General features: G+C 37.2%; 1 protein-coding gene and 1 pseudogene across 2 annotated transcripts; one reads left to right on the top strand and one right to left on the bottom strand.

The window, feature by feature from the left end:
• Positions 1 to 3,832: 3,832 nt before the first annotated feature.
• LOC147510290 (adenine nucleotide transporter BT1, chloroplastic/mitochondrial-like) lies at positions 3,833 to 35,415 on the top strand (annotated as a pseudogene).
• A 1,352-nt stretch (positions 35,416 to 36,767) lies between these two features.
• On the bottom strand, positions 36,768 to 40,208 carry LOC147510291 (uncharacterized protein At2g34160-like). Of its 2 annotated transcripts, none has more exons than XM_086602306.1 (5): positions 39,908 to 40,208; positions 39,774 to 39,822; positions 37,846 to 37,908; positions 37,690 to 37,754; positions 36,768 to 37,145 (listed from the first exon to the last, which is right to left on the bottom strand). In XM_086602306.1, the coding sequence occupies exons 1-5, from the start codon at positions 40,046 to 40,048 to the stop codon at positions 37,050 to 37,052; spliced, it is 414 nt and encodes a 137-aa protein (XP_086458432.1). In that variant the 5' UTR covers positions 40,049 to 40,208; the 3' UTR covers positions 36,768 to 37,049. The 2 variants fall into 2 exon arrangements, with proteins under 2 accessions (XP_086458432.1, XP_086458431.1); XM_086602305.1 differs by having other exon boundaries at positions 39,684 to 39,822; positions 39,908 to 40,119.
• Between the last annotated feature and the right edge of the window lie 31,881 nt (positions 40,209 to 72,089).

Raw genomic sequence — 72,089 nt, forward strand, 5'->3', positions numbered from 1 at the left:
CTTGAGAGAACGAAACTTGAGTGAATATATCAGAGAGTTGTGATTGCAACACAGCCCTGTGAGAACCAACCTTAAGGACGCTCTCCAAAAGTTTAAAAAAAAACTCTGCTTTTGCATTTCACCGCTCATGTTTTGCATGTTTATCTTTAGATGATTAAATTACTATGTATATGTTATTTTGATTTCAAAGTAGCTTTTCCTTATTCCCCCGCTAATGAGATGTATAGACTTCTGAGAATAAACAAGGAAACAAGACTCTTTGTACTAGATAGAGGAAGTTTGTGAGTACCTTATATGGAAAACTCTCATGAGGCGTAAACTCGTCCACTAGGGAATTCCTAGTGGTTTAAAGTCTTGTTGTATATGGTCAATGCAATCACACTCAACGAAACGAGACTAGTATAATAAATCACACATTTGTGATCTTAGTTTTTCTCTCATATTTGCTTGAGGACAAGCAAAATGTTGTTTGAGGGTAGTTGATTAGTCCCCAAATGTGTGTTTAACTACCTTCATAATGCTTCTAATATGCCCTCCTTAGGCTTAGTGAACAGACAACTCGTAGCTTTTGCTACATTTTGCAGGATACATGCCATTTAAGACTTATACTCCTAACACATGCATTTTAGCGCAAAAATTAGTGCTATTGACGCTGCTTGCGAAGATTCCAGCTCAGGAGAAAAAGTGATAAAAAGTCAAGGTCAAAGTTAACGGTCAATAGTTAGGGACTCAAAACCAAAAGACGGAAGACCATGTCCTTAACCCAAAAGACCAAAGATTATGTCCTCAACTCAAAAGTGGGCATCCTTATCAAGCTTGTTTAAGAAGATACCTAAAGCATAAAGCAACCATAATGAGGTGTCTTATTTCTAAAGGATGAGGGAAAAGTTGTAAAATGTAAAAGGTGTAGTATATAAGCCAAAGTGAGAAGAGAGAGAACTTACCATAGAATTAATCTTTGGTCATTAGGAGTAGTTTAATATGTTTTAATTAATAGTTTAATTGTTATTTACCTTGTTTTCTATTTTCATGTTCTTCTAGCTTTAGTTAATGAATCAAGTTCTTATATGTTTTCAATACAAAGTTTTCAATCTTGTTTCCACTACTCTTATTTCATTACATCTTTCTAATCTTGCATTCACAACCCCAACACAAGTTCACTCATTTGAGAAGTTCAAATGAGTGTTAGTTGGTGACTAAGCATTACAAACTTCCTTCCATACTTGTTTTCATATTAACAATCTTAAGTTTTCAAGTTTCACATTACACAACTAAGTTTTTACTTTGATAACACAAAAAGTAACTCATAGTTTGATTAGAAAAGCTTATAGAGTGAGAGTTTCTACCATCAAAACCATCCTTCTTTGTATAGATTTAAGATGAACAACAACACCCAAACCACCACTATTACAAACAACCATTGTCCCTCACATAGGCTTTGAATACCAATGAAAGTATGAAGTTAGACTCTTTGTAAAATGATAATTGGAGAGAATAAAGGAACATTACAAGTTCAAACTTTACCCAAAGACAAGAATCGAAAAAAAAAATGTCTCTTTTTTAGCTCCCTTGACATTTCTTTTCAAATACTGGCCATGCCAATTAATGATTTGCACTGAAAAAAATAAGAGCACTAAATACTTTAAAGAATCGTTAACAAAAAATTATTGTATTAATCTCATTTATTTGATGTCATTGTAACAGTGCAACATACATGTTGCATTGGGATATCCAGTGCAAAACAAAAGCCATCTACATGTTTGTTACTGAGCCTAATCAAATTCAAGCTAGTAGCTAGTGAGGTTATAATTGTTATCCTTACCTGACTATCTACGAATCTCCCCAACAAGAGGTCCATAACCACAGCTGCATTGAGTGTTAACTCTTTCCGCTCATCCTCCCACGCTATAGCACTGCAAAATAAACAAAAATGAAAGAAAAACAGTTTATGTAGTGTCACACGCACCATGATAACACATCAACAAAAGCAACAATTTTTAGCTTTGTTACTTACTCTGGTTTTGCATTCTTGAAAAATTGCTCAACTATTTTATTCTCATTTTTCTTCAAATAAGGCCATGCCATGCTTGTTGTGACATCAGGCATTTTTAATGACATTGGGTCCACTATTAGAGTAGGCGATCCACAGTTATAGGATTGGCATCAACTTCTTTCTTCTTGACCCTTCTCTCTTTGGGGCTCTTGTTATCACCGTCCTCGGGGTTTTTTTCTCCTTTCTTGTTTCCATCTTCGTTCTCTTCTTTACCCTTTTGATCATTGAAGGTATTTCTTTATTCTTTTTTGTTTCCGGCCATCTTTTTTCAATCTCATTTTCTTCTTCAGTTTGCACGACACTATCATCATACAGCACAATCTCTGATTGCCTCTCACTATCTATAAAGTATCATTGAACTTAAACTCACTCTTTTCATCCTTCATCCACTTATTCTCCTCATCCAAAAGTTGAACCTCTTTCTTATGTTTTTCGATCTCTTCCTTGTCCTTCTTCTCATTATCTCTCAATTCCTCAATTAACCTTTTCATATTTTCATTTTCAATTCTCATAGCTTCTTCATTTGGAAAAACTTCTCTTTCAACTTCAGAGGTGAGATCTAACAATTTTTCCTCCTTGCTTGATTTAGTGCCCAATTCGATTGATACCTGAAAATGGTGCAAAAAAAACACAATTAAGATTCAAAACTAACATGCAATCTCATTTATTTGATATCAATGTAATAGTGCAACATTCATGCTACATGAGATTTGACACTGCAACATATATGTTGCAAGGTATGCAACACGAGCCCATTCAAGTTCAATTTGACTCGTGACACGAAGAAAAGGGCGAATGTTTGAAATCAAAGTAGGGTGTACTTTCTCACTGTCAAATGGTTTTGGAACATACCAACAGTCCTCAATCTTAGCTTGAAACTAATTTTTTTCAAACTTGAACTTGAAGAACTTGGTTGTTCTTGTTGTTTAGATGAACAGAAGAAGAATCTATAATATCTAGTACAACTATCTCTTCCTTTCTTTAGTGAAGCAATGGAAATTGAATGTGAAAAATAGGGTGTTGGAGGTATATGTAGTAGTATTACTAGTACCAAACTCCATTTTCAAAGGTTTTTCCTAGTGGCTTTATTTTTCAGTGAAGTGGTAGACTTTTTGTTTTTGTTTTTCTGCTTTTGATGATTTTATCTAAAGTAAACACTAACCATGTTGCAGTAGGAGTTTTACAATGCAACATCCATGTTGCAGTGAGAGTTTACAGTATAACATCTATGTTGCAGTAGGATATTAGACAAGAACCATGCATGAGACTTATCTTTTCAGGACCCATCTCCTTTAGAGGACATTTCTCCATTGCTTCTCGGAGTACGTCCAAGCTCCACCTACAAACTCTAGGCTCGGCAAATTCAAATCCTTCTATTGGTGTGATTATCTTTGAATTGTATGCTCACACAACCCAACACAAAATGCATCGTCTATTCCCGAGTATGTGCTCAGAACTGACCAAACATCAATGTTTGATTTTGTTGTAGATTTAACATTCAACCTATCCTATTTTCAAAGAAGACACTAAACAGAGTTGCAAACGGTTATCCATTATTTTTTCATTATGCACATCCGTTATGTCTTCTCTAATCGAATTCATGAGATCAACCATTGATTTCGTATTTAACCTATAACTCAAATCCCCACTTTTCACCAAATTTTGTTTGCCTTCCTCCTCCACCTTCCCTTGCAGTGTAACCTGAAATTAAAGAAAATGAATTATTTAGTACTAGCTAGTTCTTTCATATAGCTTGTTTCACCCAATTCTCACTGCAACATGAATGTTGCATTGCTTTTTTTACTGCAACATAGTGGAAAACCACCCTCAGACCTTAAACAAACATCACCAATTAAACCCCTCATGGTCATTTACAATGTTACTTTTCAGTGCAACACTCATGTTGCATTCAACCCAAACACTCATGTTGCAGTGGTAATTGGCAGTGATGTTGCAGAAGTAATTAGTGACAATGCAAATCAACCCAACACTATTTTTCGACGATACATTCGAAGCAAAAATCATGTTGCAGTGGAAAACAACATGTAAAATCAAATTTTTCATAAAATAAAAACCCTAGTATATTCGATGCGTTAATACATTCAACATGTTTTAACCAATTTATTTTCCAAATTTTCATAAAATGAAAACTCTAGTATATCAATATTGTGAAACTATCAATGAAATTTGGTTTCTAACATTTTTGTCGTTTGGTTGTTCTTTTTTTGAAGTAGATTTTGTGTTTGCTTGCATAAGATCGCTTGAATCGTTATTTTTTTCTTTCATTACGGGTCTTCATTTTGAAATTCAGGTTTAATTTCAGGAACTAGGGTTTTTTTGTTTTCGATCTAATTGTTTTTGACAAATCTGTTTTCCATCTTTTTATCTAATTTAGATTTCTGTTTGAAGGACAAATTTGTAATATTATCAACAAATGGACCGGGTGGGCTTTTGACATAATTACAAAAGTCTATATCTTTTATCCGTAATTAAATTGGAGCATTGGGCTTCAGGGGCAATCTCTGTGAAAAAAAAATAAAACCTTGTAATTAAATCCTCAAGAATAAGATGAAGATTCTGTAGGAATATTTATGGTTTCACCGAATGATTTACTACGAACCGCGAAACACCCACGCGCAATGGAATAAAGGGTGTCACGGTTTGGTTAGAAATTTACCTTTTAGATCAGCTTCTTGATATCTCTGAGAATCCAATAACTATGAAATCCGAAATCAACCTCTTGATCTTCTGTTGTATTCCTATGCACAGAGTAGACGTTGTGTGGGCAACGATCTTCCAACCGCTTCTTTCTCTCTTGGCCTCTCTCACTCCCAAAATTGGATCCGATTTCTGGATCTATTTTTCTTGAGCAAAACCTTGATTTTTCTTGTATAGAAAAACAGCCAAAGAAAAGAGGTTTCCTTTATATATGCTACAACAGGGACCATAAGGAGAAATTAGGGTTGGGCCTCCTGACGGGCATAGGCTTCCCATGTTCACCCAGAACACACGGCCCAAGTCCGTCAACAAATGGCTTATTCTACTAAAGGCCATTGTTGCACTACCGCCCTAATCCCAAATTAAGTGTCAGCATTTATGGGCTCCATATTATATGCTCGTTGATCTCCCCGTGTTTAAGATATTGAATATCCATTCATTAAGTCAAGTTACTGACAACTACATTAATTAGCTTCTTATGTCCTTGAGTAGTACCACTCAACCTCATTGTCATGTCAAAATAAATCCACCGGCAAGGTTTACATGACAATCTTTTTGAGTTTCTCAAGGGGACATCATCAACCCAACTTCCTGCGGGTCACGGATTCCTTCTATAATCAATAGCACACCTTACATACAATGTCATTACCCAATCCATCAAGTTTGTTGATTCACAAATGAATCTCACTCATTGATGATTTAAAGCAATGCACAATGAACGTAAGTGCCCGTTATTATATCCAGATTAAGAGGACAAGCATCCATAATGACAGAGGTGTTTGTTCTCTTATATAGTCAGTATAAAGAGAAATAACCTCACTTAGTCCTGTTCAATACACACAAAGTGTACTAGTGTAATCTTATAGTCAAGATAGACTAATACCATATTATACTACAACCATACCAATGGTTTGTCCAAATCCATTTAAGTTGTGAACGTTTACTTATACTTTATAAGGTACTGATGATATGATCTTCTGTGTGTCACCACACACCATATCATCTACAACATAAAGTATTAGACACATGCATATAACTAATAACATATATAATATGCATAACATTTGCCTATATGATTCTCATTCAAAATATAAAGAATTAGAGTTAATACAAAAGTAATGCTTTTAGTATATAACCCTATCAGATTCCTACTTGCAAATAATGTTTGAATTAGTTGAGTTCGGTATAACAAAGGCCGACCTCAGTAATTAATTTTCTTACTTCTCTGTGTTTGTGTGTGTGTCTCAGGTTCATATTCTGTCTTTCCTATATGCTTTTGTTTCTAATCTATCACCCTCATTCCCTCTTACTGATAGTGTCCTTCTGCAGTTATTTGCAGATGATACAATTATGAAGAAATTGACACCTAACCCAGGGGAACAAGCCAAGCTCTCTATCCCAGCCTCATTAATTGTAGGGGCTTGTGCATGAGTAAGCCCAACCTTGTTTACATATCCTCTAGAGCTTTGGCAAAACCCTACTAACCGTACAGGTACACTTAAACCAAAAGTGTCCTAAAACTTTCGACTCTTTCTAGTCTTAAGAAAATGTGTTGTCTTCAATAATGAAATTGATTACATTTCAAAGAGATGTTTATGAAACTCTATTGCATGCTTTCATCAAAATCACGAAATAGGAAGGACCCACATGTTGGTGTTATCCCTCACATGAGGAGAGAAAGAAGTTCAGTTTGCGTGAAAAAGGCTGAGCACTCGCACGTGCTCAGTTTGGTCTTGCCCAAGGCGCGACCAGCCATGCCATGAACAACTTACAGTACTTTGAGGGTGCACGCGCTCAATATTTTCCTTGTTGAGAGCGCGCCCGCACCCATGCCTATTTTCGGCAGAATTCTATTTTTGTGAAATCGCGAGTTTGCAATATATGTTGGGGTTTTTGGCAAAACCTAACAGACGAACCAAGGTAACACAAGAGAAGGAAAACCCAATCTTGAAAGTAGTCAAGATTGAGAGATAACTTTTACAGAAAGACAATCCTGTAAAGAGATAGGAGTGATCTAGTAAGGTGAGAAACTGAAAGGAGTGATTGTAATCTTTCTTCCCACTTTATAAAAGGATTAGCTCTTGTGGAAGTAGGCACCTTTGGCCGAACCACGGTATATCTTTGTATTGTGGTATGCTTGTTCTTCTCCTTACATTATTATATGTTGTTAATAGTTGTTTAGAGAGTTGGGCATGTTAGCTAGGTTGTAGTTGATATTTAGATTATTGTGTGGTGATTGTTGTTGGTCCTAATACAAGTTATCTGTGTAGTGGGGATCGATTGGTATCGGTATTAACAGTGGTATCAGAGCCAAGTTAGATTAACCTAGGGTGTTATCCAAACCTAGCCCAGAAGGTGTTTGAACAAATTCCTGAGAGGAGGTTTGAGTTAAAAAAATAACTTGTAGAGATGGACCATTCTGTGAACACTCGCATGACTAGTCTGAATTGGAAGAACTACACCATTTGGAAAGCCAAGATGGAAGACTTGCTCTATTGCAAGGACTTGGCACAACCAATTGAAAATGGAGAAAAACTGGAATCGGTTGTTGTGGCTGAGTGGAGCAAGCTTGACAGAAAAGCAATTTGGTACATTCAATAGTGGATTGATGATAGTGTCTTTCACCATGTATCCCAAGAGACTACAGCTTTTGGCTTGTGGAAGAAACTCGAAGACCTCTATGAGAGGAAGTCGGGCAGAAACAAAGTGTTGCTCATTAAAAAGTTTGCGAACACGAAGTACCAAGAAGGTTCTTCAATGTCTGAGCATCTTAATAAAGTAAAGAATACCATCAATTAGTTGCATTTGACGAAAATTAATGTGGGAGACAAAGTTGAGGCTTTGTTTCTATTAAACTCTCTACCCGAAAGTTGGGAGACGTTAGCAGTTTCTCTACACAGATTAGCTAAGGATGGAATCATTTCCATGGAGATGGCTACCGCGTCTTTGTTGAATGAGGAGACTAGAAGGAGTTCAAGAAGCAGCTCCTCTCACTCAGAGATCCTTGTCACAAATAAACGGCGGAGAGGTAGAAGCATAAAATCATCTCATTCTAGAGGTGATGACAGAAGCAAATCTAGGGGTGAATCTAGAACTCCTAAGGCAGAGAAGCAATATTACTACTATGCCACCAAGGGTCACTTCAGGTATGAGTGCAGAACACTGAAGAGGGATGAGAAGAATAACTGTGTGCATGAAGACATCATAAAGAGGAATGGAAACTCAAGCAAAGATGCTACCGCACTAGTGGATGATGGTCTAGTGGGAATTGTGTCAAATTGTGGTGAGTGTTGTCTTAGTATCTCATGCCAGGATACAGAGTGGGTGATAGATACATGAGCATTGATAAAACAATAAAAGTGAATAAAATTCTACTCCGAATAAACGATGAAGTCTAAACACAAGTAAAACTAAAACTTTTTCGTATACTATTTATCAAAGATTTCTACTCTCGATACTATTGAAGTAGAGTTGGAATAGAAGATTTGTTCCACTCCTAGTTCTTTAGCATTCAAGTTTCTTACGACTATCAATCCTACCAAAGTCAATGAGAGTTTTATGAATTATACTATGATGCAATTTATACTAACAAGATACTGGGATTATAATGATTCAACTACAAAATGCTACGGAATACTAAAGTTTGAATCTAGAATAAGAATTAGGGGGGAATTGAATCTACCTTGAATCCAACTTAAGAACTAGCATAGATTGTTGTAATCAAATTCTTACGTTCTTACAGTAAGAATTGGTCGTTTTAATCCCTAATTATACATGACATCTCTACCAATTCATAACTAGCATGTGAGGAAGTCCACCCATTCTCATGGCGAATCAATGACCTTCTAGAGTGGAATAGACTCTTACAATGATTCTACACTACACAATCAAGTTTTCATCAAGGTTTCATCAAACCCCTCTAATGGAGGTTTAGCCTTGATTCATCAAACTATCATTTCTATATGAATTAAAACTAGACATCATAAAAAGATTGGAACTTTGCTTATTTAAACTCAAATGGAAACTACTCATGCAATAATTGATTTAAACTAATAATGATAAATAAGTAAATCTAAGAATTGAAACTAATAATTAATGGAAAACAAAATTAGATTATCAAGAACTAAATATTTTATTGATATAACAACTAAATAACAATCATTCAATACTGAAATTAAAACAAGAATAACAACTAATTAATTAATTCAAAAACTAGATCTAGAACTAAGCTTTAATAGCTATTTTCTATCCTAACCTAATTGATACTTAAGAGCTAAGTCTTGTGTGTGGAAATGGAGGAGACCAGAACCACATTTTCGTGCATGGGCTGAGGGTCCATGTTTTGGGCCGGAAAATCGAGCCCAAAGCCCAATTTCTTCAGTCCACAGGGCCCTTTTCAACTGGCTTTGACTTCAATAGACTTTTTGTCTGTTTTTGCTACTCTGATTGGCTCAAGATTTGGACCATTGGAAAGATCTTTCCGAGCCGGTCGTTTTGACATAAGGTACGCCCAATTCCGAGGCATGAGTCCAAAGATACGATCTTCGGAAGTTCTATTGACTTTTGTGTGTTGTTTCTGCCCGCGTTGACTTTGACTTTTCAGCTTCTGACCGGGCTTTACAAAGATTTTTTCTCCTTGAATCTTGGCATTTAATCACAGAACTTCTTAGCAACCAACCCTTGCTCCTTTATATCGCCAAAGTTGCACATTTCTGCACATAATTGACTTCAATGCCTGAAATACATAAAAGCACGTAATTAGCATTAACACTTATTTAATACTCGTATAATTGGTCTAAAAGTATTATTATTAAGGGGTTAGAACTAAAGTTTTAGGCTCTTATCAAACCACCCACAAATAACATTTTGCTTGTCCTCAAGCAAATATGAGAAATTAGCATAAGTGACCAAAAATGGAGTTCTAACTAATCTCATTTTGCCGAGTGCGATTACATTGACCATATGCAAAAATGCCTTAAACCACTAGGAATTCCCTAGTGGACGAGTTATAGCCTCGTGACAGTTTTCCAGTGAAGGTACTCACAAACTTCATCTATACTACAACGACTCAGAAATAAAACTATTGTTTCCTTATCTATGTCTCAATTATATATACATCTCACTAGCAATGAATACAGAATAATCAACTCGAAACCTAAGCTAATATATGCATAATAATCAATCATCTATGAATAAACCTATATGCAATGAGTAATACTATGAGATGAACTAGCAGGTCCGTTTCTGAAAACTTAGAACAGCGTCCTAGCATAAATGTCAAGACAAAAACCACTCTGATTTTTCTGCTCAAGTTTCGCTACTCCAGTGTGCAGTGGGCATACTTTACCTTACAAACTCAATGACACACAAGGAAGCCGGAGTCGATCAAACACATCTATCACTTACTATCACACTAATCTATTCCTAATTGAGCTAAAGGTCTTTATTAGGTGTTGCGGGGATTAGGAGATGGTTTAAGAAGGAAGGAAATGGATATTCAAAAATGACAAGTCTGAGATAATAGAGTCTTCATATTATACAACTAGAGAAACCCTTGTTCTTTACTTTTGCTTCTACACTTTGTTTCCATCCTTAGCCATATTTTTCTTTTTCTTTTGACTCCTTTGATTCTTTTTTTGGAGTTCTAACTCTTTATTTTTTTTTATTATTATTATATATTTTTTTATTTGGATGGAAACTTACTTTTCTCATCTGAAGCGACTAACAAATTCTTGATTTCAAAGGTTCTTCCCTTTTCTATTCTTCATCTCTATTCTCAGACTTATTCAAAGAATTGGGTAGGTTGATTTTTTTTTTTTTTTTTTTTTTTTGTTTTGTAACAGGGTAAAGGATTTGCGGTTTATGAAAGGCTCAAGAAAGGCTCAGAAGGGCGACTAGCAGAAAATAATTCATAGGTTTGAATTTTTGGCTATATCGATCCAAAGAGGGCCTAAATTCCCACTTAGGATATGGTATAGTGATCAAGCAAGTGGACGTGTGATTTTTCTATCCGGATTTTACTCCTCCCTTGTGTCATTTCTCAAATATTTCACTCATATAAGGCTTTAGGCTATATTCTCACAGGATTTGTAGAATAAGTACTCTAGCCTAGATTTGAGAAACTTACTGCCAACAATCATAGATACTCATGTATTTATAGATAGATGCAAGGATTATTACCTACATATTAGCCTAAGTTTCTAAAAACTATTCTAATGCAAAAGCTACGTGAGACTTCTAGATTATTGAGAGCATAGAGAAAGAAAATAATACCAATATTCCTAAGTGTATAACATACTTTTTATTTATATTTTTAAAATTTTTGATTTTTTTTTTTTTAACTAGAAAACAAGTGCATATTATACATATCTATATCCTAACAGATGCCATAATTACACGTGTTTCTATCCCCCCCCCCCCCCCAAACAAGAAGCATGCTTTGTCCTCAAAATATTTAAATAAATAGGTTAGAGAAATACAATTGAAATGCATGAAATTCTGGAACATTTGCAAAACAAGGTTAAACATACTAATATAGAAAAGAAAAACTGACACAACTCTATAAGAGTTCCACCCGTAATGGGGTTAATGATAAATAAATTGCTTGGGACATAAGTAGACACTAACTGAAATAAAAACTAACCTTAACTCCCGTTTAAGCATTTTCCTCATTTCCCTCTCCAAAGAGAGGAGGTTCCTTTCCATCCTGCCATGCCATGATAACTTGCCAAGCCCGCCGCCGTGTGTCGTCAACTTGTGCTAACCTGTCTAGTGTTACTATGTCTGATGGGGTGTAAGGAACAACCAAATGAGGCTGCACCTGCCATCCCGGCCAAGTCATTACTCGAAATAAGCGAACCACCCAATTGGTGGTTCTCATAACTTCAACCCTTTTCGAATCCGTGAACTGGTTACAGAATTCAGGTAGACAACTGAGCATGATACGGCAAACCAAAACAGGCATAAGAAGATACTTATGTCGCATGCTTTGGGATCTCTTAAGACTAGCCACTAATACTCAGGGAATGTCATATCGACGACGTCCCTCATCTAAAGCAAGGAAAACGTCACCAGCAGTATTATTTGCAGAGCTAAACTGCCAATCTCCTAAAATATTCATCAGGATGAATAACATAGTGGTGCCTACTTTTAGGGACAGGCTACCAAGGGCTATGTTGTAACGCCCTTGGTCCATTATATGAAATACCCCTCCCCCATAATACGCATGGAAATATGTATAGTCATAGAGGTATGCATTACCGGTCATATATCCCCACGTGTGAATAGGATCAGGTATTGGTATTCCCGAAACTAATGCTACCACATACGTATTGTATTCTAGTGGTGTGTCATCAACCATGACGGAGAATTCTTGTTCTCCATCCTGGTTACAATAGAACTTAACATTATTGTAAAAAAATTCAGTAAGCTTAAGTGAATACGAGTCGTCTTCACTTACCAGAAGATGCCTCCATCCGCACTACATGATCCGTTCGCGGAACCAATGTCCATAAGTCTCGCTCCCCAACAAGTGTTCGAAAGACTGCTCCGATATTACTATTGGAGAAGTCATCACAAAACTACTCTTTAGAACAGCTGCAACGATCTTGGAACAACCCACAAAATATTGGAATTTTTCTTGCCCACAGGGTTTTGGGCGCGGGGTGCGCTCAACCTATGCCTGGGTAGGGCGCAGGGTGCGCCTTGGTGATTTTCTAGTTCCAGGCACTTGGGCGCAGGGCGCGCTCACTTTTTGCCTGGGATGGGCCCGGGTCGTGCTCAAGATGAAAACTGGAATTCCAGTGTTGTGGCAAGAGTTCGCTCAGCTTTCGAGGGCTTGGTAGAGGCGTGGTCGTACTCGATGAAATTCTGTGGGGGCGATTGCCAAGGGCGGGCGTATGCTTGATCATCACAGGGGGCCTTGGCTTCGCTAAGCTAAGTTGCTAAAATGGAGAAGAAAAATGGGAACCGTGGGAGTGAAAGGTGAAAGATGAAAGTTAGGTGTATGACAGGCTTCTTTTTATGTATGTAGATGGTGTATGGTCGTTGAACAAAACAGAAGCGTATCAAAACCTAATTATCCCCCAATAAGTAAAGGATGAGTAGGATATCGTTCCACTTTTAAGTGTATGTTATGTGAAGGGCGGAGACTGGAAAGGGGTTTAAGGGATTAAAAACTATGATTGTAGAGATTTTAGATTCTAATGCTAAACTAAACTAAATTAACTAAACTATTGAGAATTTATAACAGAGGGAATTCAAGATATTAGAATCCACCAATACTTTTAATCTATGACCTTACCTTCATGGTTGTTCTTACAAGTAGACTACAATTAGGCAATCGGCGAAAGTGCCGATGCCCTCTTGAATCTAAAACATCGTTAACAATTAACTCTACTTAAGGTTGTTTTTATGTTTATGATATTAATATCTTCTTTCCTTTTATGTAAGCTCAGGCAGCCATTCAATGTATTACCAAGAGTAACATCAAGGAGTACTTCCTAATAGGGCAGCCATTCAATGAATCACCACTTAAGGCAAACACAAAGAATACTTCCCCTAGGTAGCCACTCCCTGAGCTATCCCTTCTAAGGTAACACAAAGAATACTTCTCTAACTTTAAAGAACTATACTACTAGAAGAAAAGTAAAGAACACTAGCATGATATTAATATTGCAAAAAATAAACCCTATTCTATACTTCCATCCCCTGGTGTGGGCAATGGAACTAATAACTAAAAACATAAAGAACTAACCTGATTGAAGAACACCATGAACCAGAAGAATCATTAAACCTTAAGCACTGACTTCATCTATTCCCTTGAAGGAGAAGATTAGCCTTCCATAGAGAAGGAAGAACACGAAGAACGAGAAGAAGAAGAGTTGAAGAACATAAGACTAGAAAGACTAATTTATTAAGACTCAGCTAGTTAAAACTGATCTTTTATTATTAATCTCTCTCTGCCTCAAGTTCTGGATACAAGAGTATAAGTGAATTGGAAAATTACATGAGGCACTTAGGTATTCTATTTATAGAGATTACAATGAGCTCTAGAAGCATTCCAAACCGTCATTTGTTTCCTAATACAAATAGACTTCTTCTAGAGTCCAACTTCATCTCCAAAACTGAGAAGAAATTGGCTACAGTGTCAATCCATGCGTCTGGACGCACTATTCATACGTCTCAGACGCGATCAATACGTCTGGACGCTCGATCCATGCGTCCCTGACGCATAAGCCTATTTTGTCTTTGCTTTTCTTCAAATTCTGTATTGCAAAGAAAATTCTTCCTTTGTCTTAGCTTTTCCATCCATTCTGTTCAACTTTTTTTTTTTTTTTTTTTTTTACTCAGTGGTATATCCTTGATTAGTACTGGATATGCTTGTTTTCCACTAGCTTCTTTCACTTAGAACAGAATGATGGTCTTCATTGTATCTCTCTGGTATTTCCTTGTAATATTCCTTTTGTGTTATTTCTTCCTCTTTGTGCCCCTCGTATTCTCAGAAACATATGGGTATGGTTGATAAAGATTTTGGCTATACTCTTTGTCTGGAGTTGGGTAAAGGGTAAAGGGTTTTATGAAAGAAAATGGCTTATTGTAAGTCTCAAAAGGGGTCCTACTAGGTGGGATAAAGGCTGAATAGGTTCACTACTTGACTTATCAATATGATACTCTATTTCGAATAGACTACAAGACCTAATGGCTATCTCCCCAGTTGATGTCACTTCGTGATTAACCAAATCAACAAATAATGAGACTATATTACAACGACATAAAGAACTGAAAGATGTTGAGTCACTAAGACTCAGATTTTTCGTAAGAACTCTCCAAAGAATGGGTATAAAGCTCAAGTCTCATGGGCTAAGTCAAAAAAATTCTACTTCCAGTTTACTAGGGGTTTAAATCTCTCTTCTAGTAAAAGTACACAAAACTGACCAAGTATTATGGTGGTGCCTTGATAAAGAATTCTATCAACAAGAACTATGTCCAAGCATAATAAATGGTCTAAGCGGTAATGAAATCAATAATATTAGCTATCTATCAAACTCAACACTAAGCAGTATAGAATATATATCCCAGACTCATCATTAAAATATTTTTGTTTTTGAAAACTAATTTTCAAAATTTATTTCTCAAGTACACCCTCCCCCTACTTATGCATGCATTGACCTCAATGTATAAAGAAGTATATTAAATGGATGAGAAAAAGGTAGGATATTACCATTGATGCCGAATATCAGAATTAGTTCAAGAAACAAATTTTTAGGTCTTTTAGGCTGCTCCTTCTTAAGCTCTTTAGATGGTCCATCAGGCATAGGTGATTCAAACTTTTCTCTGAACTTGCTGTCATCCATGACAGGTGATGAATCCGAAATCACATTGATTGCCTCGACATTAAGTTCCACACAGTCTAAGTCTGTCTGAGCTTTCAACAACTCATCAGCAGGATATGAATGAGTCAGATAATCCTGTGCTAACGCTTCAATCATGTATACCTCATTCACAACACACACCTCCTGTGGTTGCTGTAACGTATTGAAGATATTGGTTTCGACTCTCATATTACCAAACGGATAACGTCATATTACCATTTCGACAGTTGATGAGTGCATTTGCAGTGGCCAAGAATGGTCTGCCTAGAATGATTGGTATGCCTACCAGATGTAGGTGTTGTGTTGAGTACTATGAAATCAATCAGATAATAGAAATCTTTGATCTTGACTATGACATCTTCAATGATTCCTTTAGGTATCTTTACTGATCTATTTGCCAACTGTAAAGTAACATCAGTCGATTTAAGATCCTTCAAGCCTAACTTCTTGTAGACGAAATATGGTAGAAGATTCACACTGGCACCCAAATCTAATAAAGCTTGCTCCTCGAAAGAATCTCCAATTCTGCATGTAACAGTTGGACTTCCAGGATCTTTCAGTTTCACAACCGCTAGATTATGTAGGTACAATGAACATCTTTGAGCGATAAAAGCTCCTTTCGGAATGTTAGTCTTCTTCTTCACTAGATCTTTCACGAACTTGGCATACGAGGGAACTTGCTTGATGGCGGTCAGAAATGGGATATTAATATGCAAATTCTGAAATACATTGCAAATCTCCTTGTATTGGTCATCCTTTCTAGTATTCACTAGTTTCGAAGGAAACGGTGCTGGCGGATTCTTCAATATCGGTTCTCTTCTTTCAGCTTTGGTTGGCTTGGTAACAAATAGTGGAGTGATAGGTGGAGTCACTCGTGATGCCTTCTTCTTACTTACTTCCACAATAGTTCCTTCAACTTCTTTTGCAACAATAGGTGGCACAACACTAGATATATCTAGAGTGTTAGAACTGAGTGGGATGGTGGGGACATAAGTTACCTTAGGCTCCACAGAATCTTTTCCTAGTTCATAGACAATCTTGTTATCAACTTTCTTGCTTGACCTCAGAGTGGTGACAGAATTAACTTGTTCATGAGTAATCTCCAGGTTATCCACTTGCAGGACACCTCTTCCTTTCGAATTTGGCTCCGGCTGGCTTGGTAATGCTCCTTTCGATCTTTCCGTCAAGGCGGCAGCGATTTGCCCTATCTGGCCTTGAATGACACTAGAGTTACTCCCCAACTTCTAGGTTCTTTGATTTGTCTGTTTTAACTCATTGACAATGGTGGTGATAACTTCTTCCAGATGTGGGATAACTGCTTTGCTTGATTGAGGCATAGGGGCAATATATCCACTCATAAGTTCTGGTACTAACTCTCTGTTTGTGTTGGCTTGGTATTGCTGGTTCTGGTATGACTGTTGATTTATGTATGGTTGCTGGCGGTTTTGGAACTGATACTGGTTATTCTGGAACTGATTTGACTGATTTTGGAATCCTAGATGAAAATTCCTCTGATTTGTATTTTGTGTCTTCCAATAATTATGTCCCTGATTGAACTGGTTATTTCTTCCTAAAGAGTTGATACTACATGCCTCTGCATTAGTATTCGGATAGTACGAACACTCTTCAGTAGTGTGGCCTTCATCAGAATGCTCACAAATGGCATAACAAGGCTTGGTTGGGTGAGGTTTAGCTTGGAAATTGTTTGGTTTTGGAGGATTCATAGAGAACTGATCAAACTTCTTGTTCAGAGTTTCAAGTTCTGTTGATAGACTTGCCATAATTGATATCATCGCTTGATTTGGGTCTTCTTGAATTTGGTTGCCAAATTGCTTCGTCACCCCCTCCACTCTAGCTACGTCCTCGTTGCTAGTACTCCATTGTTCGTCTGTCTTGACTAAATTCTCGAGAAAGTTGTAGGCTTCCTCTCCATCCAATGATGTAAACTTACCTTGATGCATTGGTATCGTATCATCTGCTTGTTCATAGTAGAAAGTCTTGAAAAAAAAAAAATGAGCGGTGTGCTCTTATCATAACCATGATGTGGACATGAGACTAGCAGATTATTGAATTTCTCCCAGCTTTGATGATATTCTTGATCGGCTTCCCTTTGAAATTGTTGATGGCTTGCTGCGCATGGCATCCGTCTTACAGGGTGGGTAGAACTTGTTCATAAACTTTGTTCTCAACTTCTCCCAGTTGTTGATTGAATTGATTGGTTGTGCAGTTAACCATTCAGATGCTTTACCTTGGAGTGAGAGTGGAAAAAGAATTAACTTGATACTCTCATCCCTGATATTCTGGTTCTTGAAAGTTCTGAGGACTGATAGAAATTTGTTCATGTGAACATAAAGCTGAAAATTGTCTGAACCATTGAACTTTGGAAGCATAGAGATTACTGATGCTCTAAGTTCAAACTGGTTAGCTTCTGTCTCTGGAAAAACAATACTGCTTCGTGGGTCTCTAATGATTGGTGAATAGAAATCACTCAACTTCTTCCTCTGTTGTGCTTGCATGGGTGGGATAGCTTCAGGATTATTGGTGTCCAAAACACCTCCATCATTGCGTGCGGCCATTGTATCAATCTCGTCTAGTATTCTTGTGAGTCGGTTGTTAAACCTTGTCCATTGTTGTGTTCTTACCGGACGATGATATGGACGACGGGGAATACACTAGAAAATGCTATGCGAAAATGGTAAAAAAAAAACTATCCTACTATGCTTGAATGCAATTAAACTAATATGCAACAATTCTAAATTATACTAAAATGCAAAACTACTTTCCTTCAACTGCGTTGGGCTTTCCAGCTAGTATCTTGCCCGTTGTCTAAAGTTGTCTCTTCTAGGGTTATGGTGAATCACTTAGATTGCTTAAGTACCACTGCCCACAAACAATAGTCCGTTTGTCAAGATTCAGACAAGAAACACTAGAGTTTGATATTTCACTGTGTTGGCTTACAACTTCAATTGTTGAAAAGGTCCTAAATGCAATTATACTAGAAAACAATAAAACTAAACTACAATGCAACTATACTAAGAATAAAATAAAAAGAATGAAGATTCGACTAACCTGGATGGTAGATCTTGTCTTCGAGATGTCCTTCAAGCTTCTTTATTTCTTAAAAGGATGGATGATGCAGCTAAAATTACCTCAAGATCCAAAATTCTAATCTTGAAAGAAAACGTTAAACATAAACAACTTAAAACGGAAGCGGCACCATTTGACCTGCCTCTTTTTGTTGTATGTAGATGGTGTATGGTCGTTGAACAAAACGAAGCGTATCAAAACCTAATTATCCCTCAATAAGTAAAGGATGAGTAGGATATCGTTCCACTTTTAAGTGTATGTTATGTGAATGACAGGACTGGAAAGGGGTTTAAAGGATTAAAAACTATGATTGTAGAGATTTTAGATTCTAATGCTAAACTAAACTAAATTAACTAAACTATTGAGAATTTATAACAGAGGGAGTTCAAGAGATTAGAATCCACCAATACTTTTAATCTATGACCTTCTGTTTCATGGTTGTTCTTACAAGTAGATTATAATTAGGCAATCGAGCGAGTGTCGATGCCATCTTGGATGAAACATCGTTAACAATTAACTCTACTTAAGGTTGTTCCTATGTTTATGCTATTAATATCTTCTTTCTTTTTATGTAAGCTCGGGCAGCCATTCAATGTATTACCAAGAGCAACATCAAGGAGTACTTCCTAATAGGGCGGTCATTTAATGAATCACCACTTAAGGCAAACACAAAGAATACTTCCCCTAGGTAGCCACTCCCTGAGCTACCCCTTCTAAGGTAACACAAAGAATAATTCCCTAACTCTAAAGAACTATACTACTAGAAGGAAAGTAAAGAACACTAGCATGATATTAATATTGCAAAACATAAACCTATTCTATACTTCCATCCCCTGGTGTGGGCAATGGAACTAATAACTAAAAACATAAAGAACTAACCTGATTAAATAACACGATGAACCAGAAGAATCATTAAACCTTAAGCACTGGCTTCATCTCCTCCCTTGAAGGAGAAGATTAGCCTTCCATAGAGAAGGAAGAACACGAAGAACGAGAAGAAGAAGAGTCGAAGAACATAAGACTAGAAAGACTAATTTATTAAGACTCAGCTAGTTAAAACCGATCTTTTATTATTAATCTCTCTCTGCATCAAGTTCTGGAGACAAGAGTATAAGTGAATTGGCATATTACATGAGGCACTTAGGTCCTCTATTTATAGAGGTTACAATGAGCTCTAGAAGCATTCCAAACCGTCATTTGTTTCCTAATACAAATAGACTTCTTTTAGAGTCCAACTTCGTCTCCAAAACTGAGAAGAAATTGGCTACAGTGTCGATCCATGCGTCACGGGCGCACTATTCATCGTCTCGAGGGATCAATCAATCGTCAGACGCATAAGCCTATTTTGTCTCTTCTGCTTTATCCTTCTATCCTCTTTTGCGGGCTTTGGTCAAAGCAACGAATCCTTTGGCCTTGGTCTTCCAAATAGGCTTTAAAATAGGTCCAAGTCGCATCTTTAATAGCTCCAATTCTTTGGCCTTCTCCATGATTGTCCACGGGCTTCCCATGTGATCCTTAATGCTCCGAATTGCTCCGTTTTACCCCTTTTTCTCTAATATTCCACAAAACTCTCTCTTTGAGCTGTAGAATCATAAAACATAACTTACAAACATTATTAGTCCACTAAGTTGGCTAAACAAGAGGCATAATCGATGGTTAAATAGCACTTTTTGAGCACTTATCAGTGTAGTGTGGGTTATGAGTGTAGAATGAATGAAGTTTTTATAGGTTTTAAGTTGCTAAAACGAATCGAGAAGTTGCCAAAAAAATTTAAGGCAATTACGGAAACAAAAAATTTCCAAAACCGAAAACGAAAACAACTCATATTCTTGATTCTAAAACAACCCTAATATCTTTTAGAGTGAATTTAGGATAGAAACTGCCTAACTCATCGAGATTTCATCCTACCACAATATCTATTCATAGCCATGCCTATATCGGCAATATTCTCAACCCTCACTCCAAAACAAATCCTAAACTGGAGAATCATATCACAAATCATGCTAGAGTGAATAATACCACCCCCCAAACAATTCGGGAAGGTGGGATTAACCATAAAAACAATGCACAATTTGGAAAGAACCATATTATATTAAAATTGAAATTCAAACAACATTTAACAACCAAATTCAAATTTAAATACGGAATTCATAAATTAACATCCGAACTAAATAAAAAGCAAATACAAAACAACATCAACTCATAATATTCCTAAACCACTCGCTGATGGTAGTGGAAAGGACATGGGAAGGTGATGGCTCCTGAGCTCCTGATGAGCCAGAGCCATCCGTCCTGCGGCGACGACGCTCGTGCCTCACAGACTGCTCCTCAGAAGAAGCACCCCCCTGGGGTGGAAAGCGTGCAAGCATATCATCTCGGAACTTGCGTTGAGCTTCCATCTCAGCCCTCATCAGTTCCACACGCTCTCATCCGCCATCCTTGCACGAGGCACGAAGTTCGGGTTATGATGCATGGTAGCCTGTCGAGTTCAGAGGTCTTCGCAAATTGTATTGAGAGAACGCATGCCACGATGAATCACAATCATGCGTTCTGCATCCGACCTACACTTCTCCAAGGCATAGGCATCAAAACATGTCGTGTCCTCCTCATCCTCCGAGTCATCATCTTCGACTACCCTCTCTTCAGGCAACCTCCAAACTCTTTGGATACACTCCGTGTAAATATGAGGATTTCGGTGCTCTTTCAGGCAAATCCTATCAGATGTCGGAGTCACTCTCAAGGTCATCATGATCTTCGTTATCAAAACAGGGAGAGGTGCAATACTCTTCCCAACTCCCCTAATCATGTTACTCAAAAACTCCAAAATACAGAACTCATACTTCTGCTCGTGGAGTATCCATAGAATGTGAAGGCAGTTCAAACTGATGTCGATGACTTTATCCTTCTCTATGACATTCCTACCAATCCACTGAGCTACAGCTAGCTGGTTGGTTATGAGAGACAACTGGTGAACACAATGCGAGCTCGCATTGTAGTTCCCTTACGAAATAGTCGTGTTCATCAACGGCTCGACCCCAGTAAATTGGGAATCCTGTAATGTGGCATCGAGATGGCGTCTAGGCGGTATGCCTAAAATCTCAGCCAACAACCCAGTAGATACTTCTCTCCTCCTCCCAGCCACCTTAACAAAAATCTTATTTCCATCCAACTCCCTCGTCCTATAAAACTGTCAGACCAAATCTTCATGGTAAAAATTGTCTGTTGAGTACCACAAGTCACTCCAATATCTCCTAACCATCTCATCACCGTAAAACAACGCGAAGTGGTCGGCAGTAAACGCGTGCTCCGGCAAAATCCGACGTCTTTGAGCCATTGATATTTTAGAATGATTTGGGGGTTTATAGGAGGTGTAGGAACAAGTTGAAACAACCTTACAAAAAAAAAAACGATGGTGGTGGCGCGTGGGTGGTGCGGCAATTCAAAATTTTTGGGGGGTTCGGTGGTGGAAATTGTTGGGGGAATGAGTTGGAGAAGAATATATGGTTTGGGAATGAATTTGGGCATGGATTAAGTTAGGTTTTTCTTTTTCTTTTTTTTTTTTTTTTTTTTTTTTTTTTTTTTATTTTTATTTTGGTTCTAGGGTTGAAAACATGTTAATGGCGATGGTGAAGGTGAAGAAGAAGAACGCGATGCGTTCTTAGGTTGAACTGTGGGCTTGGGCCCAAGCGCAAATCGAATTCCAAAAAAAATTTGATTTTTAGCGCAACTTCAAACTAAAATTGCCGCTTCGTTACCGGTCTGATTTTTGCAAATGAGATATGAAAATGATCAGGAGAGAATTTCTAATCTAATGAACCATAAAACATTCTATTCAGACAGTGGATGACATATAAGAAGATAAAAAATGCCTTGAAGTGCGTGCATGACGTAAGTTATGCGAACGAATGAACTCTAATTTCATAGATAATGTCAATCCGAATCGGAATACAATTAAACGGTCTAAAAAACACAACTGGAAGTTGAACAATCCAGGATGGAAACGAACACCCTAACCCCAAACAAATTTTAGACACAGAGTTTAGAAAATTTGTTTTTAAAAGTGGGTCTTTCAAAGTCAGATTCCCGAGACTTCCTAAATTACTATGTTTGTGATTTTAACAATTTTTTTTTTTTATGAAAAATATTTAATATAAGAAAAACAAGAAAATAATAATTGCATAATTCACACCATAAAAGAACATGACTCAAAATCTGAGAAAACATGCAAGAGTGGAAACATGAATTATGTTTAACGTGGACTTAGGATCCGGTACTTACAGCCACACACTCCATAGGGAGGGCCCGGTTACCTGAATGGTGCACTTACCAATATATGGAAATGAAAGAAAGTACACCAACGAAAAGGTCACCAAGATAGATAGATATGGTCCCAAAAAGGACTTCCTCTACATCAGGGGACAAAAGCTCGTGGAAATGTTTCAACCGTTGGCCATTGACTTGAAAGGTACTGTTGTCCTTGGGATTTACCAAAGTGATTGCCCCGTGAGGGTGACTTTAGTAACCAGAAAAGGACCAAACCAATGGGTTTTTAATTTTCCTAGAAAAATATGTAGACATGAGTTGTAAAGTAAGACCTTTTGACCTACCACAAACTCTTTGTGCAAGATTTGCTTATCACGAACGCGTTCCATGTTAGCTATATAATCCTTCGCGAGATCATAAGAATCGCTACGGATTTCTTCAAGCTCATTCAATTGCAACTTAGGCTTGACACCCGCCTCATCAAAATTGAAGTTAAGGTTTTTTATAGCCCACATAGTGCGGAGCTCCAACTCAACGGGCAAATGACAAGGTTTCCCAAATACAAGTCTAAAGGGAGACATACCTATAAGAGTTTTGAAAGCAGTCCTATATGCCCATAAGGCATCAGATAGACGCTTTGACCAATCTTTCCTATCAGGATTTACAGTTGTTTCTAATATCTTTTTGATTTCTCTATTAGAAACTTCTACTTGTCCGCTAGTTTGTGGATGATATGGAGTTGCTACCTTATGTGTAACTACATACTTTTTCACAAGAGATGCAACAACTTTGTTGCAAAATGTGTTCCACCATCACTAATGATGGCTTTGGGAATGCCAAATCGACAGAAAATATACTCTTTAACAAAAAACACAACTGTCTTATGGTCATTGTTACGGCAAGCCATGGCCTCTATCCATTTAGACACGTAGTCCACAGCAACTAGAATATAAATGAAACCATGGGAAACTAGAAAGTGACCCATGAAATCAATGCCCCATACGTCAAAAATTTCTACCACCATGATTGGATTTAATGGCATCATATTACGCTTCATGATTCGCCCAAGTTGTTGGTAACGAATGCACATCTTGCAATACACTTGGGCATCTTTAAAGAGAGTAGGCCAATAAAACCCATATTGAAGAATTTTAGCAGCTGTTTTCATACCACTAAAATGGCCACCACACTCTTTGTCATTGCAGAATGAGAGAACCTCATTATATTCCCATTGGGGAATACAACGACGAATAATCTGATCCACACAATACTTGAAAAGGTAGGGGCTCATCCCAAGAGTATAAGCTTAACTCGGCCAAGAACTTCTTACGTTCATTTCTTGACCAATCATAAGGAATAACATCAGATGCTAAATAATTCACAATGTCAAAGATACCATGGTGCAGAAAAAAGCATACTGATGCTCATCGGGAAAGAGTCCAAAGATAGAGTCGAATCACTATCATCATCGTTTGTAAGTCTAGATAAGTGGTCGGCAACTCGTTTTGACCCCTCGTTTGTCCTTTATTTCTAATGTGAATTCTTGCGGAGAAGAATCCATCGGATTAATCTCTCTTAGCATCCTTCTTTGCGAGAAGGTACCTAAGGCTGCATGGTCCGCGGTAAACTAGAGTCTTAGAACCAACCAAATAAAGACGAAATTTATCTAAAGCATAAACGACAGACTAAAAAATTCTTTTCAGTAGTTGTATAATTCCTTTGACCATCGTTTAGAGTTTTACTAGCATAATAAATAACGATGGATTTATTATCTAGTTTACATCCCAAGAGAAAGCACCAACTGCATAATCACTAGCATCACACATGAGTTCGAAAGGTTTAGACCAATCGAGGTCAGTATAATGGGTGCAGAAGTTAAAGGCGGCTTTTAAAGTTTTAAAAGCCTATTTACAGTTAAAATTAAAATAAAAAATGGCATCCTTTAAAAGCAGATTAGTTAACGGCCTAGCTATTTTTGAAAAATCTTTGATAAAGCGCCTATAAAAACTTGTATGGCCTAGAAAGGCTCTAATATCACAGACAGTCCGTGGTATAGGTAGAGTCGCTATCTTATCTAGTTTGGCCTTATATACTTCGATGCCATCACTAGATACGATGTGACCTCGTACTATGCTTTTTTTCACCATGAAGTGACATTTTTCCCAATTTAAAACGAGACTCTTCTCTTCACATCGTGTCAAAACTTTAGACAGGCATTCAGTGAAAGAGTCTCCATAGATAGAAAAATTATCCATGAATACTTCCATGAAAGGTTCTACCATGTCACCAAATATATGAAGCATATACCGTTGGAAGGTACCAGGAGCATTACAAAGGCCAAAAGGCATTCGTTTATAGGCGTATGTTCCCAAAGAACATGTGAAGGTAGTCTTTTCTTGGTCATCAATATCAATAATAATTTGGAAATAGCCAGAGTAGCCATCCAAAAAACAATAAAAAGCATGACCAGCTAGGCGTTCAAGCATCTGATTTATAAAGGGTAAAGGAAAATGATCATTTCGTGTCATTGCATTTAAACGTCTGTAACCAATACAGATCCTCCATTTCATAGGACCATGCATGGCAACATATTCACCCTTGGCATTACGTACCATGGTAATCCCTGATTTCTTTGTAACTACATGAATGGGACTTACCCATTCGCTATTAGAGATTGGGTATATGATACCCGCATCGAGTAACCGTAAGACCTCTTCCTTGACCACCTCTTTCATGGAAGGGTTCAAGCGATGCTGAGGTTTGCGAGAAGTTTTTGTGTTATCCTCCAAATGGAAACGATGAGTGCATATTCCCTTAATGTCGGCTAGGGAGCAACCAATCGCAGAACGATGTTCCCTAATTACCCTGATCAACCGTGTCCCTTCCTCCTTAGATAACAGAGAAGATATAATTACCGGATGACTACCATCCGGATCAAGTTGAATATACTTTAACTCAGGAGGAAGAGGTTTAAGCACCGGGGTGGAAGGAATATCGATAAATGCTTCTGGAGGGCCGTCATCTTGAGTAATGAATACTTGCTTAGGCAGCAGGTCTTCAAACTCTGTAGATAGAGCAACCAAAGGGTCTACGATTTGTGTAGACTCGAAGATGGTGTTGACTTCCTCTACGTAGGAGTCATCGACAAAATCTGAACTTCCAAAAGAAAGGAATTTATGCATATAGTTTTCTGGAAACATGTTATTAAAGTAATCTTGAGTCAAGCTCTCGATCATGCTAACCTCTTCATCTATAGACGAATCTAGTAACAGTTTCATCATTTTAAAAACATTTACCTCAACCGAAAGATGGTCAAAAGACAAGAACATCGAACCATCGCGGCAGTTTATAAGCACTTTGGCAGTCGCCAAGAAGGGATGCCCTAAGATGATCGGAACAGAGTCATTAGTAACTTCTTTATCAAGGATAACAAAATCAGCAGGATAGTAGAAATCCTGGACCTTAACAAGCACGTTTTCAACCACACCCTTAAGGTACTTAATAGATCGATCCGCTAATTTCAACGTCATTTTAGTAGGTTGCATCTCTTGTAGACCTATTTGTTTGTATAGATAATACGGGGAGTAAACACTCACTTCGCCCTAGTAAAGCCGCGGCCCCTGTGGGAATCTCGCTCCTAAGGTGCATTGTACAGAAGGACGACCAGGATCCTTGTACTTAACGATTCCATTGTGTTCTGTTAAAGTTGGAAGTTGTTCAGTTAAAAAGGCGTCTTTAGAAATATTTGTCTTACGCCTTTTAGTGCACAACTCTTTGAGAAACTTAGCATGGTGAGGTAATTTTTTAATTGCATCCAGAAAAGGTAAGTTTATCGTTAGATTTTTAAAAACTTCCCTAATCTTGTCGAAGTTTGTATCCCTGTTTAACATAGCTAATTTCTAGAGAAACGGTGGTTTCTCTCTATATTTAGCGTATGGATCAACTGGATGTCTAACCTTTGCTTTCTGTTTCTTAGGTTGTGGTTTAACTGGTACCTCTACAGGGGTAGGCTCTTCAGTTTCTATTATGATATCTAGTTCAATCTCCGGTGTAGGCACAACTGGTGGGGTAACTATAGGCATAGTTACTTTGTTATCAACCACTCTCCTAGAATGGAGAGTGGTGATGGCATTTAGTTCACCTATGTTTTCATTTTCCGTACTAGTATTACCATTTACCTCAAAGGCTGTGTTTGTTGTTTTAGGATTAGCTATCGCTTAACCTGGAAACACACCTTTGGGTTGTACTTTCTCTTGAGCTAACTGCTGTAAGGAAAGTTGGATGGCTTGTAAAATCTGTTGTTGAGATTGTATAAAGGTATCGAAACGATCCGGTTGTGGAGGAGTGTTAGCTATAAGTTGTGTGATAGGAACTATGTCACGTTGATTATTAATTGGTGGATTTTGATAGCTATTATTTACTAGAACGATACCTCTATTAGTATTATAATTATTATTGTTATAATTATTATAATTACCCTGACCTTGTCGTGGTGAGCCTTGGTTATAATTGTTTACTGGCCTAACATTTTGATTATTAAACCCTGGAGGTGTTACTTGTTGATTATTTCTCCAACCGGGTTAGGATGTTGTCTCCAGGGGTGTTAGGAATAGGAAAACTATTAATCAAGCAAACATTATCCTGTTGTGACTGTTGTTGTTCATAGGCGAGAGGACAATAGGAGTCGGGATGCTCTGGACTCAAACAGAAATTACATGGATTGGAGTTGACATTCATGACGGGGATAGGCATTTGTTGAACAGAAATAGGCTCTACCATTTTAGTTAGAGATTTGATTAAATTTTTAAGTTCCGGATCGGGTTTCATCTCAAACATACCGGCGGCTTTAATTGTTGTAGAAGAACTAGCGAAACGGGAGAAATCATCACTACCCCCCAGTTATTATTACGCTTAGTTTGATCTTCTAAAAATTTATAAGCCTCTGAGGCTCCCTTACTTAGGAAACTACCCCCATTCATTATGTCAAGCACCTCCTTGTGGTGGTGTAACAGTCCCTTGAAAAAGGCACGAACTAGCGTGTCTTTCGCGAGGTTATGGTGTGGACACTCTATAAGTAGATCGGTGAAATGATTCCAAACTTCTGAAAATGATTCATGAGGATTTTGTCAAAAGAAATGAATCTTGGAAAGCATTTCATCGATCTTCAGTGGTAGGTAAAAATGTTCCATAAACAGTTGAACAAGTTTAGCCCACGAGTCCATAGAATTTGGCGCTTGGGCAGTTAACCAAGACGCCGCCTTATCGGCTAAAGTGAAGGGAAATACCCTCAGTTTAATTTGTTCAGCACCAACTTTAGGATGGTGGAATGTAGTAAGGACTTGGTCAATCCTACGCATGTGCTGATAAGGTTTTTCATGGTCTAACCCATGAAAAATGGGTAACAAATTAAATATATTTGGGGGGATTCGGAAATCCCCCACTGGGTCTAATAGAATGATGCAAGATTTAGGGCCATCGTTCAAGGCTTTGTAAAAGTCAAAGAGAGGAGACTCTCTTTCTTCAGCCATTACTTCAGGTGGTGTGTGTGGTATATTAGCAAGAGGTGTAGTGAGTGGTATACTAGCAAAGCGTGTTTGTTGACGTTGCCGGTTGATTACGTTAGGCGTTTTTCTTCGTCCTGACCTTAATCTCATGCAAGGCTAAGCCAATCTTAACGAAACACAATAACACTCCAAACAATCCTGATATGCTAGTATGAACCTCTAACAGGAGATGCGAGGTGTGGAAGAAAAGAGTACCTGAATGCCTTTTTGCTTCGCTTATGAATAGCTTTTTGTTTACGCGTGCTCAGTGTGAATAACAAGTTAGAACACTGAAAACTATGAAAGAAATGGAAGTTTGAAACAAACCTGTGGAAATCGGGTAGTTTCAACAGAGGGCGCAGGTCGCGCTACGAATAGGCCTAAGTAGGGCACAGGTCGCTCTCAGGTCAAGCTGGAGTTCCAGGCGTTTGGGCACAGGTGGCGCTCCAATTTAGCCTTGGTAGGGCGCGAGTCACGCTCAGGGAAAACCTTAAGGTCCAAGCGCTTCAACGCAAGGGGCGCTCGTGTTTTGCCTTAGCAAGGCGCGGATCGCGCTCAGCCAAAAACTGGATTTCTAGGCGCTTGGGCGCGGGTGGCGCTCCAATTTAGCTTGCCCAGGGTGCGGGTAGCGCTCCGTGTAATTCTTCGAGGAAAATTTTCAATGCTGAAACGGACAACCACAGTGAGAATCAAACAAAGGTGGGTGGGTTATGGGACTTTGGAAAACTAACAATTCTACAGAAAACAAAACTAAAGGGAACTAAGATGGCAGCGGTGCCATTTGATAAAACAATAAAAGTGAATAAAATTCTACTCGGAATAAACGATGAAGTCTAAACACAAGTAAAACTAAAACTTTTCGTATACTATTTATCAAAGATTTCTACTCTCGATACTATTGAAGTAGAGTTGGAATAAAAGATTCGTTCCACTCCTAGTTCTTTAGCATTCAAGTTTCCTACGACTATCAATACTACCAAAGTCAATGAGAGTTTTATGAATTATACTATGATGCAATTTATACTAACAAGATACTAGGATTATAATGATTTAACTACGAAATGCTACGGAATACTAAAGTTTGAATCTAGAATAAGAATTAGGGGGAATTGAATCTACCTTGAATCCAACTTAAGAACTAGCATAGATTGTTGTAATCCAATTCTTACATTCTTACGGTAAGAATTGGTCGTTCTAATCCCTAATTATACATGGCATCTCTACCAATTCATAACTAGCATGTGAGGAAGTCCACCCATTCTCATGGCGAATCAACGACCTTCTAGAGTGGAAAAGACTCTTACAATGATTCTACACTACACAATCAAGGTTTCATCAAACCCCTCTAATGGAGGTTTAGCCTTGATTCATCAAACTATCATTTCCATATGAATTAAAACTAGACATCATAAAAAGATTGGAACTTTGCTTATTTAAACTCAAATGGAAACTACTCATGCAATAATTAATTTAAACTAATAATGACAAATAAGTAAATCTAAGAATTGAAACTAATAATTAATGGAAAACGAAATTAGATTATCAAGAACTAAATATTTTATTGATATAACAACTAAATAACAATCATTCAATACTGAAATTAAAATAAGAATAACAACTAATTAATTAATTCAAAAACTAGATCTAGAACTAAGCTTTAATGGCTACTTTCTATCCTAACCTAATTGATACGTAAGAGCTAAGTCTTGTGTGTGGAAATGGAGGAGACCAGATCCACATTTTCGTGCATGGGCTGAGGGTCCATGTTTTGGGCCGGAAAATCGAGCCCAAAGCCCAATTTCTTCAGTCCACGGGGCCCTTTTCAGCTGGCTTTGACTTCAACAGGATTTCTATCTATTTCTGCTCCTCTGATTGGATCAAGATTTGGACCATTGGAAAGATCCTTCTGAGCCGGTCGTTTTGACATAAGGTACGCCCAATTCCAAGGCCTGAGTCCAAAGATACGGCCTTCGGAAGTTCTATTGACTTTTATGTGATGTTTCTGCCCGCGTTGACTCTGACTTTGCATCTTCTGACCAACCTTTACAAAGGCTTTTTCTCCTTGAATCTTGGCATTTAATCACAGAACTTCTTAGCAACCAACCCATGCTCCTTTATATCGCCAAAGTGGCACATTTCTGCACATAATTGACTTTAATGCCTGAAATACATAAAAGCACGTAATTAGCATTAACTCTTATTTATTACTCGTATAATTGATCTAAAAGTATTATTGTTAAGGGGTTAAAACTACAGTTTTGGGCTCTTATCAAGCATCCTATCACGTCACACTGCACAGGGGATTATTCACTACCTACAACTGTGGTGAAGATGGGCAACAGTGGAGTCTCGAAGATTGCAGGCATTGGGGATGTTCATATAGAAACCAATGTCAAATACACCTTGACATTCAAGGATGTAAGACGTGTCCCTGATATTCGGCTAAGCCTAATTTCCGCTGGGAAGTTAGATGATGATGGCTTTGTAAACTCATTTGGTAATGGGGTATGGAAACTGAGCAGAGGTTCCATTGTAGTAGCTAAAGGGAAGAAAACTTACTCTTTTTACAAAACACAGGCTAGTTTGTGTAAAGCAGAAGTAAATGCGGCAGAAGAAGAAGCTTCCTCCGAACTGTGGCACAAGAGACTGTGTCATATGGGCGAAAAAGGGATGGAAGTTCTTGCCAAGCAAAACGCCTTGCCAGACATCAAAGGTACACATTTAAATAGATGTACTCACTATTTGGTAGAAAAGCAACATAGGATGTCTTTCCAAAGATTCCCGTCTCACAGAAAGGACAATGTCCTTGAACTAGTGCACACAAATTTATGTGGTCCTATAAAAGTAAAGTCCCATAGGGGAGCTTTATACTTCATGACCTTCATTGATGATGTGTCGAGAAAGGTATGGGCATATAGTCTGAAGACCAAGGATGAAGTACTTAGCATGTTTGAGAAATTCCATAGCATGGTGAAAAAAGAGACAGGGAAGCTTTTGAAGTGTATTCGCTCAGTTAATAGGGGTAAGCACATTGGTCCGTTTGAAGAGTATTGCCAGAGTCATGGGATTCGTCATGAGCAAACCATTCCCAAAACTCCACAGCAAAATGGTATAGCCGAAAGGATGAATCATACCATTGTAGAGATGATGAGATGCATGTTGTCTCACTCTAAGCTACCTAGAAGCTACTAGGTAGAAGCAATCCGCACAACCATATATGTGATCAACTTATCGCCGTCGAAGCCTCTAAATAGTGATTATCGATAGAGAGTATAGTCAGGCAGAGATGTTGATTATGGATACTTGAGGGTATTTGGGTGTAGGGCATTTGTGCATATTTCGAAGGATGAGAGATCCAAGCTTGACGACAAAGCCAACCAGTGCATTTTTCTGGGTTATGGGGATGAGAAGTTTGGCTACAAACTCTATGATCTGATTAACAAGAAGGTAATCCGAAGTCGAGATGTTATGTTCTTGGAAGATCAAACCATAGCAGATTTCGAGGAGGGTGAGAAGCTATAGGCTTTCACTAATGATCTTGTTGATTCAGAACCAGAAGTTCCTACTGTGGAACGTGCAGAAGGTATTGAGAATGCAGAGAACCATGGGTTTGAAGCTCATGATGATGATCCTATTGCTTATGATAGGATAGAACCTATTGACAAAGAAGATGCAGATGAAGTGCATGAACCACCACCAGAGCAATCAGAAGTGCATCCTCCTAAGGCACCAGCAAATGGGGCAAGGAGGTCACATAGAGAGAGACAAGCTTCAAAAAGGTATCCACCACATACGTATGTGTTTACTATTTGATAGTGGAGAACCTATGTACTATCAAGAGGCTCTTAAAGGTTTAGACAAAGAGAAGTGGTTGAAGGACATGCATGTTGAGATGGATTCTTTGCATAAGAATCACACTTATGAATTAGTTGAGAAACCATAAGAAAGAAAAATTCTCAAGAATAAGTGGATCTACAAAGTTAAACATGAGGAGAATAATCCAAACCCAAGGCACAAAGCTCGCCTTGTTGTGAAGGGATTTGGTCGAAGGAAACATATTGACTTTGATGAGATTTTCTCTCCTGTAGTGAAGATGACTTCTATCCGGGTGGTATTGGGTATGATCGCAAGTATGAACCTAGAGGTGGAGCAGGTAGATGTTAAGATAGCTTTTCTTCATGGAGACCTTGAAGAAGATGTCTACATGGACCAGCCAGAAGGGTCTGAGGTCAAAGGCAAGGAGCACCTAGTATGAAAGCTGATAAAAAGCTTGTATGGGTTGAAGCAAGCACCGAGACAGTGGTACATAAAGTTTGATTCCTTTATGGCGAAGCAAGGATACAAGAAGTCTGCTTCCAATCATTGTGTGTTTGTTAAGAAATTTCCAGACGGGGATTTCATAGTGCTCTTGTTGTATGTGGATGATATGCTGATAGTTGGCCCAAATATCAACAAAATATTCAAGCTGAAAAAAGACTTTAGTAAGTCCTTTGAGATGAAGGATTTGGGTTAAGCAAAGTAGATACTTGGGATGTGGATCGCTTGTGACAGAAAGAGTGGGAAGTTATGACTTTCTCAAGAAAACTACATTGAGAAGGTATTGAAGAGATTCAACATGGATCAAGTGAAGACAGTCAGTTGTCCGCTTTGTGGCCAATTCCGCATGACCAAAGAGATGTGTCCAAAGGGTGAGCATGAGCAGAGTCAGATGGAAAGGATTCCTTATACATCCGCAGTGGGCAGCTTGATGTATGCAATGGTGTGTACAAGACCGGATATTGTTTTCGCCGTTGGTGTTGTAAGTCGATTTCTGTCAAATCCGGGTAAGGAGCATTGGGAAGGTGTTAAGTGGATATTGAGATATCTCAAGAGCACTTCCAAATCGTGTTTGTGTTTTGGTGGAAGTAAGCCCTTACTTGAAGGCTACATTGATGCAGACATAGCAAGTGATATTGACTCGATGAAGTCCACCTTCGATTATCTGGTTACTTTTGTAGGGGAAGCAATTTCTTGGCAATCTAAGTTGCAAAAGTGTGTTGCCCTCTCCACTATAGAAGCCGAGTATATTACAGCTACTGAATGTTGCAAAAAGATGTTATGGATAAAGAGGTTCTTCGATGAACTAGGGCTAAAGAAGAAACAGTTTGTAGTTCTATGTGACATTCAGAGCAGCATCCATTTGAGCAAAAATCCGAGTTTTCATTCTAGATCCAAGCACATACATGTGCATTATCATTGGATTAAAGAAGTACTCGAAGACAAGCATTTGTGTATTGAGAATATCCATACCGACAAGAACGAGTCGGATATGATGACCAAAGTCTTACCGAAATGTAAATTTGATGTTTGTTGTGCTACTGCCGGAATGGTAGCAAATTCCTCCTGTTGATTTGGAAATTGCATGGAGGTATCCCCCCTCACTGTTCGGGAGGGGGAGATTGTTGGTGTTATCCCTCACACATGAGGAGAGAAAGAAGTTCAATTTGCGTGAAGAAGGCTGAGCGCACGCGCGCTCGACATTTGTCATGCCGAGAGCGCTCCCGCGCCCATGCCTATTTTCGGCAGAATTCTATTTTTGTGAAACCGCGAGTTCGCAATATATATTGGGGTTTTTGGCAAAACCTATTACCTAACAGACGAACCAAGGCAACACAAGAGAGGGAAAACCCAATCTTGAAAGCAATCAAGATTGAGAGATAATATTTACATAGAGACAAGCCTGTAAATAGAGAGGAGTGATCTAGTAAGGTGAGAGACTGAAAAGAGTTATTGTAATCTTCATTCCCACTTTATAAAATGATTATTAATTCTTGTGGAAGTAGGCACCTTTGGCCGAACCACGGTATATCTTTGTGTTGTGGTATGTTTGTTCTTTTCCTTACATTATTATCTGTTGTTAATAGTTGTTTAGAGAGTTGGGCATGTTAGCTAGGTTGTAGTTGATATTTAAATTGTTGTTGGTCCTAGTACAAATTATCTGTGTAGTGGGGATCGATTGGTATCGGTATTAACCCCAACACTACAGAGCTTTACGGAGGTCTCACTCCAAGAAGTCTAATTGGAGTAGTCCCATAAGCTGCTACTAATTACTTTGCTTATGATATGCCGCGGAAGTCTTACAGGAAAGTTTCCAAGAAGGAAGTGGTCAGCAACATTACCACTCTCTTAATTGGGCCTGCTGCTGGTGCAATCTCATGCACTACAACTTTTCCCCTTGAGGTGGCCCGGAAGCACATGCAAGTTGGGGCTCTCAGTTGTAGGCAGGTTTACAGAAACATGCTTCACGCGCTCACTTGCATACTTGAGCAAGGTCTTTCAGGCTTGTATAGGGGTTTGGGACCAAGCTGCATAAAATTAGTTCCTGCCGCTGGAATTCATGTGTTACGAGGCAAGCAAAAGAATATATTAGTAGAAAATGAAGATGAGGGTTAAGAGCATAGCATCGGGAAGAGTTGATTGAGTTTTTTAACCCCCTAAGAAATAAGTAGAGACTGTTGAGTTCCTTTTGGGTGAATGTGAATATAGAACCCAAAGAAATGGGTATTGGAAATTTGTTCATCTTTTACATAATTGTTTTCATCAATTCTGATGGTTGGCCTACTTTTTCCAGCTCTACGTAGATCCCTGGGTATGCTAAGCTTCATTTTTGGGTCTTCAGGTATGCCGTATGCATAGATATTAGATAGCTGAAGGTTCGTTATTGTTGGGCTGGACGATGTTCACTGCGTGTACTGAAGATAGACAGGTTCCACTGGGAAGAGAATTTGGTGGATATAACACGTGATGTCAGTAAGATCAAGTTGGGGGGACTCTGGAGTCTGGATTCTCTGTGTCTAGGACTTTCAGAAATGTTCTCCTAAAAACAGTTGTGTTTCACTCTCTTCTTTCCTTGTATCTAAAAGATATGAAGGAGAGACGTTTGAAACGAAAGGAGTGGAATGTACAGGCTGGCTTTCTCTTAAATGGACATGATCCATCGAAAGCCTATATAGCGTCTTTATAAGCTTATACAGTGTCGTCTAAAAGGTATAAACTTTAAAAGGTATAAACTTATAAAGACACTATATAAGCTTTCGACGAACATATCCGTCAAGGGACATGTCTTGAGAGAGCCTGGTGGAATGTAGTCATATCATCCTTTGTACGAGATGGAAATTGTGTAGCCCCAAACAAAATGGAGTTTTGAATTAACTCATCAATTTTGTTTGCCTTTACACTTCGGTACAATCTGTCTTTGTGATTTTTGTACTTAATGACTATTCTCTCTACAACAGCTTATAGTTGCTAATTTTGAATTACGTGACTCAATAGCAACAATTCTTCTCTTAGTGATTCCATGGGAAAAAAACAGCTTTGAGCCCTCAACTTAGCACACATTATTAGCGGAGACCCTGAAATTTAGTTTAGGCAGTTCAAACCTTGTACTTGTAACACACAAGCAGTTCCAGCTGGGACTCAAATTCCGGCACCAGAATGTCGACCTGTCAAATTCTTTTCACATCTATCATTTTCACATGTGTAAAATCCACATCATCCCTCCCATCCAAAAAAATTTAATGACATTTTTGCCCTCGAGTCATCTATCATTTTCATGTGTAAAATCCACATCATCCTTCCCATCCAAAAAAATTTAATTGCATTTTTGCCCTCACATATGATATCTCAGATGTCTTCTTTTTAGATCTAAGAGAATGATCCAACTGTCAAATGGCAACCATCTAAAAACCATGTGTTATCTATCTGCCTAAACTAAACCATGTGTTATCTATCTGCCTAAACTAAACTTGAGGGTCTCTGCTAATAATGTGTGCCAAGTACTGCTTTTTTCCCGTGATTCCATCATAACTTAACGGGAATTCTTAAAACGGCGGGTGTTTTGTTGTACAGTCAACCTACTACGGTACTACCAAACTGGTTATTAATCCACTAGTCAGTTTCTTCATAATGATGGACCCAGGAAATCTGGAATATACAACTTCTGCAAAAGATATTGCATATTCTTGTTACCAGAATACAAGTAGACCGAACAAGATCTAGTGCGAGACAAAAACATGCTGATTTAACTATTCAAACTCTAAAGACGTTTTCCATTACGTTTATCAATCTGGAGGTCAAAGTTCAGTCTCAGAATTGTGCCCAAGGTGGGTGATACATGAAGGTCAAAAGAAACAAAACAAAACAAAACGAGTAAACACAAGAAGGGTTAGAAGGCTCAGCCCATTTCTTCGCTCTCAGAAAGACGAACCACTGCTGAAACGTGAGGCTCTTTAATATCTGTAGCAACCACAGGGCTTCATCGACCTTAGAAACCACAAATTCCCCACACCCTAACACCTTAATGTGTAGGTTACGAACTGATTCCTAAATCTAAGAACCACCATACCAATATCTCATCCTGCCGGCGTCCACCAAGAACAACACGTTGAAAATGTAAATTTTAGATCCAACTCAAAACCAAGTGACCTAATATACTGCGATACAAGGCTTTAAATGTCCAACATTATACCACATACCTCACTACACGTCTACACCCACACGTATTGTGTCTGTCAACCACCTACACCTCCACCAGTTGGGCCACACAAAATAGCTTGCTCCAACACCAACTGGCAAATAGTGAAGCAGCACTGATATCTTATATGTCGCCATTGTCCAAAGGGACTATATATGTCAACAGAAATCTTAAAATGAGAAAGTTTCAAGAGAAAGAAGAGATAAAAGAGGGAGGAAAACACACCAAAGAAAACCCATTCTCACCAGAGCTACCATACAGAACTATCACATACAAATATTTGGAAGCATAAAACATAAAGGAAAAAATGGATTCAAAAATAGCAAATCTTTAATGCAATTTTAATAGCTTCTTTTCTACGGTAGATTCTAAGAAATACTACATCAACAACTAACAAGTGATTGACACACCAACCACATTCAAGAAACAGGCTCCCAGAGTACATTGGCCAACACCAATCACATTAAGCACAACAGTTAGAAGTTTGGAAGTTCAAATCTTCAGCTTTGTTCCTCCTCATCCGCCAATTCCCTTTCTTCTGCTGCAGCAGCCATCAATTCATCAAAGTTCTCTGTTTTCCCCAGCACTATTTCAATCTAAATATGAAACAACAAACCATTTTGTGTTAGTATTCTCCTAAAATAAAATGTAACCGTAATCTGATAATTCACTAACAACAATTTTAAGTGTTTTTGACACAGTAGACATACAAGACAGCCTAGTTAACAAATTTTCATTCCTAGGATCGCAGTTTATAACCATCCAAGAGGTCCAAACACTGGCTAGTTAGCAACCTTTCACAACCTAAAATCATTGAATTACCACTTGCTTAATTCCATAGAAACCATGAAAATCTTAGGAATCGCTAAGGAGAATCTAATGACACCATTAGAATCGCCTAATCAAATGCCTCTTCCTCAACAAGATGGATGAGTTTGACAATAATCCAAATAGCAAACAATTACATTTACCCCATGTACCATCCGTGCCAATTCAATATTAAATCACAACGAAGGCCAATAATTTCTACCCAGACATGTTGCAACATATTTTATACTGAGATGATGACCTTCGTATTTACCAAAAGAACAAAATAGGTCGTTTTTCAGACTGACCAGCACATTAAAATTTAAGACTTACTTTTGCTTTTTGGATGGGACGTTGTCGAGAATCATCCTTCATATCGACAGTTGAAGTGGTAATTTCTGCAGGTTAAACACCATTCAAATTAAACTGAAACAGAATTCAATATTTGATCTCAGAAATTTTTGCTAACAGAGTGCCAAAAGATCTCACTCTTCTCAACAGCCAATCCATTGTTTTTCAGTATCTCCGCAATAGTCACAACGGTAGCAATAGCTGCCGGAAACATAACAAGAAATGAGAAACCATCACTTTGTTTGTAGTTTGAAAATTACAACTGCAACTAATTATCTGATAGATGCAGCATTACTATTTCAAGAGAAAATAACATTTGGTTATTAAATCATCCTGCAAACCGAATCCCTGTGGAAATTTACTGAGGCGTACAGGTTTAAGAATCATAAGCAATTATTCAAAGTTTCAAACCCAAAGACCCATTCATATTTACTGAGAATCTAAGATATATACTAAAAAACAGGAAAAAAATCAACAAACACTATAACACATGGCAGCAAATCTAGTTAACCTAAATCTATTTTATGTGTGTCCCCGGGTGTGTGTCAGTCCCTAGCCTTGTGTAAACTTGTTCTCAACTTTTGAATCTTTTTTTTCTGAAGGTCAAGAACTTTTGAGCTTCCCAACTCTCTTTCGACAAAGTTCGAAAATGTTTCAAATAAGTGTTATTCTTGTGGACATGATGTCCAGGTCGAATGATTATCTCCACAAAATTTAGCTGTTAGTTCATCTCATAGGTGCGCTCAAGGTGCATTGAGCGAAGTGTTGCATATTGACAGCACTTCTCTGTCAATGTCGGTGTGCGAGTGGGTAAAACTGCTGATGATACCCCATAAAAGCAGTTTGACATCTAAAACTAGCCAAGAATATAACCAACACATTGTGATATATAAGTCCTGGAAACAAGAACTTAAATGAATCAATGAAATGATCAAAATGTCTCACCCCATATAAAAATCCTCAGTTCTGAAAACCTCGAATCTAAAGATACGTCAACAGGACTTATAAAGAACTTCCACCACTGACAAACTTATGATTCCTCATTTGGAATAATCAATTCCATTACCTAGATTTCAAACTAAAACGGTTCTCTCTGACTAGAACGTCAATCATCTTAAATGTGGGAAGGACTTGGAAGTTTTTTGTCCCTTGAGGTGTAATTTTGGTTGTCCAATAGTAGAATTATTAAAGCTAAAGTCTAGGTTCAAGTGGCCACGCCTGAAGACGAGTGTCTACAAGAGCAAACAAAGTAACCCGACAGTAACTGCGCATATAAAATTGGATTTATAACATGATCATACGGTTCTGGAATCCAGTTCAAAAAAGTAAAATACATGTAATGCATCTAGCCGTATAATATCACATATTCAATGCGTCAAACCTTCAGACTTTTCAGGAGTACATGCTTCTCTGTGCCTAAACCAGTTCTGCGGATCTACTGGATAAAGAAGCACTAGTGGCATGGATGACAAAGGGAATCCACCAGGAAAAACCCAATCACCTTTCCAGAAAATTATGCATGACAAAATGTGCCTAAATATATACCTGCCCTTAAATTTCAAAGAGTACCTCGACAGCCAGCCTTATGTATATAGGGACAGAGATGCAGGCACATCAAGATGGATCCACTAATCAGTTTATTTCAGGGAACACCAGAAGTTTACTCTTGGCAATATTTATTTTGTTATATTCAGGTATTAATCCATTGTTATGCTCCTAGTCCTTTTCAGAACTCGTGTGACTAGCATGTGACTTCTAAAACAATAGAAGGCCTTTTTTATTGGTAAAAATTTACTATACATCATTAATATACTTATCTACCTAGATAAGGATTACATAGATTACAAAGTTTTAAGGAAAAAGTAGAGAGAAACTACTGGTCCCAACTCCAGCTCATACAATCATCTTAATAGATAGCCCATCCCAATTACATAACGGTCTACAAATTCCCAACGAAAAAAACCTCTTTGACTTACCCCAAGTCAAGTAATACAACTTTGTATTATCAATGAGGTGTTCATCACGTACATTTGCAAAACACAGACTTATAGGAAGAGAAAAGTTACCCATTCCAAGAGCGGAAAGTTCTACGTCACCATGTTGTTGCATATACCTCTGCAAATTAAATAGAGGAGATTAATTAACGAGTCAATAAATAAAAATAGAGAAGAGAGAGAATGAATAAGTTATATTGACCGACCTTGGCGAGATTGACGTAGAAGAAGAGGGGTTTCTTGGTATTGGAAACCTGAATACGATTCTTTTTGTGGGAATCGTTTGGTGTTGGTGAGATGTTCAGGTTGCTCACTTGCTCTGTTACCTCACTAATTTCTGCTGCCATCTCTTCTTTCACTCTCTCTCTCTCTACAAAACCCTAATAGTTTTTTAATTTAATAATAATGAGAATAATGAAGAAGGCTTGCTTTTATATCGCGGGAAACCCCAACCAATTCTCTGTATCCTTCTTTACCCCTTAGCTAAAACTGTATATTCTCTATTCTAACCCCCGGGATAAGAGGTGACACATCTTATTTGGAAATTGAAAACTTGAAATTTTATTATCGAAAAAAAAAAACTTGAAATTTTTTAACAAGCACATTCAATGCATTTAACAAGCATAATCCACACAAACACAATCCAAAATCAATAGACATGCATAATCCATACATACTATGATGCGGAACTAAAAGAGATTTAGAAGAAAATATGTAGAGATCTTCGAAAGAGAGAATAGATTTAAGAAAGAAGAAGATTGAATACAAAAATTATAGAAGTTTAGGGTGAAAAGTATAATACGTTTTGAATATTTGATAGTTTGATAATTAATAATTGAATAAATGGACTAAACTACAATGACCTCTTTATATAGATAAGTCATACTTGTTAATTTAGAAACCAAGACTTCTAAATCTAACATAGACTTCTAAATCTGATTAAACTCTAAATAGAAAATACTAAACATTCCAAATTCCTAATAAATAATAATTCTAATTTCGAAACAATAATATTAGAGACCAAAAGATTGCTTATGCTTGATGTCGCTCCCCTTCTTGAAAAGAACACGACCTCGTGTTAATGTCCGGAATATGAGTATCTTTCTCACCATGAAATTGAAAGATGTTTTGGACGTCGAATGTGTTGGAGATGTTAAAGGTAGAAGGAAGATCAATCACATGCATTGTCATTGATTTTGTGTTGCACATTGGAAGGACCATACTTCTTCATCTTTGTATTGTTATAAGTTCCAATAGAAAATCTTTCCTTGTGCAAATGAACCATTACATAATCACCTTTTGCAAAAGTCTTGAAACGACGATCAACGTCTTCCTTGTATCTAGCATTGGAAGCTTTAAACTTTTGACAAACTTCAGCATGCATTTGTGAAGTTTCCTCTAACATATGATCAGCTGAAATATTAGACCCTGGAGCTTTAGATAACACCTCTAAATCAAGAACGTGATTAGGAACCTTAGAAGAAACAATTTGAAAAGGAGCTTTGCCAGTGGAACGATTTACCAAAGTATTGTAAGCAAACTCCATTTGAAGCAAAAAAAGATTCTATATATTGTCTTGGTTTTTCACCACAAGTAGCACAAATCAAATTCACAAAGATCTATTAACAACCTCTGTCTACCCATCAGTTTGGGGATGAGATGTGCAACTAAATTTCAGTGAAGTATTTAGCTTAATCCATAATTTTTTCCAAAAGTAACTCATAAATTTGACATCATGATCGAAAACAATGGATTTTGGTACTCCATGAAGACGATTAGTTTCTTTAAAGAAGAGAAAAGCAATATGAGAAGCATCAGAAGTCTTCTTACATTGAATAAAGTGTACCATCTTAGAATATCGACCAACAACTACCATAACAGAGTCAACACCACGTTAAGTACGAGGAAGTCCTAAAACAAAATCCATTGATAAATGGGATTTTTTTACTTAACCCACCAAAGTTTGTACCCCTTTTGTGGCCATTTTCAAAATCATTAGTGATTGCCCCTCACTTCGTCAATTTTCTGTGTAACAGACGTTGGTATTTTGTATATTGACAAATTTGCCCCTAATTCAATCAAATTTGTATCCCATTCAAATTTGCCCCATTTTTCAATCTCTCATTCATTTTTCTCACCAATCAAATTCAACAAGTTAAGAACAAAACAACTACTAAACAATTAGCTTAGGACAAACCCATTTCATTATTTCCTCAGTGTTAACTGTAAAGTATACAACAAAAAGTATCAGAATTGGTTTCCACTTAGTCGACTCGATTTAACCAGAGTTGGTTTTGACTAAACTCATACTCAGCTCAAAAATTGCTCAAAATTTTACAAAATAGTAAAACAATCCAACAATTAGGACAAACCCATACTGGCAGCTTATTGTCAACCATTGGATTGCTTAGAGACCTTAGAGAAATATTAGTACACGCTAATTCTTTCTCAGTTGGTTTTCCAGCATAGCTTGCGAATTTACAGAATTTGGAGTCTCTGGATCTTAGTGTAAACTCTTTCTCTGGAAATCTAGCTTCCATATTGGTGAAGCTAACAGGGATAGCTATCATACTTGGAAGCTAGTCAAAACAGATTCACTAGACCTATTTTCCCAGAGATTGGAAGTTTGGCCGGACTTGCAAGATTATATCTCTCGAGAATGTACTTACAAGATCAAAACCATCAAAAATAGGAAGATTTACTAGCCTAGAATCTCTAATAATTGAAAAGGACAAGCTCAATGGGGGAATACCATAGACAATTGGGAATCTGGAAAAAACTAGAGGTACTTAGTGCGGACTGCGGAGAGGTGCACGCTCACAGGAAAAATCCCTAAAGCAATTTTCAATTTGAAAAGCTTAAAGTTTTTTAATATGGCATAAAATAGTTTTGAAGGCGAACTTCAAGCAAGTATTAGTGAGTGTTCTGGACCCCACAAAAGTGGCCCAATTCAATACAAACCCACATTCAGAATTAGCCTACTTAAATACCTACAATAAAGCCTTTGCTCAGAGCCCATAAAGCCTATGATCAGAGCCCAATTTATAGCCTACCTACTTAAACAACGCAAAGTCTATTCAATTAAACACGTGTCTTAAACACTTGTGAGGAGTCAAACAACTTCCACAACTTTTGTCCATATTCAAAATACGTTCAAATAATTCACAACACTACAGATCGTGTTATAGTTCCTCAGCCGTTATCCAAGTTCATCCCACGATTGGATTATTGGAGGAGGAAGTAACCGATCACGATCCTATAAAACTCAACACTTGTCATTCTCCATAACTACGCATCGAGACTTGATCCCAAGCAATATAATATTTGGGTACGTATGAAAGTTTAAACCGAAGTCCAGTCTCAACTTTCTCCAACAACCATCCCCTCCGAAAAGATCACTTTCGATCCAACTGGTGTGTTTTGGCAAATCTTTTCCGAAACATATTTATTTGGTGCCGTCTTTGCTCCTACCCTCAACCACAAAAACGGTACGTCAATGGTTTCACGAAGAACAAACAACGGTGAAAGTTCTCCTTTTTCCATTCAAGTTCAGCACTCATCTTTTGCAAATGGGAATTTACTTTTCAAGTCCGATAGTTCTCAGTTATCTACGACTAAGAGGGTGGGTATTCATATGGCAGATCCAACGACTCATGTCGACCATCATCTTCAACAATTGGAGAACAAGAACAAAAGTATGAAGAAACAGGTGTATCAACTTCTGATCAGCTCCCAAATGTGCATTTTATTACCCTTATATTACTACAATATATCCCTTCTTACGCTTAATTAAAAGACAACTCATAACTTTTATTGCCTTTTTCAGGTTACAGAGAATTTCAGACCACTTATCATAAAAGTTGCATCTTAGCACCTAAAGAAGCCTTAATTACGCTTATTATGAAGACCAAAAGCTGCTATGAAAAAGTGCTGAAAAAGTCAAAGTCATCGGTCAAAGCCCTCAACTCATAAGACTAGATATAGAGGCCCTTATCTAAAATATGGCATTTTCAAAAACCTACCTTGGTTAAGAAGAAATCAAAAAGCAAAAGAAAAGGCAAAAGCAAAAAGTGAAGTGTGAGGTGTCTCAAAAGTAATGGAGGATAAAGGCAAAAAGTAGGGGTATATAATCTAAAAGTTAGGGAGAGAGAATTTACCTAGACTTAATCTAGTGTCCTGTAGGATTTATTTTCTTGTATAGTTTTTTTTATTTAAGTCATTTAATTTCTTGTTTTTTAATTAAATCTTGTTCTTGTTTTTACATTTTCAATCAATCAATCAATCTTATTTCTTTGTGTTATTTCTTCAATCAATCATTTTGTTTTATTTGCTTTCAAGTTTATGTCTTTTCAATCTTCAAAACAACTTTAGTTTCAATGTTCTTCATAACTTAGAACCCAAAACTTGTCCTAACTAAGATCCTACCTTCCTTTCTTCAACTCCTAACCATTGGAACTCTAAGCAATCTAGGATAAACCTCACTTCTTACAATCTTTTGAAGTTACTACCACTAAACACAGTTTCAAATGGCACCGCCGTCATGGATTGAAGGAACAAGAATGCTTGGTTGAGCATCTAAGGAGGGAAACATCCTTCTCATCTTTTTCATTTCTTGTTTTTCTTGTTTTTTTCATTTTCGTTGTTTTATTGCATTATTTTTCTCTACTGACTTATTTTTTTGCAATACCAGGTTCAGAAATCAAAATATACAGAGGAGCTGAAGTTGCTGACCGGAGATGACATATCTTGGCTGGAGCCAGCGAGCGACCGTGCCGATCATTGCACGATCAAGCGGGCCACCCTCGACATCGAGTCCAGTTTTTTTCCAGATCCAGATGTTTTTCGATGTTGAATTGATCTAAGAGCCTAGATTTTGTAATAAAGTAGGATAAACTAGTGGAACTTGTTTGTAATAGTTAAAGATAAAACAAAAAACGAAAAAATTAGGAAAAATGGTTTCTGATTGATTCTTGTGGATGAACATGAGATGAACTTTGTTGAAGTTGTAAAGTTACCAAGGGATTAGAGTTTTCATTGCCTTCGGAAGTTCAAGTGTGTGAGGCAAGTTGTGAATCATAGCTCATACACTTTGAATCAAATTAGTAATCAACACTCTAAGTCTAATTAACTCTAGTTAATCTAGAATATCAATGTAAACTAGTTAATCTATTAGATTAGTATAGTATTAATTTAGTTTTAAGTTTTGGGCCCTTAAAGGAAAAGTTGTTTAATTATCAAAAACCCAAGTTGTGGGTTTTTTAAGTAGACCTTTATTGTAACTTAAAACAAGGTAAAACTCAAAAGGTTGGGCCTGATTCTCAGATCACGCGCCAACCGATGTCACCTTCTCCTAAAGCAGCATGTAAGCACAGCTTGAGAGGTAAATTCTAAACCTCCTCGAAGCCCAAGTAAGATGATACCTTGTGTGTTCAAGCATGCTTACGTGATTGTTTGAAATTTAATTTCCGCACTACAACTTTCTAAGTCTAATTAACTCTAGTTAATCTAGAATATCAATGTAAACTAGTTAATCTATTAGATTAGTATAGTATTAATTTAGTTTTAAGTTTTGGGCCCTTAAAGGAAAAGTTGTTTAATTATCAAAAACCCAAGTTGTGGGCTTTTTAAGTAGACCTTTATTGTAACTTAAAACAAGGTAAAACTCAAAAGGTTGGGCCTGATTCTCAGATCACGCGCCAACCGATGTCACCTTCTCCTAAAGCAGCATGTAAGCACAGCTTGAGAGGTAAATTCTAAACCTCCTCGAAGCCCAAGTAAGATGATACCTTGTGTGTTCAAGCATGCTTACGTGATTGTTTGAAATTTAATTTCCACACTACAACTTACATTTGCGCATAAGGCTGAACCCGAGCCACATAACAACCATTGGGAAGTCATTCCCCAATGTAGGTAAATTGGATGTTGCTTGATTCTTGAAGCCCTAGACAAAAAAAAAAATGAATTAAAATTAATCAACTAGAGCCTAAAGTAGTCACGCTCTTCTAGAAAATGACAAAAATATAGCCATGAGGATTTAGAGTAATCAGTTACCAGATTCCGGTAGACCAACTACCTTCCTCACTCCCCTCCCCCAGATTCACTGTGAGTGAGATTCTTGGTAGCACACCACTTGGTGAAGTGACTGCCTACTCTTCTGAGACGTGTAGTATAGCCATCCTAGTCTCGTGCCCAATTTCTCCCTTGAACAGGGCATAATAAAATATAAACCAAAGCAAAATTTTCAAAACTCCATACTTGCAAAAATGAATTTTGATTTCTTGAGCATACATTGCACTGTTTGCGCATGTTAGAATAGTTTTGGGGTCATGCTAAAAGTGCATGATACTGCGTTCAGGCACTACTGGTATTAGCAAGAATAAAACTTACTCAAGTAGGACAGTACATCGTCTTAGATAATCTCCTGTTTTTAGTCCTCCATCTACTAAGATGGCCGACGAAGTAATGCAAACTGAAGAGCCTCTCTCCAACTTCTACACACCGTTGCAAGATGGACCTCCATCTTGTATACAACTCACACCTCTCACGAGCGATTTTCGCATTCCACCGAGCGTATTCAATCTTCTACCCATCTTACACGGGTTAGAACACGAGTTACCGTACGAGCATCTATGTTGGATACATGAAGTATGTAATACTTTTCACCCTTCGGGAGTCCCCGACGATCAGGTTAAGCTATGAGTGTTCTCTTTCACTCTAGCTGGTAAGAGTCATGCTTGGCTTCTTTCGCAGAAGGCCAACTCTTTCGTTACATGGGAAAAGGTTGTGTTTTCCTTCATGAAGAAGTACTTTCCGTCGAAGAAAATAGAAGATATAAGAAGCAAGATACAGTTCTTCAGACAAAGCCCAAGTGAGATATTTTCTGAAGCATGGGATAGATTCTCTGACCTACTCCATTCATGTCCTCACCATAAACTAGAAAAATCTACTCTTGTCTAATGTTTCTTCAAAGGTCTTCTCCCAGAACACAAAGTAACCCTAGACATCATGAGTAATGGTAATTTTTTGGATAGAAGTGCAAATGAAGCCTTAACCTTTCTTGAAAACCAAGCTAAAAAGAGTACTCATTAGGGGGACATAAACAATTCCAGAACAGACCAACCCAGTACATCTAAGGCTAGTGGTATTTTTGAGGTGAAATTAGATCCAGAAATCAAAACCTACTTAATTGAAACCCTCACAAGAAAGATAGATGCCCTCACAACTAAACAAAAAGACCCAACCCCTTATCCTATCATGAACATAAATACTTTACCATGCAATTTTTGTCTAAGCTTAAATCATATAGATGCCACCTGTCCCTTGATCACAAACCTATCATCACTTAAGCCAGAAGAAGTCTTTGCTTTCAATGTACCAAATGCACCATGGAGACAATACCCAAACTTCGTATGGACCAACATTTCACAAAACCAACCACCTCCAGGTTTCAACAAACCACCAAATGCATTTAGACAATGACAAGGACAAGGTACCTATATCAATCATAACATAGTATTGCTTCTATTCCAGTTTAACCAGAACTACCAAAACCCACATATCAACAACCAAAGAGACCTAGTTCTAGTTACACCATCAACTAGTGTCCAAATAGATAAGCCCACCGAAATAATGCTATCTGTCATGCAACAACAAACCCAAATCCTAACATCTATGCAACAATCTCTGAACTTGTTAGCCCAAGAGAAAACCCAGAAAGGTGTGTTCCCAAGACAAGCTATTCTAAATCCTAAACCAACAAATATAACCTTAGAAGCAACAAGTGACATGAACGAAGTTGGAGTGCTAAAAACTCTTTCTTAATCATCCCACCTACGAGGTTTAATTCCTCTTTTTCGATGTATTCCTTTCCATTTTCATCAATTCTTCTGCTTTAAATGGAATACATCAATAAAGTAATTGGACCTTTCCACTTGGAGGGTGTGGTTGTAAGTGCCGGAGACTTGAGTCCACAATATATCTTGCACATTCCATGTTAGCACTTTTACTCGTCGTTTGAGTAGTGTACCTCTATGGAGCAAGTATACAAATTTTCTTTTCTTTATTTTACAATTTTTTTAGTATAGTTTTTCTATTTCTGTTATTTACAATTCCTATCATTTACAATTCCTGTCTTTACTTTAATTTCCCTGCTTTCTGTTTTTACGTTTTCTGTCTTACATAAGCATTTTTCTTTCAATCTTCACTTTTGACGCTGAGTAGTCTTTCCTCTATAATGAAGAGATGTGAAACAAAGCAAAGGGCGATTGGGATTGAGTGAAGGTGTCTTACAGTTGTCTCTCATGGTTGTTTAGCATGTCTCGTCTTCCATAGGTATGTTATATCGTGGGATGGTTGGCAGCTGGAGCCCTTGATTTTGAAAACTTTTTCCTTCTATGGGTGATTTCTATTTGTTTCGAGCTTTGTCTTTCTCTCTGGTTGGAATAGCTACAAAATAGGGCTAACAAGATATTAGGAGAGGAGAAACTAGATTATCTAGCAATAGAGTTAGTCCTCTTCACTAGATTCGCTTTCTTGTAAAACAAGGAAGTGCACAATCTAGGGCAAGCCAAACCCCACGCAAGTTCTTAATTAGAATCACTTAATTTCAAGCATCTTCTATTAGGAGGATCGCTTTCGTCACAATGATTTTTCTTAGTAGTTTATAGTTTATATTTTTCTATCATAGTAACTTAGGAACATAAAAACCAAAAAGCCAAAAACAAATGTTTATTTTCTTTTAATAAAATTGTTGTTTTCACCGCACTTATAATAGATGATTCTCGATATATCAATAGTTATGTGATATTTTAAAAAACCAAAAATGGAAAATGGATTTTACATAGACCAACCCCTAGAACAACATAATCTAGGGGTGGTTTGATATCAGCTTTGCTTACTAAGGGTCGCCTATATCACCGAGCTATTCGCCTGGGTCAGGACATTCCATGTCTTGCATAATAAATCCCCCAACTTGCGTAGCTAAAGCTCTGTCTGTATAGGTTGGGTTCGCCATAGAACCGACACGAAAGTTGCCTAAGATTATTTGTTATGGTTTGTTTTCAAATAGCAGTGTCTAGAATCACACTTTTGAATACGAGTTTCTTAAAACATCTCTCCATAGTTTTCAAAATTAGAGGATATAAAAATTAAAATTATACGCTCTGGAGTAACGAAAATGATACCGGATTCACGTATAACTTTATCTTTTTGTCAAAACCTCTATATGGTTAGAGATATATTTTGATTGAGAGTACCTTTAAAAAAAAAAAAAAAAAAAAAAAAAAAAAAAAGGCGTCTCCAAATGAGAATTAAACAAATAGAGTAACCTAAAGTGATACTATTCTCTGTTTAATTCTATCTTTTTGCCTCCACCTCTCTATTTTGTCTCGAGAATCTGACGTTAAAAAACTCCAACTTGTACAAAATTTTCAAAAAATTTCCCTTCTTAAAAATCTTTTCCCTTCCATTTTAAAATATTTTCCCTTTCTAAATCCCTCTCTTTTTTCAAAAACTTTTCAAAAGCTTTCAAAATGTCATCTGTTAAGAACAACAACCATCCACCTAGCAAGACTAGATGGATAAGTTTCAATGATCATGTGCAAGCACTTCCTAGAGAACTGCAGCTGAAGATACGGATACTTATACCAAAAACCATCCTTGGTTTGGGTAAGAGTTCATACGCACGTAAGAGACGAGCTATGAGAGAAGGCTGGTACTTGAATTGTCAAACACCAACTTGTCCCGGTCTTCAACCTCATAATAATTATGTTTATAAAGTCTACACGTGTTATCCTCTAGTGCATTACGCTCAGTCTAAGAGAGCAATCCAACCATCTGGTTGGGATTGACTCAAGTTTTTAACAACTTCCAACCCACTTTTTAAAAAATTCAGTCAAACTTATTCAAAATCCAAAAAAATTAATTAAAACTTTTCTTATGTTATATGTACATATTTCTCTACAGTTCCTTTTAATTTCTTTGCATCATCTACTTTTCATCCACCGTTAGATGTGAGTGTACTTTATACCGTTACATTGCATTTTTTATGCTGATCGTTTTGGTACCTCACGGGTCAAGATTTGACGACTAATGAAACGCGGATCGGCTCTTGAAGTTGGTAAGGCACTAAGGACATGATTGAAATTATCTGATTTCATTTGGGCTTGGGCCAAAATTTTGAAATAACTTAAAATGGCACGTGCCATCATCTCGTATATATAACTCGCGTCCGCCCAACCTCATCATCATCCCCAATTTTTCCGAAACCTTAGCCACACAATTTAGCTCGCGACCACCCATTCACCTATAAACGCCACCACTCCAATTTTTCACAGCCTACCCCACTTTCAACCCCCATTCTATCACAAAACCTAAATTTTATCAATTCCTACTCCAAATGACTCGAGTTCTTAAAATCATGCTGGAGCAAAATTTTGAACCCATCTTCAATTCCAATATGTTTGAAATGCACTTCAATGCTGAGATTAGGAGAAAAGGATGGGAAGCTTTGGTTTTGTTGGGAGGTGCGGCCTATTCTCCCTCTCTTAATCTTTCATTTTATAATTGGATGCTTAGAGGGGAGGAGGACCGTATCACGGTTGTCAAGATAGCCGCTCGCTTTAGCTCACCAAGGAGGTGGTGAGTGGAGTTTTGGGGATTCCTCTAAAGGCTTATGATCAGACGGAACAGTCTCCAGACAGTAAGACCATCGATGTGATAATGGTAGAGACACTTCTCGAGGGGGTGAAAAACCCCAAGTCTCACTACGCGTTATAGAGTTTGCTACGAAGGAACCAGTTGGCAGTATCTCAGTAGACAGCCTACAACTTGGTAGGCTCAGCCAAGCCTTCTAATATAGGTAAGGCGATGCTTCATATATATATACTATGGATTCTTCAAGAATAGAAGAATAGCTTCTGCATCGTCTCTTTTATCTTTGAGCAACTCTACAAACCAAAGAAGTTAACCACCCCTCTACCAGTGCTGATCACTAGGATCATGTAGCAATGGGGGTTCAATGCCACAGACGCACTAGTGGAGGTCAGGGACGCTACCACAGGTCTTATCTATGCCCACTGCGTCCAAAAGTTTTGGTATCCACCTGCCACCAGAACCGCCGAGCAAGCACGCCCAACTGAGAAAGTGGATTACTTTATTGAAGATGCCACTCGACAGTTCACTCATCCTATGGATGGAATTCACTTCCTCCATGGAGACCAGAGGATTTTGCATGCGTACCTCCACCAACTCAGGGAAACTCAGGGAAACTCAGGGAAACATTATAATGGAACATCGGACCATTAGAGAGGAGCAGCGTTCTCAATATAGTGTCACTAGAACACTACAGAGCATTAGAGACGCGCTCCCACGTAGTGATAGACATACTAGGATCTGACGTCATTAGGGAGAAGGATCTTCTCGACGTTGTGAGGAGTCATGCACGGATTCTGACTAGGCAGCCCCTTAGTGTCCGTATAGATAGTTTATTATGTTTTATTGTTTTTTTTTATTTATTTTATTATTATTATGACGTTTAATTACATGCTTGTTTTATTTTTCTTGTGGAATTTGGTACATGAGTAGAAGATAAAACAGATACATCAGGCCAAAATTTTCCATTTTTCTTTCATGCATTTCATATATGTTTTCAAAAATATAAAAACCCAAAAAGATTTCATAAAAGAATAATTATCCTTAGTATAATAAACCATGTATTTCTCATTCTATATCAAACAACCCACGCCCAAACTTATTTGGGGGTGACATATTTTCATCATAAAGAACAGAATACAGGTGCATCGCCGTTTTTGCTAATGTTTCTATGGTAATCTCTTTTCTTATCTCTTCATACTTTGAGGACAAAACATAGTTCTATTTTGGGGTGGTATAGTAACATTTTGCAAAAACTAGGCATTTTCTATATAGTAGGTATGATAGTATAGTTCTTCATTTCTAAAATTTTTTCAAAAAAGACCAAAAATATTTTTCTGTTTAGTATTAAAAAGTCTTGTTTTCTTTTTCTATGATGAATAAAAAGTTTAGAGGTCTCATTATAGCAATAGAGTAAGGATTCATTCTTCGTACTTAGACTAATATACGTACAATAGTTTCTACATCTTTTCATGAATAACATGCATCAACATTTGTTTGTATATAGCAGTGAGTTACGAAACAAATGTTAGAACAATTAAGTTCCATATCCTGTGAGAATCTAGCCAAAATCCTCATCTAAATGATTATTAAGTGATGACACAAAGGATGTCTGGATAAAAAGACTACATATCCACTTGCTTGATCACCACGCTATATCCTAAGAGAGAATTTAGGCCCTTTTTGGATCGATATAGCCAAATAAATGTTAAAACTCCAAAAAAATAGTTTTCCTCTAGTTACCCCTCTTGAGCTTTCACCCTTTTCTAAAAGTCTTTTTATTCTTCACCAAAAATTTCTAACCCGTTACAACACACAATAAAAAGCTTACCTAGCTAACAAGTTGAGAACTAGATAGATATCAGAAAAAGAGAAGAGAAGACATTGTACAAAAATAGAACAATTATTTGCTTCGAAAAGAAAAGAAAAAGAAAGAGAAGAAAAGAAAGACCCACCAAAAACCAAAAACTCCAAAAAAATCAAAGGAGTCAAAAATCGAATCTCCTAAAAGTTCAAAATCAAAAGGAGATGATATCAAAAACCAAAAACAAAAAGAAATAAAAGCAAAGTTAGAACTCCAAAAAATTCAAAATCATATGGAGTCACAAAGTCAAAGGGCTAAAAGAATGTATCACAATTCGAAAGCAAAAGAACAAAATGACGTTCTTTTCTGGCTACAAGTATCTTGAAGACCCAATTTCCCAACTTATTAGATTTTGTTTTTCCCTTTCTTTCTAAACCATTACTATAGCCCCGTAACTCCTAATAAAATACCTCTAGCTCAATTAGGAATAGGATGGTGTGATAGAAAGTGCACGCGTGATTAATCGACCTCGTTTTCTTTAAACGTCATTTGAGTATGCGAGGAATATAAGTGCCTGCTGCACTTGAGAGAACAAACCTTGAGTGATCAAATCTATCAGAGAGTTCTGATTACAACACACCCCTGTGAGAACCCACCTTAAGGACGCTTTCCAAAAGTCTCGGAAACAACTCTGCTTTTGCATTTCATTGCTCATGCTTTGTATATTTATCTTTAGATGATTAAATTACTATACATATGTTATTCTAAGTTCAAAGGAGTTTGTCCTTATTCCCCGCTAATGAGATGTATGGACTTCTAAGAATAAATAAGGAAACAAGACTCTTTATACTAAATAGAAGAAGTTTGTGAGTACCTTCACTGAAAAACTCTCACGAGAGTTAAAGCTCGTCCACTAGAGAATTCTTAGTGGTTTAAGGCCTTGTTGCATATGGTCAATGCAATCGCACTCTGCGAAACGAGATTAGTATAACTTAGAATAAATCACTCATTTGTGATCTTAGGGTGTGTTTGTTTACTGGCAAATCTCTAGTGGGAAAATATTAGATTTGCCAGTGTTTTCCCATTAGAGATTTGCCAGGCTAATTTGTAGTGGGAAAATTTCAATTTGCTAGTGTTTGTTTGTAAAAAATTATATTGGGAAAATATGATATTTGCCAGTTTTGCTAGTGTTTGTTTACATGGTTTTTTTCCATGACAAATGATATTTCAACTTTTTGGAAATTTGTTTGTTTGTTTTTTTTTTCAACTTTTTTTTTTTTTTTTTTTTTTTTTCAACCTCATTGAAATATATAATAAAAAAAAAACAAGAAGTATGACTTATGAGGGCAACAATTCATTAAAACCAAACGACTACATTGGCATATCACATAAACCAGTCCACACAAGGATAGAAGAAGCTTCACAAGGAAAACGATTCACAAGGATAGATAGAAAAAGCTTCACAAGGCAAACAACAACACCACCCGAACCCAAGAAGCACCAAAGACTAAGACCGGCCAAAGATCGGCATCAAGACTCCAAAGAATAAAGCGGCAAGAATAACACCCCAAAGATCAAGACTCCAAAGAATGGCACCGACCCGGCATCACTCCAAAGATCAAAGAAGACCGGCACTAGCACTAGCACTCCAAAGACCAAAGACTAGCACCCGGGAATAAAGAAGACGACTCCAAAGATTAGCAAAGACTCACCACCACACACCACAATCATATCAGTTGAAAGAAAATAGAAAGGCTCTACATGTAAGAAGTAGGTACAAAAAGAACAAGAAGCACAACAAACTACTAAATGCCAGACATATAACTAGCTGGAAAAAAAAAGGAAGAGAAAAACGAACCCACCAAATGTAAGATGCAGCAACATCAGAGTGTTTCTCATTTGTCCTTGCAATAAAGATATCCCAAAACACATACCACCACTCGTAAAGAAAACCACCAGGAGCATCAATAGCTGTAAAAAGCCATGATAATAAGAATGCTATAACAAAATGAGACAATCTCCACTTATTACTAATATCTTTACAAAAACTTACCAATAGGATCTGGAGACATTTTTCCTTCATCTTGAAAAGCTTTAGTAGAAGGTTGCAAGTTCCTTTTTACTAAATAATCATGTATATACACATCTAACCTGTATTTTCTTGATTTTTTGTGTATGACCACCACGCACACCAGTCCACACACACCACGTACAACACACAATGCACAGTCACTTGGTCAACTAGAACTCGAAGAGGCAACACCAGGAAGAAGCAGCACCACCACCACTCCTCCACACTTTCTGCGCCCTCTTCACCACTCCTCCACACTTCACACCACCTGCACTAGACCACCACACACACTACACTACACTGTACACATACTACACTACACTACACAGACTTCCACCACACACAAACAAACCTACATATACTCACAAACCTCCATTGACCACAACACACACACTCACCGGCACCACCTACACTAAGTAGTAGACACCAACACCACTACACCACTTGCCACCTATATATTTACACACACACACCAACCAACACACACTAACCACACTACCACCACCTGCCAGCACCACCACCTGCCACTAACACCACTACACCACCTACCACCGCACATCACACCACACACACTCACACACACATCAACCAACACACACTCACCACACTACCACCACCTGCCACCTGCACAACACACGCAACACCACAAATACACACCAGCCAGCACAAACCACACAACACTGGCCACCACCAGCACACTCACACACACCTAACAATAAAACATCATCCTCGCGAGACCTTCAGCTTCACTTCCATGGTATTTTAGTATATCACAAACATAATCCAAATCTATAATTAACAAACCAAAAGTTATCAAATTTGGCTCAAATTAACACTATTACTATAAAAGGAAACAAATTAACTTACAGTGAAGATCTCCACCACCTCAAAATCCACTTCAACTCAAGCCATAATATTCCGCCTTTAAAACCCACAGTCCAAAGATCACACAAACAAAAGAAAAGACCAAAAAACTTAAAACTTCAAGAAGAAGAAGAAGAAAAAGAAACGTTTCAAAGAAGATCTTGCATTTCTACCACTACACCAAAAACAAAACAGTAAAAGCCCCTCACAACATCATCATCATCCATCGTATGTCAAACCTTTAGGACCGCCATGCCCACTCTAAAAGCTTTTTACAAGAGAGAGAAAAAAAAATATGAGAGAAAAGGTGTTGATCGAGTTTCCTTCGTGAATGAGAAAGGAAGATGAGAGCGAAAGACGGTGGAAGATTTTTCTTGCCCTAGTGGGAAAATATCCAGTGGCAAAAGAGTTTAGGGGGAGAGGTGGATTTTATTTTCCCACTTCTAGTGGGAAAATTTTGTTTGTCGGCAAATAGTAAATAGTGTTTGCCAGTACCTTTAAATACACCCAAACACTGGCAAATGGTGCATCTAGTGGGAAAATAAAATTTGCCACCCCCATTTGCCACTAAACAAACACAGCCTTAGTTCTTTCTCTCATCCTTACTTGAGGACAAACAAGATGCTATTTGGGGGTGGTGATCAGCTGCCAAATGTGCATTTTATTACCCTTATATCACTACATTATAACCCTTCTTACACTTAATGAAAAGATAACTCATAACTTTTATTGACTTTTTTAGGTTACAGAAAATTTCAGTCCACTTATTATAAAAGCCGTGTCTTAGCACCTAAAGGAACCTTAATCACGCTTATTATGAAGACCAGAAGCTACTATGAAAAAGTGCTGAAAAAGTCAAAGTCAAAGTCAATGGTCAAAGTCAAAGGTCAAAGCCCTCAACTCAGAAGACCAGAGATGGAGGCCCTTATCTTAAAATATGGCATTCTTAAAAACCTACCTTGGTCAATAGAAAATAAAAAAACAAAAGCAAAAGGTGAAGTGTGAAGTGTCTTAAAAGTAATGGAGGAGGGCAAATCAGTAAAATGTGACAAGATAATTAAATTAGATGTGAAAACAGTAGTTCTAACATGCTAAAATCTTTCTAATCAAGTTATAATAATACTCTCAAATATCATGTGATAAAGAGGAGTAATCGTGTTCTCCACTTTTGCTTGTACGTACTTGTAGCGTATTTAGATTAACTTACTATTAACTAATGAGATAGTAATATGTGATGTGAATATAGTAAATATAAGATTGAAAATAGTAGATTTAAAGGTGAGAAAGATAATTAGAGAAGACTTAATCCACCATGCAATTCAATTGACTATTAGTTAGTTATCGAATTGCCTATTGATCCTTAGTGAACACCAAATCCTCTCTGATCAAGGTTCTACTAGCATGAGAGTTTAGCTCCACTACAAATCTCTTTGATGGTGGCTCTAAACTCTAGTTCAACTTTTATAGTTTTTATCTCTAAACAACCATGAGAATCAAACTTGAAACTCTATTCTAAACAACAACCATTCTAATTAATCAATCATCCTCACATAGCTTCATAAACCCCCTCTAATGGAGGTTTATCATTGTTTCATTGGATTCATTAAGCTAAAACTGTGAATTAAAGACATAAATAATAAAACAAGAATTGAATACGATGAACTAAAACTTTATTTGATAAGGATTTAATGGAGGCTACAATGCGAACCTAATTCTAACCCTAAACTAAACTACAACTATACTAAACTAATTAGAGACTAAGGGGAGAGAGGGTGACCAGCTCCTAAATATGCGCTTTATTACCTTTTTATTAATGCATTACAGTCCCTCTTACGCTTAACGAAAAGACAACTTATAGCTTTTACTGTTTTTTTCAGGTTAAGGAGTATTTCAGACTACTTATCTTAAAAGCTGCGTCTTAGCACCAAAAGGAGCATTAATCATGCTTATTATGAAGACCAGTAGCTGCTACAGAACAGTGATGAAAAAGTCAAGTCAACCGATCAAAGTCAACGGTCAAAGTCAATAGTCAAAAGGCTTAAATCAGAAGACCAAAGATGGAGGCCCTTATCTCAAATTATGAAGACTTATCCTTAAACCTATCTTGGTCAAGAATGTACCCATAAAGCAAAATAAAAAACAAAAGTGAAAGGGGTGTCTAGTTTAGAATGAATGAGGACAAATCTATAATTGGCAAAAGGAGGGGTATATAATAAAAAAGCAAAGGAGAGAGAACTCATCCATTGTATTAGGAACCAAACCATTTGGTTTGCTTTACTTTTCTAATCTTATTTTTCAATTCAAGTTTTACTTTATTGTTCTTTATTTTCTTGTATTTCGATCTTGTTATTTTATCTTGTTTATTTCAATTAATAAATATTTCCTTGTTCTTCTTGTTTTAATCTTTCATTTAATCATTTGCTTTCAATGTTTTAAGTCATTTCAATCTTCAACAACTTGCTTTTCAATGTTTTCATTCACTAAACTACCCAAGTCCTAAATTAAGAGTCTACCTTCTTCCCTAAACTCCCAATCTCTTCAACTCTAAACAATCTTAGATGAACCTCAACTTCTTACAAATCTTTGAAGTATACACATTACAATCAACAGCTCCAAATGGCGCCGCCGTCATGGATTGAAGGATGAGAATAGCTTGGTTGAGCATCTAAGGAGGAAGCACCCTTCTCACCCTTTCATTTCTATTTCTTTTATTTTTCATGATTTTATTTCGCTGTTAGTTCGTTACTGATCTATTTTCTTACAAATCAGGGTGTGAAACTAAGAACTTGAATAGGAGCTGAAAAAGTAGCCGGAAGACGATAAACTTTGGCCGGAGTCAAGTGGCATCCACACGGGCGACCACGGGCTAGCCAAGGGGCGCTCGCAAGTTCACCTCCGCAAAAGGGTATCCAGTTTTTTTGGCAATCCAGTTGATTTGTGATGAACAGTGGTACACTAAACCTAGATTGTGTAATAGAGTAGAATAAATCAGTGGAACTTGTTTGTAATAGTTAGAGATAAAAGAAAAAAAAAAAAAAAACTAGGAAAAGTGGTTTTTGATTGATTTTTTTTGATGAACATGAGTTAAACTTGGTTTAAGTTATACACTTACCAAGGGGTTAGAGTTTTTATTGCCTTGGGAAGTTCAAGTATGTGAGGCAAGTTGTGGATCATAGCTCACACACTATGGATCAACTTGGTAATCAACATTCTAAGCCCATTTGACTCTAGTTAATCTAAGAGATTAATCTAAAACTAGTTAATTAGATTAGTATAATATTAGTTTAGTTTTAAGTTTGGGCCCTTGAAGGTAAAGTTGTATAAATTGTCAAAAACCCAACTTGTGAGTGTTTTTAAGTGGACATTTATTGTAACTTAAAATAGGGTAAAGCTCGAAAGGTTGGCTTGGTTCTCAGATCAAGCACCAACCGACGTCGCCTTCACCCCAAGGGTCGTGTACGCACACTTTGGGCGGTAATTTCTAAACCTCCTTGCTACAAAGTGTAAGAGGATACTTGTGTATTACTAAGCATGCTTGGATGATTGTGTGATTTATATTTCAGTATCGTCTTTACATTTAACGCTAAGGCTGAACCCGAGCCCTAAAAGAACAAAAAGTGGGGTTAAGACCCACTTTAGAACAGATGTTGTATGAAATGTGTGTTACATAGACAAAAATAAAAATATAAAATCAACCAAGCAAAGCCAATTTAGTCACGTCCATCAGGACAAACATCTAGCATGAACAAAGAGAGTAGTAAACTACCAGATTCCAGTGGACCAACCACCTTCCTTTGACGCGTAGAGAGCCAAAATCCTATGCCATGGGTGAGATTCTTGGTGGCACACCATCTAGTGAAGTAGCGATCTTCTCCCTTGACGCGTGGAGAGCCAAAATCCTAGTCTCGTGCCCAACTGTTCCTTTGAACAGGGCATAGTAAATTATAGACCAAAGCAAATATTTTCAAAAAATCCAAAAGAAGGAATTTCTACTATTTATCCATCATTATTGATTGTCCATCATATATCGAATTCGAGTCTACTACGAGAAATCCTTACGATTATGAACTTTAATTTTCAAACTTCCCTAGCACCCCATACACTCAAGAGTTTTCTAATCATGTCGACAATTCATGGAGTTCCACCACACATAGTCAACCACCATTCCATTATCCATATGGTCAGTCAGAGTACGGTTTCACCCAAAACCCATTACCATTCACATCACCATCCATATCAAATTCATATTTCACTCCACCATCTATCACAGACCAACTCTACCAGGAAATGGCCAAGCAAACAATACTAATTCAGCAAATAGCAACTACCTTAAGTTTTTTCCAATCTGATTCAAAAGATTCCACATCTGAGACTACTATTCTTCCCACCAGTCCAGAACCCATCCAACAATAGAAACAAGGTGTTATTATAACAAAGCCCATTGCTAAATCCCATCCTGATACTAATGACCAATTAAAATCCCATCACCATCCACCTGACTATCGTGTGAATTCTAGATTTTATAACAATGATTATATGCCTGAAGTCACAGTTTCTCTCACATACCTTAATGCATCATCATCCACAAATGAGGAAACTCCGACAGAAGAAACTTAAGAGCATGTATTGGACTCGACACACTTGGACAATGATATTGAGAAAAGTTATGAAGATCTAGGTAGAGAGGACAAAGAAAATGAAGTGCTTGGAAAAAAGGGAGTAAAATCTATGGTGGAAAGTGGATTTCAATTTAGTTTGGCCGTTAAAGACTTATCGATGGAACAAATTTGTGACATCCTTAATATTACAGATATGATCGACAATCTTGTGGAAATGCCAAAACTAAATGAAGAATTCTCTGAGTCCTCGAGATCATGTGAAGAACCACCACCCAATTATCACCATCCCAAATTAACACCTCTTGAAATCTAACCTCCATTCATAAAAAAATCCACTAATTTCTGAGGAGGACACCCCGAAACTATTTCAAAGAAACCTCAATTCGCACTTAAGCCAATTGCCTTTGAAATCATTCATAATTTTCTAAACCTTCCCAATAAAGAGACTTTGCCCAATATACAAACACATGAGTCCATCATTTCAGTAGTTGAGAAACATGGTATGTCCTATTCCCCATCATCTGAGCCTCATGAAGGACATCTACTGCCAACCTCTCACTCTTTTGGACAATTCAAACATGATGAGTTATTGCATAAGTTTCATGATGGGTTACACAAGCATCATATTATCATTCTACATCTTACACTCCAACTGCATCATTTCATTCTGTTTGGGGGTGTATGCTTTCATATGTTTTTTTTATAAAGAATCCCAACTATTTAGATTATTAGTATATAGTTAACAACATATCATCCATCTCATATGCATAGTCTTGGGGAATCTGACTTAAAACGACCTCACATATAGTCTTGACTATAAAAGACACATCATGTTTTCTCGATGCATTCCATGGGAGTGCATCATTAAGGTAACCGGACCACTCCACTTGGAGTGTGTGGTTGTAAGTGTTGGAGCCTTAGTCTACATATATATCACATTTTCATTGTAAAACACTTTTTACTCGTCGTTTGAGTAAGTATGATCCTATGGAGCGAGTATACAATTTTCATTTCTTTGTCAAAATAGTTGTTTTTCTCCGTTCACATAATAGAAGGTTCTCGATACACAAAGAGTCATGTGATTTTTCAAAAATAAAAACAAATGAGCAATGTATTCCACATAGACCAACCCTTAGAAGTACACAATCTCCATTCTTCTAAGGGTGGTTTGAGGATCAGTTATGTGTTACTAAGGGTCGCCCATACCACCATGCACTTTCTGTATCAGCTTAAACCATATAGATACCAATTGTCCCTTTCTCACCAACATATCATCACATCAGCCATCAAATACATTCAGATAAGGACAAGGTACCTACAACAATCCATTTTAAACCCCCCAAAATCCATCCCATTTTAACCAGAACTACCAAAATCCACCAAAGATACCTAGTTCCACCACCCACTAGTGTCCAATCAGCTAAACCATTCCATTATATCTTGCACAGTAAACCCCCCAACACACATAACTGAAGCCACAGTCTGACTGGATTGGGTTCAATAAAGAGTCGACAAGAAAGTTGCCTGAGATGATTTGTTTTCAAAAGATTAGCATTTAGAATCATGGCTTTTGAGTACGAGTCTCTTTATAATATCTCTACATAGTTTTCAAAACCTGAGGATATAAAAATGAAAATTATATGCCCCGGAGTAACCAAAATGATACTGGATCAACGTATAATTTTATCTTTTTGTCAAAACCTCTATATGGTTAGAGATACCTTTAGATTGAGAAAAACAATTATTATTATTAAAAAAACAAAAAAAAAATAAAAAACCACACACACACATTGCATATGTGTCTGTATAGATAGTTGTTGATACACTTTACGTTTCGTAGTGTAATAATAATCATGCGATATTAAAAGCCCAATGGGGACCAGGGGTTGGGAGATAGGGTGCGATATTACTTAAGTCGCAGTAGTGATCCTATACTCTAATTTTTTGTCACTTTTAGTTAAATTTTAGCTTGGAGAAGAATTCTTATCTTCTTAATCCTCCTTTCTCTTGCCTTTTCAGGTAAAATTCTCCATTGATTAATAGTGTGAGTTCTGAAAAGGTAAGTGAAGTTACAAATGGCTTCTACTAGTAACCCCCCTTTCTCAGACAACAAATTCTAATGAACAGCGAGCTGATGGCCAGAATAATGGTGGTGGATCAAGGTGGAGTTCCCTGTCTGGTCAAAATGGAGATCAGGAATCTATTGTAGCCTTCACTACGTTCTCTCCTATTATCATAGATGGAGTTGCTTAAGTTCTAGAGTATCTTGTGGAACAGGGGATAAAGCAATTGGATGAATACTTGGTGGGATATTTTCTGGACAAACGGCTATCGTTTCCAATGGTAAAGGAAGTCTTGGGAAAGAAATGGAAACTAAAGGGAGAATTTGATATCACGATAGATAAGGACTTGTTTTACATGAACTTTACCTGTGCAGAGGACAGACAGATGATCTTAGATGAAGGTCTAGTTTTTATTGCGGGGAGAGTGTTCGTAATAAAGCCTTGGACAGTAGACGTTAACAACTACAGGAACAAGGAGGATACAATACCAATATGGGTAAAGCTGATGGAGGTACCAAAAGAGATGTGGACACTTGATGGTTTGTCATATCTAGCTAGCTTGGTAGGTAGAATACCAAAATTTATGGATGATGCAACTGCGAAGAGGAAAAGGTTGTCTTTTGCTTAGTTTTATATTGAATTCCCAGTTAACCATGAGTACAAAGAAACCATAAAAATTAAGGTGGGGGATCGAGAAATTGATATAACACTTGGGTACCCATGGAAACCTCAATCTTGTGAAAAGTGTAATCGCTTTAGGCACACTATACAACAATGTGGTATCAGGGCCACGAGGGTGAGGACACGAAGGGAAAATGGACATTCAAATGATTTTGAAGGGGGCAGTAGGGTGTGGGTAGGAAGACATAATGGGCAAACAAATGATTCAAGAGCAAACAGAGAAGAGAGGTCACTCAATGGTACAAGAGTAAACAGCCAAGAGGGAAATGAAGCTGAAACTGAACAAAGAAATCAAAGGAATGGTATAGGGACACTAGCAGTTGTTCTTGCAAACCCAGAGTTAGAGCCTAGGATCATAGAAATCCGAGAGACAAGTCTTTGTAACATGGAAGGCAATGGGCAGCAGGCCCAATAGAGCCACAGTGAGATCCACTCAATAAGTAATATAAGCTTAGTCACTCATGGACGAGTAGAGAGCTACTTTAGAGACTATCCTACTGAAGACCAGTCTCTAGGAGCTATTGAGTTTAGTGTGGAGGCTAATAACTATGTGGGTACTGAAAATGATGAAACTGACACTCTAGTTATGAGTGGTGGAAGATATGAGTTACTATAATTTGATGAGGAAGACTACACACACAGAGGCGAGGTAGTAGTGTACTCTGAAGTCCCAGCAGCTGAAGAAGAACCTCATTATCATGATGAACATGTAATATATGAAGTAGCAACTCTTGAGGATAGTGTTATTGAGGATGATCTGTTAGAGCCTGAGAAGGAATTCTTTAATGATAAGCAACTGTAACATGAAGTCACACCAACTTTTCTCCCCCTGCTAGTGATAACAAGGTCTCAGACTAAGGATTGCAACTCCAACAAGAGAGGGAAGGATAAGAGCAAGGGTTTTGGAAGAAAAGGGAAACGCAAACATTAGCCATGTCGAAGTTAGAAATATGGAATGTCAGGGGCCTGAATGACATCAATAAAGCTAGGTACAAGAGTAAATTTAGATATGAGAATAAATTATGTCTTTTTGGAATGTTGGAAACTAAAGTAAAGTCTAGTTCATTTATGCTACGCATGCTTAGGTAGAAAAACTGTTTTTACTCTTCAAAAACAAAACACTGAAAAGACTATTCATAATTTCTTGAATTTTTTTTGTTACTGTCTGAGTGCATACAAGTTGCGAAACCAACTCTTTGCCCTCCTGTGACCTGACCCTAAAATTTCACCCTTAGTTATTCACTTGTGAGCATGCACGCGCTTTAGTTTTGCTTTTACAGAGCGCGCCACGCATTCTACTTTTAGTCGCGACCCGCGCCCGATATACCCTATTATGGAGCACGCGCACCTTAGGTTAATTAGCTTAAATTAATTTTTTTTTATATTAATTGCAATATTATCTCACGAGTACAGTTACTATCTTTCATAATTCAAGGTGCTTAAGCCGTGGATGAGGTTACTTGGCCACGTATTTGACATTCAGTCACTTGATTTTTTGACGGTAATGAACATGGATGGGGACTCTTCTTTTTTCAGTATGATAATTTCAGGTATGTAGTTCTTTGTGGGCTATTTGGGTTTACTTATTTGCTCTGTTATATTGCTTAGTGTGGCACCTTGCAAAATTTATATGTTTGTCTGCCTATGACTTTTATCTCGGTGAAGGGCTGCACCAGTCACGAACCTAACATGCTGAATTTATGGTTAATTCCAATCTATACTTTATGGGGAAAAAAGGAGGGGGGCGGGTTTACTGGTTGAGTGAGTATAAATATAAATTTTCCAAGAAAAATACAACTATGATTTTTTTGTGTGAGTAGCCCGAGCAATTCTTGGTCCTATCCAAGAAATTTGATTCTTCAATATGTCCTTGTGTAGATTGCTAATTGGTAAAAAAATCCCCAAATAGATGAAGATTTATACAGGTGTAGACTTGGTTTCATCCTTCTGAAGTGCTGGCTTTGCTTGAAGTACAATTACATTATTACCTCTAATACTAGCTCACTATACAAGTATACAAATATATTTTCTTTTCTTTTTTTGGTGGTTGTCCAAGCTTTTTCATTTGTAAACTTCTATTTTTCTGAGGGTAAAAAATAGATGTATTATTCCATTGTCTGAACTGCGTGCTTAATGTATTCATTACCTGCAGGGCTGGCATGCTTACTGTCTTATCTAAAGTGATAAATGGAGAATGTAGTTTGTTAGTTCTATAATTCAGCATGTAAGTAATAAACCATGCATGTGATATTTGAAGCACCTAACAATTCTTCATGTATAATAGTGTTTCACAAAAAACACTTACGTAAAAAGGATAACAAAGTTATAGGGGTGTTTGCGAAAATGCTACCAAATCTTTAAATTATCATTTCATAGAAGCTATCTGAAGTTAGTTCTTATTTCATAAAAGGCTCTTCAGATATGGACTACTACTTGTGCATTTTATTACTTACGCATGTTTGTTGACTTTTAAATACTTCTTTGAGTACATTGAAAATTAGATATGAATCTTACTGTTAGCATTTCTACAATTGCAGAGTTCACCACATTAAAGCAGTGGGGTACTAATGGCGTACGTATAGATTCGAGGGAAGATTTTCGAGTCCAATGGAAGAATTGAATGCTCAACAACGGTTCAATAGACATTAACATTTTAGGAGTACTAAGTGATGAAAAGGATAATTGTAGTGATGCATTGAACTTCACATCTTTTAAACATCTAATGCTTATAATGATACTTTTGTACTTGGAATGTAAGAAGTATGATTTCTTTTTATTGAACTTGTCAAATTTTTTTGTTGATTAAGATGTGTTTGAATGTTTTATGTCTCTTTAGATATGATGTTTAATAAATTATAAAAAAGGATTTCAGGATAAAATTGAACTAATTTCAAAATCAAGCTTTTCATCAGCAATAACCTTCTGCAACACATAAAAGTGTGGCCAAAGGTTGATTCATAACAACTGCAACTATTTGCAATGCTTGAAAGTGTTGGTAAAGGCATAAACATTTGGCACACAATGAAAGTGTTGCAAAAGTAGAGTCTTTTGCAATGGTTAAAGCGTTGCTAATATATTTTATATTAAATAATATTTATTTGGAAGACAGACGGGTGGAAAATCAATTGCTATGCTTATAAGACATTAGCAATGCTTCCATGCGTAGCAAGTGCTTATGACTTTTGCTACGCTTAAAAGTGTTGCAAATTCTCTTCTGTGTCGCCATTAACAGCAATGTCCGCACGACGCTTTTGAAAGCGTTGTAAAAGATCTTTTGCTACGGTTTTTCAATTTTCTGCAACGCTTTAAAGTGTTGCAAAAAACCTCATCTGTTGTAGTGTAATTGTATGCTACCAACTACAAAATTTTAAAATTAAATTTTCATTCTATACGGTGTCTAGAAAACTCAATGAATTGGTTCTCTAATTAAGGAACGTGCACACACAGACAACCTCTCTCCATACTTATGTGGCCTGCCGTTGGTTTGATACAAAAATACAAAAAAAATTAATTAATATTAGTTAAATTAGTAAGCCCACCCACTTCAAAAGCCCATTTCACAGGCCTGATCGACATCCAGGCCCAACACAAAGCCCATAGTAAAAAGCCTTAACCTAATTCTTAAAACTCTTGGACTAATAAGGTTAATCTTTTTACAGGACTTCACAATCCACCCCATGAACCTAGACCAGTATTCGTATAATTGTTCAAGTAACACTAGACGTGCTTCAAGGCTGTTGAAGATGCTATTTATACGTGTAGCAATGACGCTCTAGGTAACACCTCTTTATATCCTCGAATCTACTGTAAGAGGATTCTATTTCTAGTAATAATCAGACTATTTTTGCATGCTTATTATAAATTGCCTATTAGAATTAAAACTTGCATGAGATTAAGATCTGGTACGTAGAAATAATTGCCTATCTAGAAATTCACCAATCATCACACACACACCACCTACACCCACCAACACTACATCTGTAGCAATGGGTGAAGAAATAGTAGAGAGACCTCTCGCTGATTTCTATAAGGCTTTAAACGATAGACTTGAGTTCTGCATAATTCTTGCAGATACTATGAGAGATTTTAGAATTCCTCCGAATATATTTAATCAACTACTTATTTTCCATGGGTTAGACCATGAGAAGCCTTATCAACACTTACGTAGGATACAACAAGTTCTTACTACATTTCATCATCCTAACGTAAGACCTGAACAAATAAAGCTTAGGGTGTTTCCTTTCACCCTAGTTGACAAAGCGGCTGGTTGGCTAATAGCACAAAAGCCGAACTCTGTCAACACATGGGAAAAGCTAGTTGAATTATTTATGGAACTATTTTACCCACTGATAAACATTACAAACAATATAGATCTCTCTAACCTATTCTTACGTTATCAATTATTTATTTTCTACTCTCACATATATATATTTATGCAATATATAGAGTACGGAATCGTTCCACTCTTAACTTTCTAGACTTAAATGAATTCAACTAATCAAACACAAGGAAACAATGGTGAGAGCAATATTTATGGATGTGAATTTATACTACGAAATTAAATATATAAATTTAACTTATACTAATTTAATTAAAGCAACTGAATATGACTTGAATAAAATATGGAGAAGAATAGAGAGAGATAGAAATCCACTTTTTAATTTCTTAACATGCTAGCATAGATTTTTATAGAAAACCCTAGTCTAGATATTCTCACACAAGATTAAAATATAAAGACTAGACCTTTAATGATCCTTAATTACTTTATACTATCTCTAGTCATAAATTAATTAGCATGGGAGAAACTTGTTCCCATTCTCATGGAAAACTCACTATTTTCTAGTTTAGGTTAAACTCTTCTTATCTCTAAGTCAAGAAAAACCTAAACTTAAAACCCTAAATAACAAATCTATACTAACAAATCAAGTCCTCTCAAAGTTTCATTCAAACTCCCTCTAATGGGAGTTTAGCTTTGACTCATGGGACTATAATGAACAAAAGAATGAAAAGAAGACGTAATAGAAAGAGAAGCAATTGAATTGAATAATAATAATAACTTGAGGGTATTTTAATGGAGGTTTTATGGAGGCTACAATTATAACCTTAATTATTTAAACTATATTAAACTAAAGAAAGGGGAGAGAGAGAGCTAAATTATTCTAACTAATTGGAGAGAGAGAAAGATAACCCAAATTTACAACTTAACTAAATAGGGGAGTAGCCAAGTTTTGTTAAGCCTTAACTCTCTTTATATAGGAGAGGGTTAGGTTTACAATTTCATGCATGGGATTTGGAGCTGTGTTTTGGGCCACTAAATTAAGCCCAAAACCTAATTACTTAAGTTCAAAAAGGGTTTCTCTGCGGGAATTTACTGCAACACCCTTTTCGTCTGCTTTTACTACTTTGATTGGGTCAAAGCTTGGACCATTAGAAAGTTCTTTTAAAGCTAGTCATTTTGAAATATAATAGGCCCAATTACGAGGTCTGAGGCCAAAGATATGGTCTGCGGAAGTTCTATTGACTTTTATACTTTTTTTCTACACGTGTTGACTTTGACTTTTCAGCTTTGACTAGGCTTTAAAAAGACTTTTTCTCCTTAAAACTTGGACTTTAATCATATAATTTCTCTAGCAAGCAATTTGGCTCCTTTCTCTTGCAAAAGTGACGAATTTCTTCACATAATTGATTCCAAGACCTGGAATATACAAAAACACGTAAACATTACTAACACTTATTTATTATAAACATAATTAGCCTAAATATAATACTATTAAGGGGTTGAAACTACAGTTTTGGGCCCTTATCAAACCACCCCCAAACACCATTTTGCTTGTCCTCAAGCAAATATGTGAAATTAAAATAAGTGGCCAAAAATGTATTCCTAACTACTCTCGTTTCGCTGAGTGCGACTGCATTGACCATATATGTAATAAGGCCTTAAACCACTAAGAATTCTCTATTGGACGAGTTATAGTCTCGTGAGAGTTTTCTAGAGAAGATACTCACAAACTTCATTTATACTACAATGACTGAGAAATAAAAGTAATTGTCCCCTAATTTATCACATATATCTATACATCTAACTAGCATTTAAACAAGGATCATCACTATAACTCCTAAATTAATACATGCATAATAATCAAATCATCTTATGATAAACAACTATACAATGAACTATGATATGAAATGCAGTAGAAGGTAGATAAGAGCCCAAAACTATAGTTTTAACCCCTTAATATCATTACATTTAGACTAATTATGTGTATAATAAATAAGAGTTAGTACTGTTTACGTGTGTTTATGTATTTCAGACATTAGAGTCAAATATGTGAAAAGATAAAGGAGAAAAGGTTGGTTACTAAGAAGTTCTATGATTAAAGGCCAAGATTGAAGGAGAAAAAATCTTTTTAAAGCCCGGTCAAAACTGAAAAGTCAAAGTCAATGCGGGCAGAAATAGAGCAGAAAAGTCAACAGAACTTCCTCAGGCCGTATCTTTGGACTCAAACCTCGGAAATGGGCCTATTATATGTCAAAATGACCGGCTCAGAAAGAACTTTCTAACGGTCCAGACCTTGATCCAATCAGAGGAGTAGATGTGGACAAAAAGGCTATTGTAGTAATATCTAGTAGAGAAACCCCTTTTGGACATATGTAATTACATTTTGGGCTTGATTTAAGGGCCCAAAACATGGCTCCAAAGCCCATGCATGAAATTGTAAACCTAGCCCTCTCTTATATAAAGAGGATTAAGGCATAATTCTTATATACTTAGACTTAAATAGATATACTTAATTAGAGATAGATAGTTAGATCTTAGACTTAGTTATTTGTTCTTCATTCGTCAATTAGATTAATAAAATCTAAGTTTGTTCTTCATTATGTCTTCTTCTTATTTATATATTTATGATAGTCTAATGACTTCTAGCTAAACCTCCATTAAAGGGGTTTGATGAAGCTTGATGAAGACTTGATGTGTTAATTCGGATTATTGCTTTTTAAGAGTCACTCTAGTAGGTTAGTTGATTCGCCATGAGAATGGGTTGGACTTCTTCACATGTTAATTATTAGTTGGCAGATATTGCCATGAGTAATTAAGGATCAAATAGTTAATCTTATTTGATTAGGATTGTAATAATCTACACTAGCATATTAGGAGTACATCAAGTGGATTCAAATCCCCCTAATCCCTTCTCCATGTTGACATTTTAATATTCAATTATCATAGTATAAGTAAACATCTTATTTAAGTTCAATCGCCATATTAGTATAATTTCAATTCATTACTCTCATTCGTTTTGTTAGAATCGATTAAACTAGCCTAAAGTTACGTTTAAACAACTAGGAGAGGGACGAATTCTCTACTACACATATTTCCCGATAACTGAGAGTAGATAACTTTGATATATAGCAAACCATAAGCATTTAGTTTTACTTATTCATAGCATAAATAGTTAAGAGTAGGTAAAACTAGTGTTTTACATATTATCAAATAGCACCGCTGCCATTTTAGTTCTGTTTAAATTCGTTTTCTTTAGTATTTTTGTCCCTATCAAAACCCCATTAAACCCACCCACCCTTGTTTGGTTATGACTATGTTTGTTTGGTTCAGAAATATTTTTTTCAGAATTCTACACGGAGCGCGCATGTGCCCATAGTAGGCTATCTCGGGAGCTCGCACGCCCTCGAAGCACTGGACATTGGTTCAGGCAAGAGCGTGCCCGCGCCCACTTCTGAATTAGCCCGATTTTCACAGGTTAGTTTCCAACTCACTTCGTTCAAGTTATTCAGTGTTTCCAACTTCTTGAATACACTGCAATTGCGTATACAGGACCCTATTCAAACGCGTAGCAAGGAGGCATTCAGGTACTCCTTCTTCCACTCCTCGCCTCTTCTATTAGAGGATATTTTATAGCACATCAGGGTTGTTTGACTTGCTAGTGGTTTGTTTCTTATTGGCCTTAGCCTTGTATGAGATTAAGGTCCGGTACTAGTAAACCATCTTCTGCTATTTATCGCAAACGTCAACACACATGCCTATCTAGAATACCACACATTACACCTGCAACAATGGCTGACGGAACAGAGACTCCTCTCTTTGATTTTTACAAGGCCCTTAATGATAGCCCTAATTCTTGCATCATTCTTGCAAACCCAGTGGGAGATTTTCGAATCTCCCCGAATATATTTAATTTGTTACCAGTTTTTCATGGGTTAGACCATGAGAAGCCTTATCAGCATATACATAGGATAAAACAAGTTCTTACCATATTTCATCATCCTACTGTTCGTTCGGAGCAAATTAAATTGAGGGTGTTTCCTTTCACCCTCACCGATAAGGCGACATCTTGGTTAACTACCCAAGTGCCTAATTCTATGGACTCATAGGCCAAACTTGTTCAATTATTCATGGAACAGTTTTACCCACCGCTGAATCCTCATGAATCCTTTTTAGAGACCTAGAATCATTTCACTGATCTTCTCATCGAGTGTCCACATCATAACCTTTGCAAAAAACATGCTTGTTCGTGCCTTTTTCAAAGGACTTTAACATCATTATAAAGAGGTTCTTGACATAATGACTGGGTGTAGTTTCCTTAGTAAAGGTGCTTCTGAGGCTTATAGGTTGTTAAATGATCAATCTAAGCGTCAAGATAACGGGGGTGGTAATGACATCCCCCGGTTCAATAATTCTTCTTCCACAGTTAAGGCTGCCAGTATGTTTGAGGTTAAATCTGATCCTGAGCTGAAAACTTTAATTGAATCTCTCACTAAAAAGGTAGAAGCCATTTTTGTCCAACAACAGCCTACTCTTGTCATGAACGTCAACACTCTTCCATGTAATTTCTATTATAGCCTTAAGCATCCCGACTCCCATTGTCTTCTAGTATATGAACAACCATCTGCTCAATCGGACAAAGTTTGTTCCATTAATAACGAACCTAACGCACCTTGGAGACAACATCCCAACTTCAGTTAGAGAAATAATCATCAAGTTACACCTCCAGGGTTTAATAATCAAAATGTTAGACCAGTGGATAATTACAACCAAGCTCCACCGAGATAAGGACAAAGACAAGGTATTTATAATGCTATAGAGGTATCGTTCCAGTTACTAATAACTATCGCAGCCCACCCATTAATAATCAACATGAGATAGTTCCAGTCACACCACCTGTGCCCACTACACCTTCACAACCGGATCATCTCGACGCCTTCATACAGGCTAGCCAATAGTTGTTACAATCCTTTAATCATTCTAACTAACAACTTCTACAATCCATTAACCATTCCATCCAGCAGTTAGCCCAAGAGAAGCCCCACCAAAAGGTGTGGTTCCAGGTAAAGCCATACCTAATCCTAAAATGCCAAACACAGCCTTTGAAGTAACCAGTAATCCTAGTAATGAAAATATCAACATAGGTAAGCTAAATGCCATCACCACTCTCCGTTCTGCCAGAGTGGTTGATAACGCCATAACTATGCCTATTGTTATCCTACCAGTGGTCACTACACCTGATATTTTACTAGATACCGAAGTAGTAACTGACGATCCTACTCCTGTAGAGGTACCAGTTAAACCTCAACCCAAGAGGAAAACGGCCAAGGTTAAAACTCCTATTGATCGATATGCTAAAT

The sequence above is a fragment of the Coptis chinensis genome, chromosome 3 (genome assembly GCF_015680905.1).
Source record: "Coptis chinensis isolate HL-2020 chromosome 3, ASM1568090v1, whole genome shotgun sequence".
Classification (NCBI taxonomy): domain Eukaryota; kingdom Viridiplantae; phylum Streptophyta; class Magnoliopsida; order Ranunculales; family Ranunculaceae; genus Coptis; species Coptis chinensis.

What these genes read in the sequence shown, in the direction of transcription:
- LOC147510291 (XM_086602305.1), bottom strand. Translation starts at nt 40,048, where the DNA reads ATGGCAGCAGAAATTAGTGAGGTAACAGAGCAAGTGAGCAACCTGAAC. An exon ending in GTTGTATTACTTGACTTGGG is followed by an intron (nt 37,909 to 39,683) that starts GTAAGTCAAAGA and finishes TGTTTCCGGCAG; the next exon opens with CTATTGCTACCGTTGTGACT. An exon ending in GTCCCATCCAAAAAGCAAAA is followed by an intron (nt 37,146 to 37,689) that starts GTAAGTCTTAAA and finishes TTTCATATTTAG; the next exon opens with ATTGAAATAGTGCTGGGGAA.